General features: G+C 36.4%; 8 protein-coding genes across 9 annotated transcripts in view; 3 read left to right on the top strand and 5 right to left on the bottom strand.

Moving 5' to 3' along the window:
* Positions 1-329: 329 nt before the first annotated feature.
* LOC141697494 (uncharacterized) lies at positions 330-1,088 on the bottom strand. Its single transcript, XM_074501899.1, has one exon. The coding sequence runs from the start codon at positions 1,086-1,088 to the stop codon at positions 330-332; it is 759 nt and encodes a 252-aa protein (XP_074358000.1).
* A 736-nt stretch (positions 1,089-1,824) lies between these two features.
* LOC141698163 (uncharacterized) lies at positions 1,825-7,000 on the top strand. Its single transcript, XM_074502792.1, has 9 exons — positions 1,825-1,979; positions 2,367-2,618; positions 3,766-3,874; positions 3,966-4,047; positions 4,205-4,290; positions 5,743-5,846; positions 5,927-6,057; positions 6,147-6,240; positions 6,553-7,000. The coding sequence occupies exons 2-9, from the start codon at positions 2,574-2,576 to the stop codon at positions 6,658-6,660; spliced, it is 759 nt and encodes a 252-aa protein (XP_074358893.1). The 5' UTR covers positions 1,825-1,979; positions 2,367-2,573; the 3' UTR covers positions 6,661-7,000.
* A 464-nt stretch (positions 7,001-7,464) lies between these two features.
* LOC141697585 (cytochrome b561 and DOMON domain-containing protein At3g07570) lies at positions 7,465-9,405 on the top strand. The gene is made up of 4 exons (XM_074502045.1): positions 7,465-7,761; positions 7,900-8,302; positions 8,761-9,047; positions 9,141-9,405. Exons 1-4 carry the CDS (start codon positions 7,564-7,566, stop codon positions 9,369-9,371), a joined length of 1,119 nt encoding a protein of 372 aa, XP_074358146.1. The 5' UTR covers positions 7,465-7,563; the 3' UTR covers positions 9,372-9,405.
* A 546-nt stretch (positions 9,406-9,951) lies between these two features.
* LOC141697584 (uncharacterized) lies at positions 9,952-12,570 on the bottom strand. 2 transcript variants are annotated; one of them, XM_074502043.1, is made up of 6 exons: positions 12,379-12,566; positions 12,148-12,264; positions 11,782-12,036; positions 11,071-11,178; positions 10,393-10,542; positions 9,989-10,254 (listed from the first exon to the last, which is right to left on the bottom strand). In XM_074502043.1, exons 1-6 carry the CDS (start codon positions 12,484-12,486, stop codon positions 10,144-10,146), a joined length of 849 nt encoding a protein of 282 aa, XP_074358144.1. In that variant the 5' UTR covers positions 12,487-12,566; the 3' UTR covers positions 9,989-10,143. The 2 variants fall into 2 exon arrangements, with proteins under 2 accessions (XP_074358145.1, XP_074358144.1); XM_074502044.1 differs by lacking the exon at positions 11,071-11,178 and having other exon boundaries at positions 9,952-10,254; positions 12,379-12,570.
* A 656-nt stretch (positions 12,571-13,226) lies between these two features.
* On the bottom strand, positions 13,227-16,582 carry LOC141697957 (adenine DNA glycosylase). The gene is made up of 6 exons (XM_074502536.1): positions 15,984-16,582; positions 15,727-15,909; positions 15,553-15,650; positions 14,496-15,034; positions 14,275-14,372; positions 13,227-13,643 (listed from the first exon to the last, which is right to left on the bottom strand). The coding sequence occupies exons 1-6, from the start codon at positions 16,557-16,559 to the stop codon at positions 13,542-13,544; spliced, it is 1,596 nt and encodes a 531-aa protein (XP_074358637.1). The 5' UTR covers positions 16,560-16,582; the 3' UTR covers positions 13,227-13,541.
* A 972-nt stretch (positions 16,583-17,554) lies between these two features.
* On the bottom strand, positions 17,555-23,322 carry LOC141696783 (MLO-like protein 1). The gene is made up of 14 exons (XM_074500908.1): positions 23,094-23,322; positions 22,893-22,950; positions 22,592-22,812; positions 22,320-22,436; positions 22,160-22,220; positions 21,813-21,907; positions 20,552-20,626; positions 20,027-20,115; positions 19,885-19,934; positions 19,691-19,731; positions 19,061-19,270; positions 18,912-18,979; positions 18,662-18,722; positions 17,555-18,556 (listed from the first exon to the last, which is right to left on the bottom strand). Exons 1-14 carry the CDS (start codon positions 23,214-23,216, stop codon positions 18,251-18,253), a joined length of 1,575 nt encoding a protein of 524 aa, XP_074357009.1. The 5' UTR covers positions 23,217-23,322; the 3' UTR covers positions 17,555-18,250.
* A 987-nt stretch (positions 23,323-24,309) lies between these two features.
* LOC141697493 (uncharacterized) lies at positions 24,310-25,155 on the top strand. Its single transcript, XM_074501898.1, has 2 exons — positions 24,310-24,830; positions 24,906-25,155. Exons 1-2 carry the CDS (start codon positions 24,310-24,312, stop codon positions 25,153-25,155), a joined length of 771 nt encoding a protein of 256 aa, XP_074357999.1.
* A 35,418-nt stretch (positions 25,156-60,573) lies between these two features.
* Positions 60,574-60,948, bottom strand: part of LOC141698489 (uncharacterized) — a 3,460-nt gene continuing 3,085 nt past the window's right edge. The window contains exon 9 of the mRNA XM_074503196.1: positions 60,574-60,948. This exon is cut by the window's right edge and continues 41 nt beyond it. Coding sequence (XP_074359297.1) covers positions 60,852-60,948 — 97 coding nt within the window. The 3' untranslated portion in view covers positions 60,574-60,851.

Genomic DNA, 60,948 nt, shown 5'->3' with positions numbered 1-60,948 from the left:
ATGAGTACATAAGTAAAACACAAAGAAAATAAGTAAAGCATGACAATACATATGAAGTCTAGTCGTCTAAACCATAATAAAAATTAGCACCAGTGTCTATTTCATTTGAGGCCTTATTGACTGGTTCATTAACTAGATTATAATTAGCGAAGTTGGTTTCTACTCTCTTTCCATTATTCCTTTTTGGATGACTCGTAGAGATCAACAAGATGTTTGGGTGTGCGACAAGTACGTTGCTAGTGCCCCTCAGTTCCGCACCTATGACAGATGTCTCGGTTCTCTCCTTCTTAGGGCGCCTTTCTTTTATTTGGCACTTCACGTTGTCATTTCTAGTGGCCAGAGTTGTAACCATCACGTTGCCACTTCAGGTGGCCAGAATGATATTGATTGTGAAACCGATCACGAAAATTTCCACGTCCACGGTTTCGTCCATAACCCCGTCCTCCTCTATGCCCTTTCCCACGTTCATTCTTCAGGAATGACGTGTTATGTACTTCAGGTAACTGGGCAGAGCCTGTGGGACGTATCTGATGCTTTTTCAGTAGTAACTCATTATTCTTTTCAGCCACAAGAAGGAGAGATATCAGCTCGCCATATTTCTGAAAATTACGCTCCCTATATTGTTGAGCCAAGATCATAGTGTTGGGGTGAAAGGTTGAGAGGGTCTTTTCATTCATTTCAGTATCAGTAATATTTTCACCACATAAAATTAATTTTGAGCTTATCTTGAAAAGAGCAGAATTATATTCAGCTACAGATTTGAAATCTTGTAACCTCAAATTAATCCAGTCATATCGGGCAGATGACAAGTGAACAAGTTTTTGGTGATCAAATCTATCCTTGAGATTATTCCAAAGGGTGAGTGGATTTTTGATAGTGAGATATTCAGATTTTAGATCTTCGTGGATGTGATGCCTAAGAAAGATAATCGCTTTTGTATTTTGTTCAACAGTTGGGATCTTTTCCGGGTCAATAGTATCTTTTAGGCCATTAGCACTAAGGTGTAATTCCGCATCAAGGAGCCATGACAAATAATTATTTTCGGAAACATCCAAGGCAACAAACTCTAATTTTGCAAGATTCGCCATTCTGAATAGATTTTAAATAAGATATAATATGTCACATAATATTTAAACAGGCAAGTTAAAATAATAACTTTATACAAAAGTTACGACGGCATAGCCGCCCAGAAAACTTTTGATTATTACTTGACGGCAGCGCCATCTTTATAGTAGTATTACTTGACGGCATGACCATCTTTATAGATTTCAATCAGTAACATAAATATGTAATAATATTTAGAAGAAAATGAGGAAAAGAAAACGTACCTCTTTTATGAAATAGTTTTAGTTAATAGGGACTCGTGAGTCAGAATAAGTCGTAGCTCTTTCGAGAATAAAATTTCAGTTGGCAGAGACTCGTGCTGATAACGTGTTATAAACCTTGACTGAAAATATTAGTTATGTTTAATGTAGAGGAAGTATAGGAGAATAGAAGATGAAGAGAAAGTTGTGTTGTATTTCATTAGCTAAATGAGCTATTTATAGTAGTTGGTTTATAAGGCTTACTAAGTAAGCTATTCAAATCTTCTTCATTAAGTATTACAAAACTTCCTCGATAAGTTTTACAAGTCTTCCTCGATAAACTTTACAAGTCTTCCTTGGTAAGATTTGAGAGACTTCCTCGATACGCTTTGACAATCACTTTATTTTTTATTCAAATATTTTAACAATTACTCCATATTTCTTAATTTTATAGAGGGTGGGCTGTTCCATTTTTGGGCCACGGGGCTTTTGGGGGGGGGGCATGGATGGGTGCTTGAATGAGTGTTTTGTTAGTTAGAGTTGGGTCAGTTTACAGTTGTCGTCCCAAGTAACAGGTCCACATATAAAACACTTGCACATACTCTGCAAAGTCATATAGGAGGAACATAACATAACAAAGCGTCTTCAAAGTCTTCCATTACTTTGTTCTCATCTGTAAGTACCTTCTTCTATGCTTCGTTTGTACAGTCTTCAGTAATATGTAGTGTTTGTAGCTCAGCTCTTGCTTGTTCCCTTTAAGGATTAGTGCTCAACACTTTAGTCTGTTGTTTTGATTTGCTGTAATAATGGGTCTTTTCTAAGTTTAATGATAACATTATATTTTTGTAACAAAATTATGTCTTGCTAACACAAAACATTTATTTCATTTAAGTTGAGATCATAAAGTGGTTAATATAATTGTCTCATCCCTTTCCCTATAAATTTAGTCAATATGTTAATTTTGAAAATTTGGTGAAATTAAAGCAGGGATATTTTCTTATTGTTAAGGAAGATATATGTCTGTATGTGTAATTAACTTCAGATTTTCTCTGTTTTGCTAAGATGGGAATTTGAGGTGGTACTGTTAAGCTGTTGGTTTCTTGCTGCTGCTTTTTATGGCTTATTCTGTACTGAGTTTGCTGTTTACTGCGGCTGTCTGGTGCGCTACTTATGCTTTCGTTGCTGTTGTTGGAGTCTTCCAAATTTTTAGTTGCTTTTGTAGTCCTGTTGTGTATTGAGCAAGTGCAAGTGTAAAGGGAATTAGCTACAATGGGTTATGCACAGTTAGTTATTGGTCCTGCTGGCAGCGGAAAGGTAATGCGGTTATTACTATGTTTTGTTTTGAAAATGTCATCTCTCTGAATCCTACACCTTCATTCTTATCATATCAGCTTCTTTCATACACAAATTTTATTTCTTTGTTCATTTATATTATCATAAAGAAATGGATCTCCCTCTACACCTGCCCTTCGTGACAAGCTGTTGAAGGTTAGCCACGGTAGAGGCATGTGCGTGACAAAACATGTCTGTTTTTTATGTTTAAAATACCCTTCACCTAAGATTGTCACCATAATTTGGCATGCAAGCCCAAGTCCATTGCTAAATCGATGCAAGTACTTGAAGGTTTATGCTCTATATAGTCTTTTTACTCACTTTCCAAGTAGCTGAACACTACATTGGTAGCTCATTCCAAATCAGAGAATCTCATTCAAGTAATATTATAAGTTCTTCTATGTTCATCATTACTGTCAAGCTCAAAGTGTTTGCTTTCAATAGAAGTACTCAAGTGTAGCACTTTAATAGTGTTATATAACAGGAGCTTTCTTACGAGTGAAAAGGAACCCCAAAGTCTAATGTTTAGTTTAACATTTGAGGGAGGGGGTTGATTGGATAACAGTTATACATTGCAATTGCCTATTCCAGAGATGTAGTGGTCTTAGCCTCTTCAACACAAACTTTTTGTTGTTATCACGAAGACGACTAGTCGACGACTAGTCAGCGACTAGTCGACACGAAGGTACTCAGGCGCCAAGAGTCTCCAAGCCCGAATTGTCATCGACTAGTTGACGTAAAGGTCACCCAAGAGTCTCGTAGCCCGACTTGGGGGCTTCATAACCATAATTGTGATGTACCATGCTTATTTTGAACTAATTATTCTATTAATTTTGATCTAAATTATAAAATTAACGTGTTCAAATATATTATATATTAAATCTAGTAATTATACGTATAATGAACACTTTGTCGACTTTTTACGACTAGTCGGACGACTTGTCGACTAGTCTTCACGAAGGTACTCAGGTTTCGAGGGTCGACTTGGCGCCGTGATAACCTTTTCAACTAATAATTGTTGTAATGGCAGTAAAGAGTATATTGTCCAGTGACAAAATCTAAGTCTATAAGGAACTTGTGTATCGAGTGTTTGATATTATGTACTCACTTTTCTCAATTTAACATGCAGTCTACTTATTGTGCAAGTTCATATCAACATTGCGAAACTATTGGGCGAGCAGTTCATATAGTATATTTAGATCCCGCGGCCGAAAATTTCGACTATCCAGTGGCTATGGGTAACTCAAGCTCATCTATTGCGTATTCTTTTTACTGCAAAAAATCTACAACTTCCATTCACGCAAGAGTTCTGGATTCATGTCAATGCAGATATTAAGGAACTTATATCTTTGGATGATGTTATGGAAGAACTTAAACCGGGTCCTAATGGAGCTCTTATCTACTGCATGGTGTATCCTTCTTACCCAAAATATTTCCTTCCATCTCCTTAGTTGCGTAGTTGATCGTTTTATGTCTTGTATTGTATATTACCAGTACAAAGAAGAACAAAAAATTATTGGTTTCTTACATAATTGGACAAAAGTTTGTCCTTGACTGTTTATGATCAGACACCTTGAAGAAAGTTTGGATGACTGGTTAGAAGAAGAGTTGGATAACTTTACAGATGTTGAGTACATTGTTTCTGATTGTCCGGGTATTGTATTTCTACTTAAAACTTGGATCCTCTTAATAAATTGCACAATTGTTATTCGGTATTGGTACCACTACTTGCTATAAAATAGTATGTCACTAGTTACAAATCTTTGACTCAAAATATTTTCCTTTTATATAATAGTTCAAGTGTTCAATTGAATTAGCCTAGCAAACAAGCATGCCCACACTTTGGAATTTGGACACTAATGCCTACATACTTATACAACTCCCAATAGTAGTTACAAAGGATTTGACACTTCTGAATCAGATTGCCTGGGTTTTTTTCCATCTATAAGATGATGTAAAAATTGGGACCTTCTTAATCATGTCCTAGAAAAGTATTAAACACCTACTTCTCAACCTATTTAATTAATTTTCAAATTTTAATATTTTTTCTTAAAACTTGGGTTGCATGGTTGCATGAGCAAGCCTTTAGATGTCAGTACTCTTCATTACAATTATTACGAGCGGAAATAATCCAGCTCAATCATTTTGATCTTAAAGTTAAATTGTACTTCTGATTCCAAAACAATCCTTCCCATTAACCTACATTCTTAACCACTTTTATGGGCCTTGTGGCCAATTATTTCCGGGGATTACATGCAAGTTGATGGAAGGGCCTTCGCTCTCTTTTAAAAAAAATGAAGATTTTGCCTTTTTATCCCTGATAAAGCATGAGATTTTGATAAAGTTCAGGCTTGTCCTGTAAGAGCATATCCAATAAGGGTCGTTTCCGGTGTTGTTGTCACATGGCACACCTCTTGGAGTTGAGAGCGATACTGGAGAAAAAATGCATGTTATTTTCCATAAGTATATAACTATACCCATTTTTATATTATCCTATCTTGTTATAGCATTCCTCGTCTTTACGTGGGGAACTGTATTGACAATTGTTGAGGTTGCCAACTATTGGAGTAAAATAAAAGATGGTAAGAGTGACATGAATGAAAGAGAAAAAAAATAAAAAAAAATGTTTGTGATGATATGTCAGTGACTGTCAACTCACTTGACAACTTCTATTGAAGATGCTCAAAGTGGTTTTTGCTTCTCCCGGTCGTCGAGCCCGATCGACTCGACTCTTTTCCCTGTCTCCCGGCCTCTCACTTCGTTTCATTCTTTTTCTGTATCGTCGCTGGAATGAAGACACCCATTAGCCTCCCCCTCCCCATTTTCCTTTGGGTAGGAATTTAGCAAATGCATAAGGAAAGCTTGTATGAACTTAAAAGGAGATAAAGTTGCATCACTCAATCGTAGCTTTGTTATCTATTGGATCCGTTAAGTGGTAATGACATATTATATCTTCTTTGTAGTTTGCTGCTGGTCCTGTCATTATTTGAATGATATACTTCATTTTTTGTAAAATCCAAATAACATGCTAGCTGATAAGTCATACTGATGGAATTTCTTTAATGGAGTCAATCAGCTGTGTGTTTATGAAAATTGAATATCGCAGGTCAAATTGAATTCTACTCTCATGTCCCCGTGTTCAAGAACTTTGTGGAGCATTTGAAGCGCAAGAATATTAATATCTGTGTAGTTTACTTGCTTGATTCTCAGGTTGGTTGAATTTTCTTTGTCTGGTCAATTATTCATCTTTCTTTTCCACTCAAGCTGAAACAACTACTTTTGAATATTAGTTCATGACAGATGTTGCTAAGTTTATAAGTGGCTGCATGGCTTCACTGTCTGCAATGGTTCAGCTTGAACTGCCTCATGTTAACAAACTCTCCAAGATGGGCCTTGTGAGAAATAAAAAGGACATTGAAGAGTATGTCTTTGCACAGCTTCTGTAGCTTGTTGTTGCAATATGCTCTTTTACCTTGCAATATATTAATGTTCTGTGTTTATGGGTCTCAGCTACTTGAATCCAGAGCCTCATACTTTGCTGGCAGAGTTGAATCAACGGCTGGCTCCTCAGTTTGGAAAGCTGAATAAATCTTTGATTGTATTGGTAAATCACTGAGAACTAAAAAGCTTAATTAGTTTCTTAGTAGCCATATCAACTAAGCCTTAAGTTTGAAATGTTCACGAGTTTAACTATCAATTAGATTTCTCAGAACCAGGGTAGGCACCAGAGACTATTGAAAACTCTTAAAGTTAATCTTATTCTGGCTCTGAATGTGATAGTGAAGAGAGAATTCAGCCACAATTTGTTTGTAAACCGTATGAAAATTGAACATCTTCGTGTTTTGAGTTTTTGATCCACATTTATGAACACGCGTTATTATCAATATCAATTTTTATGCGTTTTTTGTTTATGTAGCTGCTGAAGAAAATCGGTGGTATGACTTTAATGATACCCGCATATCACCCATCAGAGAAGATGAAGTATGTTCAGGTGCTGCATATGTCCTACTTTACAGGAGGGTGAAAACTAATAATGCCTCTGCGAGGAACTGAGCACAATCTTCTGCAGGTCACAACAATGTACCTTCCGACAGTAAATATGGACTGAAGTATAGTGTTATAGTCTGTGTTTGTTTGTAAGATGATATAGATGCACCCATAAGCTATGTAGATAATAGACCACATTTAATAGGCGATTATAGTGTGGGGAAGTCATTGTATAGTATCAGCAACTGCAAGTCTGTAACAAATGGGAGGGTTGTCTCCCACGATAGGCCTTTCCCTTACTGCATATTCTACAAACTGGTGCAGGTATTCCAGCATGCTGGAGTCGAATATATTTCTTAAATTTTACATATATTCTACCCTTTCAGATCTGTATTTTTTTTGTTGGTTGTGGTTTAGTTTCCTGTTTTCATCTTTGTGATGGACACTTGTATGAACTGTTTTGGTTAAAGGTATATAATTATAATATATATTATGTAAACTTTTTTTTGTTAATTGATAACACACGCACACGTCAGGGTCGAACTCGTGACCTCCTGCAGGGGGTACAAGAGTTCAATCGCTGCACCAACACTTCGTTGACTCTTATGTAAGCTGTTATTGAGCGGCAGTGAAAAGTGTGTGCAGGGGTAGTAGTTGAGGAAATTCATTAGTTTGGGTAAATAGTTTGTGTCATTGCCAGTAATAATCAAAATTTAAGTCTGTTGTTAAATGTATACGAGGGAATAATAAATAGCAGGTGGCCGTCCATGCTGTTAGTGTAAGAAGCCTTGAGAACCAATGTACCCTACCAAGTATCATTATACTATACATACTAAAGTGGTTAGTTGTATTTAGAAAAATAGGCTGTATAAAATATGAGGGTCAAGCAGGCCAGGCAGGCCACCAGTTTAGTGCTTTTCGCACCAAGAAACCGAGAGAAATGAAAACATCTTCCTTTTTGCTCATTAACACCCTCTTTTTCATTGTTTTGGATTTATCACCAAGAATTCTGGTGAATTCTCAAGCTGCAGCTACAGATTCATGCGCCTCTACTTTTGACCTCAAGGGACGCCTCCTCTTCGATACCACTTCTCTCGTTTGCCGCTCTGTTTGGGATGCTCAAGGTTTCATCCTTAGAGTAAGTGATCCACGCACACACACAAATGTACAGCTCTATTAGCGCGCACACGCACACGTATATGTATTTTGTTTTTAAATTGTGAATAGGACTTTAAATTATGTTATATGGTTTATGTAATTTCTATGTATGAAGCAGTATGAAGAAACATCACCAAATTTATGGAGCTTCATACTGTCAGCACCCAACACTAATTCATATGTAGGAATGGGGTTTTCGTCCAATGGTAAGATGATTGGCTCCAGCGCAATCGTAGGGTGGGTAGGTGCTGGTGGTGGGAGTATGATCAAGAGATATCATCTAACTGGACAAACACCAAGACAAGTTGTGCCTGATGAAGGAAACTTACAAGTAGTTGGAACTTCATCTTCTCTTATATCTCTATCTGGACGTTTGTATATTGCCTTTCAGCTCAACACCAGCCTGCCTGATAATCGGATCTTATACTCTGTTGGGCCGGCTGGAAGATTGCCCGTTCGACCCGGCTTTCAGTTGGCGGAACATGATCGCAAGGTGTCTACTATTTTGAATTATGCCTCCGGTGAGTACTCAATTACTACTTGTAATTCTATTGATTTAACTAAAATAGGAAAAATATAATAGTAAGCTATTTTTGAATGAAGGAACAAGTTTAGGTACTTGTTAAAATGCCATGCCATCAACATCCAGACTTCTTTTGTAACTTTTATCTGCATAAAATATACTAACATATCTTTTGTCAACTAAAGGGCGAAAATAAAATTTAAAAGAAAAGGGTGGTTAGTTGAAAGCTACATTGTGCATGTTTGACTTTGAAGCTATCAACATTACCTTCTGAAATATGTTGATGAGGCTCTGCCTTTTACAAGTCAATAGTCTTATAACCAAGAAAAGCTACTTATGTAAATCTTGATTATTTACTGTAACAAAAATGCAGTATTGTCAGATTTTGTATCTAGTAGTTATATCAATCATGCAAGTAATCTGTAAAGAGTGAAAATTTGAAGATTTGGGATGCAGGTGAAAGTAAAACGAAAGGAAGTTCCTCTTCGAAACTGAAGAAGAGCCATGGAATATTGAACATGTTGGGATGGGGAATAATATTACCAATAGGTGCTATGGTTGCTAGATATATGAAGCCATGGGAGCCAGTTTGGTTTTATTCACATTCAATCGTTCAATCGCTCGGTTTTCTATGTGGAGTTTCAGGCATTGTATGTGGTTTTGTGTTAGAGAATCGACTTGGTGTTGATGTTGATAAACACAAGAGCCTAGGTGTCATCATACTTACTCTTGGCTGCCTCCAGGTTTTCTCTAGTTCTCATCCCTCAATTCTACTCGCTCCTTGTTTTGTTTTCTATATAGCTACTTAATTAATTACTTTTGTTGGTGTTCAACAGGTTATAGCATTCTTGGTAAGGCCGGAGAAAGAATCAAAAGTGAGGAAATATTGGAACTGGTATCACTATGGCATTGGAAGGGGTTTAATAATTTTGGCAGTGGCTAATGTTTTCTACGGCATTCATCTAGGCGATGCCGGTTCTGGATGGAAGGCAGGTTACGCGGCTGTTGTTTCTGTTTTGTTTGTTGTTGCTTTTATTCTAGAGCTGCGCTTATGGATAACAGACTAGTATTTTACTTGTGATTCATTATTTGTTGTTAATATCTAGCTAGCTGCCTAGTAATGCCTTTCATGCTTCACAAGTTTCATCATAGTCTTGCCTCTGGCGGGCTGGTTTAGTAAGTACATTCTTCGGGATCAGATGAAAACGGAGAAACTTCTGCAGTCAGGAGACTTGAAATATCTTAAAGCAGCTCGGGAACAAATTGTTGAATGTAGGCGAGTGTTAAAATGGGCTTATGCATATGGTTACTACATGGAGGAAGGATCTTACAAGAAAAAGATACTTGAGTGCTTAGAGGGTGAGGCTGAGGTGGCCTTAGAAAGGCTTAATGTATGCACAAAGACTATGCATAATTAACTCCTCACCCTTGATCGCGTTATGCCTGAATTACAAATCTTAAAACCGAGCTCATCATCCATTAGACTCGTATAAATCGAATCGATTTTGAAAGCTTGGTGAAACGAGTTTCGAATGGTCGGTCTATTGGAAACTGACTGCAACCCAATGGCAATGCAGGCGATAAAACGGTACAAGTCAAGACAATGCCAGCATTGCACCGACCTACCTGAATATATACCAAAATGTGCTCTGTGATGATACTTTAATGTTATTAGAAGTCATCAATTTTGGAGATTTGACAAAGAGTTGCTATATGATTTATTTCCAAGTGAAGAGTTTTTTATCAGTGTCAAAAAGAAGATTTGTAACGTTGGAATAAGGAGATAATAAATGTATTAAAAACAATTAGATGATTTGAAAATTAACCATTAACGGGCAACTAAAGAGATCTCTTCCAGAGGGTGTTGGGTGCCTGTATCTGCAGGTTATGGCTTTGCAGGTGTATATTAGTTTTTCCAGAATTGAGTTTTGAATACAAGTTCTGCAATACCTGAATCAAATACACAAATATCATTATTAGTTAAAGTTAAAAATAAGCCTCGAGAGTTTATACAAAAAATCTCATTTAAATTGAAGGTATCTGTCATCTGTGATTCATATTATCAGGTAAACTTATCTAAATTACAACCTCAAATGTATCACAACTAGAACATTCTATATATAAGACAGATAGATTGAATCTTGATTCCATGCGAATCTTAGGTGTCAGTTTGCATCCCCTGTCAAGATGTTCTGCATGAGCTTCAGCCAGCCGATTCCGGATTAACTCCAAAGTAACCTACAAATGAATGGCCAACCAATGTACATGTCAGAATCCAACCTCAAATAACTTTACTACGTTTGATGTTGCTACAATTGTCAGCAACATTGTTAACTTCATAATAGCCAGATCACATGGGTGGGGGTGGATATGCTAATTGATATATGCATAATTGAGAGTTTTGATGCTTCGATTACCCCTATAGTCTTTGTCGCCCTTTCCCCTAATATAATAAACAGATAACAATCTGAAGATAATTGAAAAAACTAAAATGAAAACAACCAAAAACATCTATCTTGTTGTGTAATGTAACGACAAGAAGTAAGCCCCCCCCCCCCATCCAAATCGGTGTATATAATTACAGGAAGAAGAGGCGTACCGGAATCTCTCATAAGGAAAAATACAGGATATGACTAATCTAAAATAACAAAAGTGTCGGACAACAGAGGACAGAAGTTACTTCAACTAATCTTAACAAATTTAGGGATCAAAAGAATAAAGAGCAGGGATAAAAGTATATTAGAAGAAAAAGAACAGCAGCAGGACCTCTTCCCCTCGGAGTAGTCTAAGTTCACAAGCAGTGCAATAGACATGAGAGTAGTTCTCTTGCAACTCTCCCTGTTTGCAGATTGGACACCAAACTGTCTTTTGCACCTAGTAGAATGACCATAAAATTAAGTGGAAACATCTTATCTTTACATGTACTTGCTAAATGACACAAGTGGAATACAACAGGATATGATCGAATGAGTACCTCAACAAAAAAGTAATCATAAAACATAAAACACCAAGAAACATCTACTTTAGTGCTTTGTATTCTTTAGAAGCGAAATTACGGCTACAAGGGTTTCCATCAGTCAGAAATGTGAGTATGTCGCTAATTTATAATGTAAAAAGAATTAGATCGACTATGCACACGAATATTACTAGGGCTCTTACTAGCACATTTCTCCTGAGTCCTGAATTTGACCTTTGTATTGGAAACTAAAAGGGTGAGAGAAAATAGGACGACTCAGGAAGCAATTTCAAAGCATGAGCATGAGACAACACAACAGGATGACACTATAAAATATACATCTAGGTAGATTATTTACTTAAAAAAGGAGCTAAAAGTTCATTAAATTGTTTATAACAGTAGAGTAGTTTGGTAGGATGGCAAGCATAGTTGAAGAACATTATGTGGGTGGGGGGGGGGGTGTAGTTGACGGAAGCATAATAACCAAAATATTAATAAGGTATTGGGGTTGTAAGATATACCGTGGCCTCAGTGAGCTGCATATGCTGATAAACAGCACGAGCCAAGTAGTCATCCTCGTCATCTTCCCAAGAGGTTTGTTGAGTAGTTTGGTGGAGCACAAGATCTTGATAGAAGATATTTTGCATTTCTAAAAGAATATCTTCACATTCGGGTTGGGAATGAAGACCATCATATTCCCATAATAAATCGTGATTAAGTTTAGTAAGTTCATCAGAAACAATGCCCTGTAAAGCTGATTGAATGAAAGTGGACTCCTAGTAATTGAGCTTAGGTTAATACAGTGGAGGGGGGTAAATAAAAAAATTAAGAAGAATTAAGTGAAAGAATAAAATAATAATAATCTCGAGAAAGTAAAGAGGGGATGCCTGATGAGTAAAAGAAGAAGAAGAATGATTGTTGTTGTTGTTGGGAAGACTAGTTCTCATCTTCCAAAGCAGGCGATTGCGATCATCACGGATCCTTCTGCAGCAATTTTCCCTCAGCTACAACCCCGCAATAGAATGAATACAATTATTAACAATTAACAAGTACCTTGTGTTTACAATTGAATACAATGAAAGATGGATAAGATATATAGACACACTATTAACAAGTACCTTGTGTTTCCAATTCGAATAATTATTTCTTGTTTTCAGAGACGCTCGTGGTGCCGCTACCGATGATGACGACGATGATGATTCATCTTCGTCGGCGCCTCCTCTCATTTAATTTCTTTTGGTTGAAAGTTTTCAGACGCAGACACTACTGGCAGCCAAATCAATGAATATTATGGGTCGGGTTGTTATTGTAAACCCAGCTTCACGGCTACTCCAATATTAATTTTTATATTCTCCTTTTTCTTCTTTTTTTTAGGAAAAATGAAATGTCCAATTTTTTATGTAAAAACAAAAAAAAAATTACTGGAGTTTTTTTATTGTATTAGTGCTTCCTTCGAACATGATACCAATAGCTTCATCGCTAACTTACTACATTCATACATTAACCTTCTCTTCATTGCTACCATGGATGTGTTCAATAACTGTTAATATATTTAGCTGGCAAGTTTGTACCATTAAAAACTATCGATGCTTCTTAAATCTTACTCCGTCTGTTGTTTTTTATTATATGACATTGACCGTATAGTTAAAATAATTTTTTTTGAATTTTTTTTTTGTAAATAAAAGTTTTGATCTCATATTTTTATTCAAAAAAAGAATAGTTAAAATAAATTTTTTTTTTGTAAATAAAAGTTTTGATCTCATATTTTTATTCAACAAAAAAATTTTTTAAAAATCATATTTCTAACTATGTAATCAACCCTTCTAAATATATGTGACAAAAAATCAAACGTCATATATTATATTAAAAAACAGAAGGAGTACTGTGACCTGCTAACTGTTGTCTGCTCATTAATCTATTACTATTGTGCAAACTATTACTAATATTAAGCAACAACGGATAAGGAGAATACAAAGCAAATATATTCCGGTCGAATAATAAAAGTATTCCAACAGATTTTATAGACTTCGAAATCCGTTAAACTCCTCCCGGTTAGAGATGTTGGTTGGTGGAGTAAAAAGTTGTGACAACTCCATTACACAAATGTCCAAAACATCGGCTTCACAAAAATGACCAAGGGAGAATAGTATGAATAATTACAAGGTGATATCATGTTATAATTACATCCCTTCTGGTCCAGCAATTTCCGAAGATCAGATGAACAGGAATTTCTACATTTTCTCTGTCAGTTAACCACTTTTCGTTCATATAATACTAGAGATCAGGAACTCCCATGACTTCTCTTTGACAAAAGTTTGGTTGACAACTTTTTGTCACTTTTTTGTGGGATGTTGTCCCTAAATTTCTGAATCATAGTGTAGGCCTGCAGCGTGAAATAGATAAGTCAAATAAATCAAGATAAAACCATGTGAAAACTTTAAAACTATAGAGCTCAAACAAAATGTACTGTGTGAAGTAGGAATCTTGTCTGTGCATTGTCAGCTAGCCAAGAAGATCATTCAGAAAGGTAACTCATTGATTAGCCGAGAGATGGTGATGACGATTCAAAGCATGGCCTTGCAATATTGATAAGCTCTTACAAGTGAACTTAATTTATGTAAACTACATGCAACTGTTTTAATTATCCTGGAGAGGTGTCGGACCAAAAGTTACAGAAATATGAGTCCAAGTTGTAACCATGTCAAGACCATTTCCATCTCACCCTGATATTCTTATAGATACTCAGTTCATATTCATTTCTTCACTATTTTTACTATATTATTAGCATTGCCATTTTTCACTCTTCTACTACATAATTAATAACACAACCACATTCAATAAACTTAATGTTCAGTTATAGCAAAGGTATGATAGTTTCAATAAAACTGCTATGGCATTGTAGGTTCACTGATCTGTCAAAGAGTCCTAAAGAGAAATTCAAAATTCAAAGGCATGATACTCTTTGACACCATACCAGTTTTGAAATTCTGATTTCAAAGCAGATCACATTTTACCTTCCTCACTCCAGATGTAAGTCCCAGGCTTGCAATGTCCTTGCTATTAACATACTTCCATCCATTATTCTCTTTATCCAGCTTCACACTGTTCCTGCCTTCATTCCCAAAAAGAAAGAAAAAAAGAAAAAGAAAAAACAATATCTTAATAGCTAGAAAGCAAAGTCAGATGGAAATGCATGTATTTGTGTGTGTTTAGTAATTTATCTCCGAGGTAGAACCTTTTACATGTAGAACCAGCAACTCTATATACATCTGGAGACGTATGTGACTGAAGACATGTACATATTCCCCAACATCTTTTCTTAAAACTACATTGCAGGTACTTCCAGGTTCGAGATCAAATGACTTCAACAATTGATCGATTGCATCTTTCCTTGTGACAAAGTCTACGTCTCCAATTAATGGAACGGATGGAAACTCCCAAAGGCCAGCAAGTAAACCTTTATCTGGCCTCTTTACAAGGAGGAATCTACTATTACATCGTGGTCCATCCACCAGGGATTCGTCTTCTATTATTTCCACAACACTGACGGCAGAAAATTCATGTCTTTTTTTGGCCTTGACAACTTTTGTTGGATAATCTGTGACAGATACTGATTTATCATGTGTAGATAATGACAGCGCGCGACATTGATCTGAGATCGGACAAGTGGAGCAGCTTGGGTTGACTGGAGTGCATACTGTGGCCCCAAGTTCCATGAGAGCCTGATTAAAATCCCCCGGCCTGTCAGGATCAACTAATTGCCCTGCTAATTTCCTGATAAGGAAGTATGGAAAAGAGACAATAAATTTGAAATTAGCGATAAAATGTGAGGTAGTTCTTGTATTCCATCTGCTTAACAACAGAGTCCTACTTTTGTACATGTTGAGAATTGAATTTCAAGTGGTAGGAGCTCTTAGTTGCATTTGACAACAGCATGAATCAGAAGTGGACTAGTCTTGTGGAACAAAAACAGGCAATTATCAAAATTGCTTGGTAAACAGGTATATAAAATACATAATGTCCTCACACACAGGTTTCAGATGAGTTAAGTAACTAGTATATGAGAAGGTACATTGCAACTTACTGGTCGAGTATTGAATAGTTAATTGAACTTGTGCACTTACTACTAGAAACTGAATGTATTACACAGAATAGTGCGTGATATATACAACAGATGTAAGAAGAAATGTAATTGCAAGTAGGGACTAGGGAGTGATTCGGAGTTATGTTCAATTGAGATTATAGTAGAAGGAAACGAACGGGGGATGGTCCATTGAGTGAGAAAGACAAACCATATAGTCTTGACAGTTTGAGATAGTTTTGGATTTGCAGAAATAGTCTTAAGTCTGGCAATGACCCTGACAACATTTCCGTCCACCACGGGAACTGCCTGGAAAAGAGCAAGTATATAATGAGGAAGGGGTAAGGGAAAGAGAACGGGGGGTTGTTAATTATTGGGGGTTAACCTGTCGGAAAGCAATAGAAGCGATAGCACCAGCTGTATAATCCCCAATTCCGGGAATGTTGCGAAGATCAGAAAGTGTATCCGGGAAGTGACCTCCTCGTTGTTGAACAATGAATTTAGCTCCTTCAAGTAGAAACCTTGCGCGTCGATAATATCCCAAACCAGCCCACATATGATTGACCTCCTGGAACGAATATAATAACTATTAATAATTGTATAAAAGGGGGCGGGGAAATATCATAGGAGTAGAAAGAGAACCTCAAGAGACGCATTAGAAAGATGAAGAAGAGTAGGCCACTTGTTGATCCAACGATTAAAATAATGAATAACAGTATCGACCTTAGTTTGTTGAAGCATAATCTCGGAAACCCAGACAGCATAAGCTCTATTAGTAGTATCAGTATTGATGTTGTTTCGCCATGGAAGATCTCTTTGGTTGTTGTCATACCAATCAACAAGACAAGACCTAATTTTAAAGCACTGCTCTTTACCAAAATCTTCTATATCTTCTTGTTCAATCATAACATTATCATTAGGCGTGCTTGCTGTTGATGTGGTTTTTTTAGTCTGCCCTCTTTTTCTCTTTATCTTCTTCTTATCCTCATCCTCGTAGTCGTCGTCGTCGGTTGTCCAATTGGTTGTTTTCTTGTTGGTGTTTCTACTGCTTCTTCTGGTCCCACCACCACCGGCGGCGCCGTCCATGGAGTTGGAGTGTAAACCAAATGAAGCAGCTTTTCCCGCTACGAACCTCACCCTTTTCAATTTCAAATTTTGGGGGTTCGGGTTGGGGTTATTACCCGCTCCTGTCGCACCCACCCAAACCCTACTTAACATCCCCTTTTCCGATTATTTTATTCTACTACACTACATACTACTACAGTATTCTATAATTTCACTTTTCAAACAAAAAAATCTATATAATGCCCGTTCGAAAATTTTTAAAATAAATTATTTATAACTTAAAATTAATAAGTGACTTAAAAGTGATAAATAGATTAGTACTTATAAGTTATTTAAGTATTTGGTTAATTTTACTTCTAAGTTAGATTTTTTTTAACCAAATGAACTAAAATAAATAATTTTAAATATTAATATCTTAATTTATGATTTTTAAATTAACTTAACATTTAAAAATATATATTTAAAAACTAAAATAATAAAAAAGTAAAAAAATCAAAATAAGTTAGAGAAAAAATACGTCATTATTAACATTCAACTTATTAGTTTATAGTAAGTTATAAATTCAACTTATAAATTTAGTCGACGAACAGTTCGAGATAAGTACTTACGGGCTTATAAGCTACGTAACTTATAAGTTCGTACACAAGGCCCATAATTTCATTGTGTGCTTCTAATTTCTTTTTGAACTTAACCATATACTTTTACTAGATTGTTGTATTTATAAATAAAATGTAAATTCAATATATGTTATCTTACCATATCCTATAAATCAGACCTAAAAGTGGAAACCATAAAAATGAGTTAATCAAATTAGTGGAAATGTTGCATCATGTAACTCATTAGAATTGCCCTCAGGCACAAGCACTAGTTAACAAGTTGATGAGAAAACCAGGGAGATACAGTAGAAACATCCATTACTTTCATATGGCCCAACTCACTCATGGCGAAACAACCGATGATGAAGTACTTTTCAGTGACTTCCAAGTTCCAACTACTTGTCTTGGTACCCTAAAACTGAATTATTCTAAAGCCCACACTAACACTGTTATTTTGGTTACTGAAGCAAAACAATATCTACCTCCTTTTTTCTTAGTATTTTTACGCAACAAGAAAAAACGCTATGCTCGTAAATAAGGTAAAAGCTCAAACTAACAGAGTAATATCAATAGCCCAATAAGCAATGAGCCCTTAATAGGCATCCTCTAAAATAAATTACATGTGATCCCTACTAGCTAGTTTCTAAATTTCCCATTGAAAACAATTCGAGCTCTGACTTTTTATTTACCATCCTCAGCACTTGCCTTAGCCTCAAGAGGAGACAATAAATGGATGCCGTTATTGCGCTCCTTTTAAACAAAATAAACTGCAGCAGCAATCACAAGGAATTTTACATGGGTTCCAAAACTGTCTGTGCTTTCTGCAACATAAGCACCCAGTCACCTACAATACGATTAGGCACATGATCGTAGATGCTGCAAATGCTGGTGCACTTCTGCAAAAGGTGATTAGTAGTCTTGCGATGACCAGATGAGCATTGCATATCATACACAGCATTGGTTCCTTCATAAGCAGCCTGTTTTCTTATGCTAACCAAAGGATCAAGGAGAATATTGGCATTTGGATCCTTTTTTTTTGTAACAGACTTCATTTTTTTCAGAACAGCTACCAAAATTATCAATGCACCTAATTTTTTCCCACGACAAAACAACTTGATCAGTATTTCTTTACAAAATTACTGTAGTGGCATAATGATACACTGCCCTTTCATTTCTTCATATTAGCATCCAGTTCCTGCTGCTATACACTCACTCCTAGTCACATCTTGACAGAACCTCGATCATAAACTAAACATTATCTGAGGCATCAGCACTGTTGGAGGGTTCCATCTCATTGGAGGGTTCCATCTCATTGGAGGCTTCAATTTCATTGGAGGGTTCAATTTCATTCGAAGCCTGAATTTCCTCCTGATTACATTGTTTTTTGACAAGTTGAACTCCTGTAGAAGGACCTGTACTACTCGTACTCTCTTGGACAGGAGTATTAGCTGCCATTTTCATCATTTTCTTCCTCTTTTTTGCCTTCTGAGCCCAGTCAACAAGTCCTGCTTGTATATGGTCATCAAATATTGACTTCTTGAAATGAGTTCCCATCTTCATTTTCATTGTATAGCCCGACATAAAAAAAAGGAAAGGTACATATTTTAATCACCCACATCTACGGACTGGTAAAGAATATACAACAACTATAAACCTCACCTGTGTGACTACAGCATATAGGGGAAGAGTACTATAACTGCAGAGTACTTGAATGAATATCCTAAAACATCAAAGATGGATATTTTGTTTAACACGTCATATAAGAAACAATCAAAGAATGGGAAATTAGACAAATGCATTAGATTACATATATGATATATCACACAGCAAGGCCACATGACCATCATCCTGAATTCCTGACATTACCAACTCTTCTAGTGCAGTTGGTTCCCAGGATTATATGACTTACCCTATAACAAGTCTTGGAACTATATATCTGACCTTTCCCATAATGCAGGAGTTAAGCCCATATTGAACCTACATGGCAGTTAACTGCATATTATTAGCATTACAAAGAAAGAACAACCTAATAAAGTGAATTTTTACAAAGCAGCTTACCCAAATCCAGAAGATAAATGCAATCTCAAAAGCATTCTGGAAGAGTATAAAGTGTATCAAGAAGAGAACAATCTTGGGCCTGTGGAACCAAAAGTAATCATCTGATGGATGCACTGCCAACTCCCCCTCAATAGCTATATGTTTCTCAGCGACTTCATGAGCTAACTCAGATATTATGTGCTCTAGCTTAGTGCCAAGAGCTGGAAGTAGCTTTGAGTCATGAGCATCAAAACAATACCACCAAAGTCAGTTTACGAGTTTCCAGTGCACAACTTGCAGAGTGAAAGAAGTCATAAGACTGTACGAACTACTAAATAACCATAAAAATACCTTTTTCATAATATGAATTCATATTTCATCTTAGCTAAATTATAATATGAGTTCATCTAAATACAGTATTCATCTAAATATTTTTGTCCTCGTGTTTTTGTTAAGGGTGTTTTACTGAACATGGAATAACAGAACAATATCACAGTTTCAAATTTCAAAAAGAAAAAGGAAAAACAAAGCTGTTCCAACACTATTATCGGAGAAGTACGATTTCACCAAGCAAGCACTTCACATATTTTCAACTAAGCTGGTACGCAGATTATAATAAATGCACCGAAAGATCCTAATCGGACCACTTACAGCAAACGGGATGAAGGCTATCCAAAAATATGTGTGCCAACCTGTAAACAAGATAAGACGCATCTGTCTATTATGATCCTCGTGTAGAAATACAAATTTAAATAAAGATTCCAAGTGCAATACTTTACTTAAAAGGGATGTGCAAGAAACCTATAAACGACAATCTTTTTAAGAATAAAGAGGTGAATGCATACCATTTATATTGAGCAATAAGAATAATACCACAAAAATCCACAAGTACCAACTGTAATAGATAAAATGAGAAGTTTAAAGCAGATTAAGCACAAGTAATGTGTAAAAGGTTTTAACAAATAATCAATTCAGTTAAATACTTACCTTATGCCTACAACTTTCTTAAAATCATCTTCTAGTGCCCGTATCATGTATTTGTGAAAATTAAATTTCGGGTTTCCCCTGCAATGTGTCTGTAGCACGAATATGCAAACAAAGAAATGAAGTATAAGCTAAAAAAATATGAGAAAGGGAGATACTAGTAAAGGGAACCCACAGTGTGCCTACCACCTCCTGGGGAATTAAAAAATGATCCTCTGTCTGGCATACTTTATATAAAACGTCTTTAACATAAGGTAAAATAAAATTTGATCAACAATTTTGCCCAACAACATGTCAACATATTTTATTTAAAGCTTGAAATTGGAAAAAGAAGGTAGAATCAAAAGCGTCATACAAATATCATTATATTGATTCTTTTAGCGAAATCAAAAAGCAGGATACACCCACTCTCTTTTTTGGTTAAGGTCAATAATGATTACAGAAATTTGAGTATTCATCCACACATGCCTACACTGAGTCTTGAACTATCAGCCTCTTATTACCGAATAAGAGGACCAGCATACTTACAGTGATGAAACCAAGTCGAAGTGATACATAATCTGATTTGGTGACAGATCCATAAAATTGTTTAAAAAATGAATGCTGCAACATTCAACAAGGGGTGTATTCAGTGATAGCCCTGGCACTCATGAAAATTGTCGATAACAGGAGTATATGACAGTAAAGACAGAAAGGTATTATGATAATAGCTTAAATGCTTTATAATCAGCAAAAATATAGATAATTGACATTTTAAAGTGATTTTAATCGTCTGTCAGTAAGCAACAAATCGGATAAACTTCTAAAAGAATATTACAGTTGTATTAGTTCAGTCTTAGTAACCTATACGTCTAATTTAAGAAACAATAGTAATTAATTCATCTACTTATGGAGTTTGGTAAATATATCCATGAGGTTTAGTTGAGATGTCTTCCTAGCCGGTGAAAGTAAAACAATTTGTCCTTGTTTTTGTTTCCTACAGTTTGAAAGGCTTCTTTTGCACTCTTAGGAGTTAGGACATCATAACTTCTAACTTTTAAGTAAGAAAAGTAGGGAAGGAATTGAGTTGGTTTCTATGCCTTCCAGACAAATGACTGTTCTTTACTTGGCCCTGACTACGCCTGCAATCCCATATTAGTATTATCTCCGATACATACTATCTTACTTTTAATCTAAAGAAAACTCCATTATGTAATGTAGCAAGCAAATCTTAAAAAATCTTCTTATGAAATATAAACCGAACCTTAAAAAATGTACTAAAAAATCCTCCAAGTATCATTAATAATTAATATTGTGACATACAAGTTTACTAGATGCAGCCTCCTATGCTTGTAAGTTGTGAACCTTTGCATCTTAATATCAAAAAGCAAGTTACTTTCCAACTTGAAGATGCCTCACAAAATATTTCAAAACAAACAGTTGCCATTAATGAATATCTATTAAGCTCTGCCCGATATATATATATATATATATATATATATGTATAATCACAAGAACAGCAGATATATGCAACTTTTAGGGAATTTAACAAATACTATATTATGTCAACATAATTATTCATCAACAGTTAAAGATTACAACATCTTCCTATTTACCTGAAATTTACCGGTAAACATTTATATAGAAACCCCAATGCACAAACTGACAATTCTGAAATATTGTATACAAAGATACATCCACATTTTTCAAAAAACTGAGATTTGCAAAGCCGGAGCAAATCTAAGTTTGACAATTTTCTATTGTCAAAATAATACTTGATATATGTACACCGGACGAAGAGAATACTTACCAGCCAACCCTTAATGGTCGAGCGTTTACCAAAACCCAAGAAACGTCCCCTGATAAAATCATGTTCATGGACATGAGTAACCTTTGGCCGTAGAACTGTGAAAAAAATATGAACGATTAGATGTAGCAACCAAAAACAGAAACTATTATAAAGTTAGATATTTCGATAGGAATTTAGTCTGATAGGAAGTCAAATGCAGTCATAAAATGATGTGTAATCATTTTAATTAATTGTAGACCGAGGGCTGTATTAGATGAACACGTCAATCAAGGTAAATAATTGTTGATTAGGATTTAGGACAGTGTAGAAAGTTGAGGACAGAAGGACCCTTAGCATCAGTTCTGTACCTTCTTCTGTGTCAAAACTCTCTTGTGAAATGGAATCCTCCCAAGCCTTCCATTGACGTATCTTTAATAATGATTAAGAAAATACAAATAGAGTAACTAAGAATCCATAAACAAGATTTATTTCTCCAAAGAGCAAGTAAAATATACGAGTGAGAACTACCTTTACACCTCCAAATAAAATGGTCAGAACAGAAAATGTAACATGCACGATGGCCAGGACAAATATAAAGATATGCAGATGATGAAGAGCTTCAAGTGGCAACAGGGGAACTTTACCCTGCAGACATGAAAAAGGAGAGCAAAAAGCTGAGTCATTACACAAATAATTTCTGCGTTGAATAGATGTGAGATGTATACCCGTAACTTGTGGCAAATACTGAGTATTAGCATATAAAATGAGATGACTAGAAGTAAGTAAATAAAGGGAGTTACCTTTTCAGCACAGAAACCTTCATCCTCTGATTCTTGAGCATCGAGCAAGCGGCGTCCAAGATGAGGCGTAGTGTGAGGAGATGATGAGTTGTTATCACTAGGTTTACTAGATAATGGGCAGGGAAGGAGGTGTTCTGTTATATTTTGAGGCACACAAATTTTAACAATAGTGCTTTGGAATACAGTAAGAAGTAGTGAGATGAATCCTAACAGCATCAATTCTGCATATCCGTACATGCATTGCATAAGTAAAAGCGATGATCAATATGTAATTAAAGAAATAAATGGAAGGAAAGGATACCTTCTTTAACTTTCTCCAGTGCTTCATACAAAGGCTTTTGTTTTTTCCTCTTGAGATACTGCATTTATGAGAAAGAAAATGGTTGAGAGAGGGAGAGAGGGAGGGAGAGAGAGAGAGGGAGGGAGGGAGAGGGAGAGAGAGGGAGGGAGGGAGAGGGAGAGAGAGGGAGGGAGGGAGAGGGAGAGAGAGAGAGGTAACAACCTTTCCGGTGTAATGGATGATTCTCTCCATGGCAAGAGAGATGGTGACAATGACAGTACAAACGGCGGCAACGACCCATGTGGGTGTGTATTCCAACGAGCCTTCATCTTCCCCTTCGGACATAATCTTAATAAATCAATTCTTCATCCCCCCTCCTGAATAAATTAGGGATTTAATTAAATGCAATTAGCCCACTACCCCCACCCCCACCATCCAACATATAGATCTGTTTATAATTTGTATACCAGCAAACTTATTATGTAACGCATGTTTTTTTTGGGTTTTCCTATCTAAGTATTAACATGCATGCATTTATGATAATTTTTAAAAGAAGCCATATAAGTCTATCAACAGGGGTGTTAAAGTTTAGAAAAAAACAAGTCATTAAGATCAGAAATATTTTACTTGAAAAATCTCCCTAAGAACAATATATATCCCCTTTGGCTAAAAATAATAATATTGTCTTTACATCAAAAGCCTACACCTTTAGCCACTGCCTGCGATCCACATAACTACATATCGGAGATCATCGTTGAGATTACACTCAGGCCGGGAAGCCTCTAACGCAACATCGACAGATTAAGATTGCATTTCTGCATAAACATCTTGTCTCTCCCCCACTCAGTATTGAGATAAATTCATCAAGCACTTCTACATCCAGTTCATGTATATTCTATTTTTTAGTAATCCAGTTAGCACAACTTAGCTATATATATATATATAGAAAGTATGAGCTTTTATTTTAGAGGATGGGATGTATATAAGTAGAGGCTGAGAATTTGTTATAACTGCCTGTAATTTTTCATTTCTTACTTAGCTTTCTCTCTCTGAACTTTCTCTTTTCTTTCTCTGAGATTGTAAATACATTTTGGAGTTTATACAAAGAAGATGATATTCTTTCATAGCTGATTTTCATACAGTGTTAGTGCATAGTTTTACATACTCGGATTTCACATATTAACATGGTATCAGAGCGGTGCAAAACAGATCTCGTGGCGGTTTTATTTTTTGTTTTGTTGATCGTAATCGATTCTCAGGTGTCTTCGATTTCTTATTGTATTGATTTCTGAATTGCTGTGATTTCTGCCTGTGTATTTCTCGTATCGATCTGTTAATTGTTGATTTGTTAGATATCTGTGTTGAGATTAGATTCTGGTGCTTTCTTGTTGCTGAAATTCAGGATATATGTGGTTACTTGTATTTTGCTTGATCTGCAATGGCGGCATCTTCATCTACTACACAAACTACTTACGATGTGTCAAGTATCTATTATATTAATCCATCTGATGCATCTACTATGCAACTTGTTTCGGTAAAATTTAACGGAACAAATTATAACAACTGGAAAAGATCGATATTGTTGATTCTAACTGCCAAGAACAAATTAGGTCTTGTGAATGGAACTTTGACTATATCTGATATAACTGCTACTGATTATACTGCTTGGGAGCGCAGCAATTCACTTGTTATATCGTGGATCTTGTATAATATTGATGAAACAATTGCTAAAAGTGTTTTTTACTTGAAAACTGCAAGAGCTATTTGGAAAGATTTAGAAGAACGGTTTGGGCGTTCTTCTATCACAGAGTTGTTTTCTTTAGAACAACAATTGATGGAAATATCTCAGTGTAATCAATCAGTTTCTGATTTTTACACTCAAATTAAGACTATTTGGGATGCAATTGATGATGTGAATCTGTTTCCTACTTGTGCTTGTACAACATGTGTTTGTGATCTGTGAGAGAAGTTCTTGAAGAAGCAACAAGAACATCGTTTACTGCAATTTTTACAGAAGCTTAATGATAAATTCAGTGTTGTTCGAGGTCACATTTTACTCATGGTTCATCTCCCTACTGTTTCTCAAGCTTATGGACTCATAGCACAAAAGGAAAGTCATAGAGATTTGTCTCAGTCATCTTCGAACAATGAAAATATGGCGTTTGTTGCTGACAGAAGGAATTATTCTCAGAATCAAAACCAGAAACCATATGGTTATCAACATTCTTCACAGCCTTACCAGTATGGTTATCAACATTCTTCGCAGCATTACCAGTCTTCTTAGAGGCCATTCGTGCCAAGATCACAGATGACTCAATCTGCTGCACCTCGACGGCTAAATAAGCCTGGAGCAAATTACTTTTGTACTCACTGTAAAGTTCAGGGCCATAGTATTGACATATGCTTTCAAATTAATGGTTATCCACCTGGATTTAAAGGTTTTAAAGATAAAAGAATATCTGATGCCGTTACTTCTCAAAACATTGATGAAGAATCTCAATTTCAAACACAAGATGGTACTGCTGCAAGTGTCAATCCTGGTTTTTCACCAACAATCACAGAGGCACAATATGCTCATCTTATCAATCTTCTGAATAATACTCAGATATCATCTGAATCTCAGTCTGACTCCGCTAGTCATGCTCTATTAGCAGATAATATTTGTTTGCTTAGTTCATCCAGGTGCAAGCTGCTATTGGACATGTTAGAAAATTAGGATTTTAGAGCTTAATTTAATTATGTTCTTAATGTTAATCCTAAAATCTAATGATTGAAAATTGTTCAATGTTATTTGAACTTAAATTTTCATGTATGGTTTTAAGAATTTTCTTAATGAAATCCATATGAATTGAGAGTTGAAAGTAGCTTGGAAAAACTTAGAATTTTTGAGAATGTTTATCCCACATTGAAATAAATAAAGGAAGTTGTGTGCTTTATATGGTATCACACACATGAGTAGTATATAACTACTAAGGTGAGTGATGGTCCATTGTGTTGTTGTGTGCTTCACGCGCGCACACACAAACACACACCTCGTCGTCGCCACGCACCGGACCGGGTCGGGTCGAAGGGCGATTTGGGCGAATGTCTCGCCGTCTCGCGTACGCGAGGCGACCTGGGCGAGGATTTTATTTATTTGAGAATTAATATTTTAATTCGAATTTATTTATTTATCAGTGACTGAATTATTATTATTATTATAATAATAAATTGTTGGGCTGAGTTCGATTCTGAATTGGGCTAAATCACTTTGTTAGTGGGCTTAGTCTAAATTCTGAATTGGGCTAAGTCACTTTATTAAATCTAATAATAATGTGGGTGTTAAGTGAAAAAACTGTTACAAATAATTTAAATTCAAAATCTGATCAGTTTTGCTTTTTTATATTAATGGTGCAGTTTAATTCAGACATTAAAGTGTGTTGAACAGTTTCATTTTTCCTCTCCTATAAATAGAGGCTAAAGTGAATGTATTTTTTATAACACACAACATTCTCTTCTCTTCTCCCTCTCTGCATTTCTCTCCCAAAAATACAAGTTCGAAGTGTTGTTATTTTCCGGAGACTGAGGTGCTAGTCGAGGTGGAGGTTTTCTTGCTGTTGTTAACATAAACTCCGAGCTGTTTTATCCTGGTGGAGATATTGCACGCATCCCAAACGTAGCAGGTAGGGGGCAATATTCTCTTCAAGAACAGCCAGGGCTTCGAGCAAGGCCTGGTAACTCAGCTGTGATCGTATTTTCTTGGCATTTTGTATCTGTGCACCATTATTTTTCAGACACGTTTGAAAGCTATGGTTTCGGGTACATCTTCATTTTTCTCTTCGTTATTTCAGTTACTAATTTTGTTTACATGCATGCTTTATTTTGTTAACTGTGGTCTTGGCCTGGACTTGCTAAATTTTATATATACTTGCCTCTATCTTGCAATATTTGTTAGTGAAATTTTCAACATTCTTGAAGAGAATATTAGTTATTTAGAATTTAGCATAATGGTTAACGAAAGTGAGGTTATCATTGGTGGTGGTAGTGGTCCAGGTGCAACTACTGGGGCCATTGATTGGACCACCTTTAGTTTCCCACAAGCTGTTGAACTAACCGGTTTACCGGAGAAATTCAACGGTGGCATTGGCTTTTCTCGCTGGCAGAAAAGGATGAAGTTGTGGCTGACTATAAAGGGTCTGTGGCCGGTTGTGGAATATGAGAAACCAGTAGTGGATCATGAGAAGGCTGACACAGTTAAGGCTTTTACGAAGTGGGCTGAGAAGGATGGAGTGGCTAGGGCGGCCATTCTGGCGGCACTAACAAACACTTTGTTTGATGTCTATTCTTCTGATGCCTACTCCGCAAAACTCTTATGGGAGAAGCTGGACCAGACACATAATATTGACTCACAAGGTCTAGAAAAGTACTCGGTGGCAAGGTTCCTCGAGTTCAAGCTGGTGGACAATAAGTCCATGACTGAGCAGGTGCATGAGTTCGAGATGATAGTGCATGCTTTGAAGGAGTCTGGAATGGACCTCCCGGAGAAGTTCAAGGTGATGAGTGTGATTGAAAAGCTCCCGAAGTCTTGGGAAGAGTTCTCTCTCTCCCTGAAAAGACAGAAAGGAGAGATCACCTGGACCAACCTTATGCTGGACATCTCGGTGCAAGAACAACACAAGTCCGAACAGGGACATGTGATGCCAAACGGTACCTCGAAGGTAAACATAGCAACTGTATGACATAAGAGGAAGGCTTTTGCTAAGAAAGCTAATAGTAATAAACCTAAGAGTGACAAGGACAAGGCCAAGAAACCAAGGAAAACAAACCATGCTGGTCTTGTGGGCAGGTTGGGCACTGGAGTAAGGACTGCCCTACGAAGAAAGCGAAGAAAACCGAGGTAGCGCAAGCGAATGTTGTGCTTGGAACCGCAACTGGGCCTGTAATGAACATGGTTGTTGGTGAGGCTACGGCTTCTGAATCCGACGTTGACCGATATGTATCCTACAACCCTGTAATATTTTCTACCTATCTGTCAAATGAATGGTTGATAGATACTGGAGCTAATGTACATATTTATGCGGATATTAGTTTATTTGTATCTTATCAACAGAGTCATAGCCTGACTGTGAAGATGGGGAATGCTAGTGTTGCTCAAGTACATGGAGTTGGAAACGTGGATCTGAAGTTCCCTTCAGGACGTATTCTATCTCTGACGAGAGTGCATCATGTTCCCGATATGCGTAGAAATATAATAAGTGGAAGCTGTTTAGTTTCTAGTGATTTTGAAATTTCGTTCAAATGTAATAAAGTAGTTCTTATTCACACTGGTACATTCTTTGACAGGGGTTACTTGTCAAATGGTTTATTTGTTATTAATGCGGATCCCGTTTTGGGAAATTTGAATAATAATGTTATTTCTTCTGTTAACTGTATTGAATCCTCGTATATATGGCATGCTAGACTAGGTCATTTAAACTTTGGTGCTCTCAAGAACATGATGAACTTAGAGTTGATTCCAAATCATACCATAGAAAAGAATTCTAAATGTCAAGTATGTGTGTCTGCTAAATAAATAAGGAAACTTTTTCATAACGTTGTTAGGGATTCAGACTTGTTAGATTTAGTACACACTGATATTTGCGAATTTGGTTGTGTGCTGACCAAGGACCAGTTTAGATACTTCATTACTTTTATAGATGATAGTAGTAGATATTGTTATGTTTATTTACTTAGACATAAGGATGAAGCACTTAGTAAATTCATTATATATAAAACTGAAATAGAAAAACAAACTAGTAAGTTACTTAAATGGTTGAGATCTGATAGAGGTGGTAAGTATACGAGTAATGCTTTTAATGAATTTTGTGCAAATAATGGTATAGTTCATGAAGTTACTCCACCATACACACTTGAGTCTAATGGGGTTGCTGAGCAAAAGAACTAGACATTTAAAGATGTGATTAATAGTATGCTTATTAACTCTGGGTTGCTTAAATACATGTGGGGAGAGACTCTAAATACGGCTTGCCATATTTTGAATAGAGTCCCTCTGAAACACATGGATAAGACACCCTTGGAGTTATGGAAAGGCAGGATGACTAGTCTTAGGTATCTTCGTGTGTGGGGGTGCCTTGCTAAGGTACTTGTTCCTGAACACAAGAGAAAGAAACTAGGTCCAAAGACTGTTGACTGTATCATTCTGGGCTATCTTGAAACCACTACAGCTATGAGACTTTTAGTGTTAAAATATGACATAGATGGTATAGTGACAAACACGATAGTTGAATTTCGAGATGCGACATTCTTTGAGGATGTCTACCCTATGAAGACTGGAATACCTGAAACGACTTCTGAGGAAGATCCTACTCGCACATCAAATTCTATTCCTGATCATGTGGAAAAGATGACAAATGTGGGGCGGAACCTAGTAGTAGCTCTATTCCTAAGGAAGTAGAGGAACCAAGGAGAAGTAAGCGTGCAAAGGTAATCAAGGATTTTGGGGGTGATTTCATCACTTACAATATCGAGGACGAACCTTTAACTTTCCGACAAGCTATGGATTCTTCTGAGTCAAGGCACTGGAAGAGCGCTGTGAAGAGTGAAATTGACTCTATTGTTTCTAATGGAACATGGGAGTTGGTTGATCTTCCTCCTGGGTGTTCTACTATTGGGTGCAAATGGGTCTTTAAAAGGAAGTTGAACCCTGACAGCTCAATAGACAAGTACAAAGCTAGACTGGTAGCTAAGGGTTCTAAGCAAAAGGAAGGAATTGATTACTTTGATACATACTCTCCGGTTGCAAGAATGGTAACAATCTGAATGCTTATAGCATTGGCTTCAGTCCATGGTCTTATCATCCATCAAATGGATGTAAAGACGGCTTTTCTTCATGGTGAACTTGAAGAAGAGATTTATATGGATCAGCCTGAGGGATTTGTTGCATCTGGCAATGAAAGGAAAGTATATAAGTTGATCAAATCCATCTATGGCTTGAAACAAGCTCCCAGAGATTGGCATAAGAAGTTTGATAAAACTGTATTGCCTTTCAGTTATAAGATTAATGAAAGTGATAAGTGTATCTACACTAAAGTTAAAGGTAATGAGTGTGTTATTTTGTGCCTATATGTGGATGATATTTTACTGTTTGGAACCAATATTGAGATTATTAACGAGACTAAAGAATTCTTGAAAAGGCATTTTGAAATGAAGGATATGGGTGAGGCAAGTGTGATTCTTGGAATCAAACTGATTCAGTCCACTGAAGGAATAACCTTGACCCAATCTCATTATATAGAGAAATCTATACTTGAGAAATATGGTTATTCACAGTGTAGAATCGCTAGTACACCCTATGATTCGAAAGTTTCCCTTGTCAAGAATACTTCAGGAGTGACTGTGTCTCAGTTAAGGTATTCTCAGATTATTAGAAGCTTGCAGTATCTTGCTAACTGTACTAGACCAGATATTTCATATTCTGTGTCTAAATTGGCTAGATATATAAGCTGTCCAAACAGAACTCATTGGGATGCTCTTGATAGAGTACTTAGATATCTAAAAGGCACAATGTACCTTAGTTTACACTACAGGAGATTTCCTGGTGTGCTTGAAGGGTACATTGATGCAAGTTGGATAGTTAAGAAGTCTGGTTCCAATGGAGTGACTGGATACGTGTTCACCTTGGCTGGTGGAGCAATATCCTGGAAGTCAAGAAGACAGACTATGGTTACTCGGTCTGCTTTTGAGGCTGAGTTGTGTGCACTTGATGCCACATGGACAGAGGCTGAATGGTTACACGGACTTATGTCTGCAATACCTGTAGTAAGCAGACCGCTTCCTGCTATTGTTATTCACTTTGATAGTCGAACAACTATCGACAAGATTAGCAGTAAAAAGCATAATGTTAAAACTAAGAGACACATCCAAGTTAGACTCAAGTCTATAAGGGGTTTAGTGAATGATAGGATCATAGCTATAGAGTTCATAGGAACTCAGAATAATATAGCTGATCCTCTTACTAAAGGACTAGAACCTGCAGTGGTCCTGAAGTCAAGGTTGGGGATGGGACTGTCAACCCATCATAATTCATCAACAGTGGGAACCCAATACACATGAGAGGAGATCCCTCGAAGTGTACTCAATGGGTAATAACAAGTTGTAAGGATGAATTGGTAGTACCTTTGCTATATAGATGATATTATAGTATCCGAGTCTATCCCATGTAAACCTAGAAGGTACTGACACTGCTAGAAAAGCAAGAGTGTTAAAACTCTGAATGGGGTCAAGTCATTTGACGAGATAGAGACAGTATATCTCTGGAGATGCCCAACTAAGCGAATGTAATTGTGTGCTCGCAATTAGAGGACAGGGTTAATCCTTGAAGCATTTGATGAACAGGATCGAGACATGACCATTAATGTCTCAAAGCCGTAGATTGGCACCATAGCCTTTGACTTGTCGTCGTCTATGGAATATGGTTATACTAAACGGATTAAGATTCAAGGTGAAATGTTCCATCTGAATCCGATAGCCATTGAAGTAGAGGAATTAGGAGGGTTCAAACCCGGAAGGGTACCGACTCTGAAAAAACAAGTCATGATGGAAGATTAATCGCATTTCTGTATGGATTTGTGGGGGATTGTTAGAAAATTAGGATTTTAAAGCTTAATTTAATTATGTTCTTAATGTTATTCCTAAAATCTAATGATTGGAAATTGTTCAATGATATTTGAACTTAAATTTTCATGTATGGTTTTAAGAATTTTCTTAATGAAATCCATATGAATTGAGAGTTGAAAGTAGCTTGGAAAAGCTTGGAATTTTTGAGAATGTTTGTCCCACATTGAAATAAATAAAGGGGGTTGTGTGCTTTATATGGTATCACACACATGAGTAGTATACAACTACTAAGGTGTGTGATGGTCCATTATGTTGTTGTGTGCTTCACGCACACACAGACACACACACGTGCACCGACCGGACCGGACCGGACCGGGGCGATTTGGGCGAATGTCTCGGCGTCTCGCGTACGTGAGGCGACCTGAGCGAGGATTTTATTTATTTGAGAATTAATATTTTAATTCGAATTTATTTATTTATCAGTGACTGGATTATTATTATTATTATAATAATAAATTGTTGGGCTGGGTTCGATTCTGAATTGGGCTAAGTCACTTTGTTAGTGGGCTTAGTCTAAATTCATTGAACCTGGACATGAATAAATAATCTGATCTCTAACTGATATACTAAATTAAAATTAAATCTGATAATAATATGGGTGTTAAGTGAAAAAACTGTTACAAATAATTTAAATTCAAAATCTGATCAGTTTTGATTTTTTAAATTAATGGTGCAGTTTAATTCAGACATTAAAGTATGTAGAACAGTTTCATTTTTCCTCTCCTATAAATAGAGGCTAAAGTGAATGTATTTTTTATAACACACAACATTCTCTTCTCTTCTCCCTCTCTGCATTTCTCTCCCAAAAACACAAGTTCGAAGTGCTGTTATTTTCCGGCGACTGAGGTGCTAGTCGAGGTGGAGGTTTTGTTGCTACTGTTAACATAAACTCCGAGCTATTTTATCCTGGTGGAGATATTGCACGCATCCCAAACGCAACAGGTAGGGGGCAATATTCTCTTCAAGAACAGACAGGGCTTCGAGCAAGCCCTGGTGACTCAGTTGTGATCGTATTTTCTTGACATTTTGTATCTGTGCACCATTATTTTTCAGACACGTTTGAAAGCTATGGTTTCGGGTACATCTTCGTTTTTCTCTTCGTTATTTCAGTTACTAATTTTGTTTACATGCATGCTTTGTTTTGTTAACTGTGGTCTTGGTCTGGACTTGCTAAATTTTATATATACTTGCCTCTATGTTGCAATATTTGTTAGTGAAATTTTCAACAGGACAGTGGTGCCACTGACCACATTTATCCTAGCCTTGATCAATTTACTCAATATGAGCCTGTCAAAACTGATACATATATTACTATTCCTGATTGTAGTAAAATTCATGTTCTATATAAGGGAATTATTAAGCTGAATGATCACATAATACTTCAGGATGTTCTTCATGTGCCTGATTTTCAGTTTTATCTGATTTCAGTCACACGACTCTGCCGAGATTTGCACTGTAACTTTGTTTTTTCTGATTCTAAATGCTTTCTACAGGACCATTCTCAGAACGGATAACTGATGCATCTTGGTAGTTTGACTGATGGACTGTATTCTGTCCAGACTAATGTTTCACCTAAAGCTGTTGTTTCTTCCATTGGTACATTTTCTCAGTCCCAACAAGAAGTTCAGCTTTGGCATTTGCGTTTTGGCCACATGCCTTTCGCTCAACTCAAGCTATTTCAACCCCAACTCAATGTTTCTGATTGTATTCATTAATACTATATGTCAAATATGTCCTGCTGCTAGACTTTGTCGACAGTCATTTCCACATAGTTCTATTAAGACTTCTGCTCCTCTAGAAATGCTTCATGTAGATGTTTGGGGTCCATATAGGACCAAAACTTATACCAATTGTACTTCGTTTTTAACAATAGTTGATGATTTTACACGATATACTTGGGTGCATTTGTTCAATCAGAAAAGTGAAGTTCCTGCAATTCTTGAGAAATTTGTATTTCATGAACTTCACTTCCCCTACCATATGTTGCAGCATGATTCTACATCATCCTCCATTTTCTTACCCCGTACCACCTCACTTCATTCTGATTATTCAGATGAACCTATTCCAGTTCTTCATACTGATAATACTGGTTCTACTTCAAATACTACAGGTTCTATTTCTCCAAATTCTATTCCTGTTAGAGTTTCAACACATAATCGCACTACACCTTCTTATATTACCGATTATGTGTATAATATTGCTACTACATCTACACCTACTCATCAGTACAACTTTGTTTCTGCGCGTAATTTTACATCTGCTCATCAAAATCACATTGCTGCTCTTTCCACCATTACTGAGCCCACGTCTTATAAAGAAGCTGTTGTTCATGTTCTTTGGCGTGAAGCCATGGATAAAGAGCTACAGGCTTTAGCTTTGAACAATACTTGGGAACTTGTTCATTTACCTCCGGGTAAACATCCAATTGGTTGTAAATGGGTATTTAAAGTTAAACTTCACTCAGATGGGTCTTTAGAATGATGCAAAGCGCATCTTGTTGCTAAAGGCTTCAATCAAAAACTTGGTATTGACTACGAAGAGACCTTCTCTCCTGTTGTGAAAATGAATACAGTTCGCTGCCTTATTGCTTTGGATGCTAGTCGGCGTTGGAAACTCTTTCAGTTAGACGTGAACAATGCGTTTCTTCACGGGGATCTTAAACAAGAGGTATACATGAAACCACCTCCTGGTCTTGATGTGGCTTCTAACATTGTTTGTCGTTTAATCAAATCCATCTACGGCCTCAAACAAGCTTCACGAGAATGGTTTTCCAAGCTTGTTCTTGAACTCATTTCTCAAGGATTTGTTTAATCTCAAAATGATTCATGTCTCTTCATCAAACATTCAGTCACTGCAGTTACTATTATGGATGTTTATGTTGATGATATTATCCTCACAGGTGATGATATGGAGTCAATTCTTGCTATAAACATCATCTGCACACCACCTTTGGAATCAAGGATTTAGGATTTCTCCATTACTTTCTGGGTATTGAAGTTGGCTATTATACAAATGGAGTCACTTTGAGTCAAACAAAGTTTACCAAGGATCTGATTGCTGCATGTCCATTCGATCTTCCTTCTAAAGCTGTGACTCCTCTAGCATTACACCTCAAACTCACACCTGATGAGGGCTCTCTTATGCCTAATCCAGAACTGTATTGCACTCTCGTTGGTAAGCTGAATTATTTAACTAATACTCGACCCGACTTAAGTTATACAGTTCAGGTATTAAGCCAGTTTATGCAACGTCCACGTTCATCCCATCTTGATGCTCTGTTACATGTGTTGAAGTATGTAGCAACTTCTCCTAATAATGGTATATTACTCAAAGCATCTGATGCATTAACGTTGCAAGCCTATTCTGATTCCGACTAGGCTGCTTGTCCCACATCTCGCCGGTCGGTTACTGGCTATGTCAATCTATTTGGTAATTCTCCAGTTGCCTGGAAATCAAAGAAACAACCTACAATCTCACGTTCTTCTTCTGAATCTGAGTATCGAGCTATGGCGTCTGCAGCTGCTGAGGTTACCTGGACAGTCCGTCTACTTGAAGAGCTTGGCATCACGTCGCTCAAACCTGTCACCCTTCATTGTGACAATCAATCAGTTCTTCATATTGCTAAAAACCCGGTCTTTCATGAACGTACGAAACATATTGATATCGACTGCCATTTTACACGGGATAAAGTTCTGGAAGGCCTTCTACAGCTCACTTATTTGCCCACTCAAAATCAGCTAGCTGATGTATTTACAAAGATCTTTCCCTCTGCTCAGTCACAGTTATTGTTATCCAAGTTAGGCATGTTTTCAACACTCCCTAACTTGAGGGGGGTATTGAGATAAATTCACCAAGCACTTCTACATCCAGTGCAGCTGTTGTATATTCTATTTTTTAGTAATCCAGTTAGCACAACTTAGCTATATATAGAAAGTATGAGTTGTTAGTTTAGAGGATGGAATGTATATAAGTAGAGGCTGAGAGTTTGTTATAACTACTTGTAATTTTTCATTTCTTACTTAGCTTTTTCTCTCTCTCTGAACTTTCTCATTTCTTTCTCTGAGATTGTAAATACATTTTGGAGTTTATACAAAGAAGATGATATTCTTCCATAGCTGATTTTCATACAGTGTTAGTGCATAGTTTTACATACTCAGATTTCACATATTAACAGAAATAATCATAAATTAATTGGCACCACTGGGATCGTTTTGACTTTAAACAATATAAATTTCCAACTTGTTTTAATAGTGAGAAATGGAATTTGATTTACTAGGAAGCTACAACATTGACAGACAAACATGAACACGGATTAAGTTTACGTACAGTTCTACGCAAAAGCAACTTTGTAATAAACAAACAGTGATAGAGCTGATTTAGCAGCGGGCACTAAAACAAGGTTCCAAATTATAGCGGTCTTACATCACTCATACGGTGCTCCAAATTATTCACTCTGTTCTTACCTCCAACGGCTAAACTAGATAGTTAAAAGCATAAGCTTGTAGGTCTACAAGACATCAATGCTTATGTTGCAAGAATGAAAAGTCACAAAGAGAACTGGAATTCTGTTTTGAAGTAAACAAGTTACTTAAATTGGTATTTAGCAAAAAAGAAAAGTTTAATTATTGAAACGGTGAACTGATGTCAAAATTAACCACATACTAAGCATTAAACAATTTTTTTTGATTCTGTTCACTGAAAACACTGCACTGCGACCTCAAATATATATAATGAACTTTGATTTCTCAAAGGCAGGGATAGCTCCTTTGTTCTAAAGATAAAAACAAAAAAATGTCATTGTAACTGAGCTACAACAATTTCAAGTGATTTTTTCATGATACTTTCCGATTATACGTCATCCAAAATTGCGTATTCAATTATAACTCTATCATTTAACATTACCAGTGACAAGATAATTAAGTTTCCAACAAAAACATCCCAAAAATCCATCCGGAACATTCTATGGATTACGAACAAGTATGAATCTCACCCTCAGGTATGATTGTCATTGTCTTCTAATGAAAGACTGTTGGAGCTAATGATATAATATTTTTAATGGGCGATACTGGGGATCAATGATTCCCTTAAGACTTAGTTTTGATCTAATTTAACTAATAAAGATTGAAGTTAAGAACAAAGAAAGAAAAGAGAAAGAGATGAGATGAGATAATAGAACAGAGAGAGATGAGATAACAGAAATCTATTTCATATAAAATCTGAGTACTTGATCTTCTGAAATGATCACTATTAATACATGTTAACACCTGTTCCCTCCAAATCACATTTGAACTATTTAACCAACTCTCCCGCCTAATTCTTTTTGGAACTAAAAAATAGCTTGAGGACACAAAGTAGTAACCACATGCATCAGGTAATTGCATCCAACCTGGAACAGAAATAGTAACTGGTGGCCTACCATGAAAAGCCTAAAGTAAAGAAACATGAAACATATTGTGAACTTTTGCCTCTGCAGGAAGCTTCAGTTTATAAGCAACTTTTCCAATTACTGCTTTAATTTGAAAAGGGCCAAAATACCTTTGTGAAAGCTTTTGATTACCCCTCCTAGATAAATACAACTGCCTATAAGGTTAAAGTTTCAGCCAAACCCAGTCTCCATACTGAAAAACTCTGTCAGAACTATGTTTTTCAGCCTGATTTTTCATTCTACACTGAGCCCTGGCTAAATGAAATTTCAGAGTAGCAATCATATCTTCTCTCTTTTGTAAACTCCTGTCATTGGAAGACTCTCCAGTAACATAAGGCAAGTGAAGAGGAGGTTGTTGATTATAGACCACCTCATAAGGAGTTAAACGAGTAGCAGTATGAGAATTGGTGTTATACCACCATTCTGCTAATGGTAACCATAAACTCCAATCTTTGACATTATCCCCACACATACATCTCAGATAGGTTTCTAAACACCTATTTACAACCTCAGTTTGGCCATCAGTAGCAGGATGATAAGAAGAAGAGATCAAAAAGTCAGTACCATGGATTAAAAAATAAGTGTTTCCAAAAGTCACTTAAAAAGACAGCATCTCTGTCACTCACAATGCTCTTAGGCCAGCCATGCAACTTAAAAATGTTATCCAGATAGGCTTGTGCTACATGAACATCTGTGAAAGGATGTGATAAGGCAACAAAATGCCCATATTTACTCAACCTATCAATGACAATAAAAATCAAATCTTTACCATGAGATTTAGGTAAACCTGTGATAAGTCCATAGAAATATCTACCCACACCTCTTCAGGAACTGGAAGTGGTTGTAATAAACCAGGGTATGCAGACGTGTCATATTTAGCAGCCTGACAAACCTAACAATTCTTGACAAAAATCTTAATATCTGTAGCCAATCCTTTCCAAGAAAATAGAGTTGTAATCTTTTTAAGGGTAGCATCTCTTCTAGAATGACCTCCCCCGGGAGTAGTATGGTGCCAATGTAAAATCTTTTGTTTCAACAGAGGATCAGCCCCCACTAAAATCTTATTAGTCTTTTTAATCAAGCCTCCAACCAAACTATATTCCCCCACTGGACCTCGAGTTGTAGTTAACTTTTGCCACATATCAGATAACACCACATCAGTCTGATAGCTCTTAGTAATTAAGGATTCTATATCAGAAGAGACAACAGATAAAGCTAGACACAATACTTCAGCATTTGTGACCCTAGAGAGAGCATCTGCAACCAAATTTTATTTGCCTTGCTTATATTGTATCTCATAATCAATGCCTAACAATTTGGACAACCAAAACTGCTGAAATGGGGTCGAAATCTTTTGCTGCAGTAACCACTTAAGAGATTTTTGATCATTCTTAATAATAAAATGGTTTCCAGTCAAATATTGTTCCCACTTCTGAACAGCAAACACAATAGCAAGAAGTTCCTTCTCATACACAGATAACCTTTGCCATTTTGGACCTAAAGACCTACTAATATAGGCTAAAGGATGGCCATCTTGCATTAAAACAACACCTATACCACTCTTAGAAGTAGGGATGACAATTTGTACCGAACCGATGGATACCCGATCCGATCGGGTTTTACCGAACCCGAATATTTCGGGTTTGGATTCGAGTTCGGGTTTGATTTTTAAACCCGAATCATTTTCGGGTCGGGTTTGGGTTTAAGGCATACCGTTTCGAACCTGACCCGAAAATCCGAAAACCGTTCCATTCCGATCTGAACCCGATCCGAAACCCGTGTTAATATATAAATAATATTTTACATTATATAAGTAGTAATATAATATATAACATATTATATTACTAATATTAATACTAAAAAATTATACTTTTTACAAACTATTGCATTTAAGTCGTTTAAATATGTTTTTAGCAGCATGTTCAATACAAGTATACTAAAGGTCAAGATTGTTGTATTATTTCACCAACAATTTTATTCATAGAGACATGATCCATTATTTTCTCTGAACCCTCTAATTCAACCCCAAAAATTTCAATATCGTCATATTTATGAGCATTTTGCTCAAATCAGATCATAATAATTTTTCACTAGAGTTTGTGCAAATTAAGGTGCAATTTGATGGTAATCTACAAACCCGAACCCGAACCGAACCGGAACCGAACCCGATGGGTTCGGGTTCGGGTTTAGTGGTTTGGGTTTTTCCGGGTTCGGGTTCGGGTTTGACAAAAATAATCGGGTTCGGGTTTGGTTTTTGCTAAACCCGTTTCGACCGAACCGATTGCCATCCCTACTTAGAAGCATCAGTCTCCACAATAAATTGCTTAGAAAAATCAGGTATAGCTAAAACAAGTGCACTAACCAAGGCTTTCTTTAAAGTCTCAAAAGCAGTTTGAGCTTGTTCAGACCATTGGAAACTCCCCTTTTTAAGCAAATCAGTTAAAGATTTACTAATGACAGCATAACCTTTCACAAATTTCCTGTAATATCCAGTTAAACCTAAAAAACTCCTTAATTCTTTAACTTATTTAGGCACAAGCCAGCTATCTACAACATGCATCAACTTTTCCAGGATCAGTCTTGCAGAAATAAAATGGCCAAGATATTCAACTTTATTAACAGCAAAAATACACTTGCTTTGCTTAGCATACACCTGATTATCCTTCATCAATTCAAAAACTACTTCTAAATGAACCCAATGATCAGATATATTTTGACTATAGACCAAAATGTCATCATAGAAAACAAGTACACACTTTCTTAACAAAGGCCTAAAACAGTATTCATCCAACTCTGGAATGACGCAGGTGCATTGGTCAACCCAAATGGCATATCCAAAAATTCATAATGCCCAGTATGAGTTTTAAAAGCAGTTTTAAATACCTCATCTGGATGCAGCCTAAGTTGGTGATATCCAGCTCTGAAATCCAGTTTGGTAAAACATTGAGCTCTAGCCAATTCATCAATAAGTTCTTCAATAACAGGTATTGGAAACTTATCTTTAATTGTTTTTCTGTTCAAATCTCTATAATCTATACAAAGCCTCCAAGTTCCATCTTTTTGCCTACCAACACAACTGGAGATGCAAAAGGACTGCAACTATCTTGGATAATTCCTCTGTCTAGCATTTCCTGTACTACCTGTTCAATTATATCCCTTTGTTTGAGTGGATATCTGTAAGGCCTGATATTAACAGGTCTAGCATTAGGTTCCTGTTAGGAATATATGTGCATTAGTTTGATGATATGTTTAACAAAACACTTAAGTAGAAATTTAGTGTCTGTAGCCTCAACGGATAAGACCACTTTGGCTATCCGTTGATGGTGTAGCTTTACTTAGAAATAAGTCTAGTATTGTAGCATATTTCAGTCTCTGTATTTAAAATTGTAATTCTTAGAAGTTGAGAGAAACTATGAGTCATGTTGACTACTAGATGATATGCAGATAGGAAGGCCAATTGTAAATATTTCATGCCTTGTAATTTTGTATAAATGAAGTGGTATCAACGGATGACTTAAAAGACCTTCAACGGATGAGAAGCTAAGCTTCAACGGATGTCTCTAAAGCTTCAACGGATAACATCCTTCAACGGATGAGAGCATCAACGGATGAAAGCTTCAACGGATAACATCCTTCAACGGATGAGAGCATCAACGGATGAAAGCTTCAACGGATAACATCCTTCAACGGATGAGAGCATCAACGGATGAAAGCTTCAACGGATAACATCCTTCAACGGATGAAGTCATCAACGGATGAAAGCTTCAACGGATGTTCTGCTAATCAGCCGTTGATAAGTGGTAGTTGTACCTACAAACAGAGGCACGTGGGTTGACAGAGAAAACTGAGATGTGGTAGCCGAATTTCAGGATCAACAGAAAAAGCAGCCGTTCTTCTTTTGTACAAAGTTGCAATAGTCAACAAAGTACTTGAGTGAACAGGAAAAGAAGCAAGTGAAGAACTTATTTTACTATTGTAATTTTATATTGTTTTTCACTTGTACACTTGGTAATATATATGAACCAAGAAGAAGCTAGTAATTAGATAGAATTTTTCCAGAGCTGTCAAGAAATATCTTGAGAGAAAATTCATCTAGTTTGTACTAGGATGCAGCTGTGATCAACATTGTTGAACACAGATTTTCTAATATACCATCTCTGGTGGAACAACAAATCCACCAGAAAAGTTTTTAAGGTCTGTTGTGTTCTTTACATTTGTGCTTGAATATATATCTGTCTGTATTAGCTTAAAGCAATTCACACACTTGTTCTTCTTGAACACACAACTTTATAAACTGCTCAAAACTTGAAAAAGTTTTGAGATTTACATTCAACCCCCCTTCTGTAAATCTCATTGTTAGTCTTCTAGGAATAACAATTGGTATCAGAGCAGGCTCTTGACACACAAAGAGTTTAAAGATCTTGGAATCTAACAAAGATGAGTAAGAAGGATATTGGAGTAAAGATCCCAGTTCTTGACAAAGACAGTTATCACCACTGGAAGGTGAAAATGCACCTTCATCTACTCTCCCAAGATGAAGGTTATGTAAACTGCATTGAGAATGGTCCTCACATTCCCCACAAAGTAGCCACAGTTGCTACGGCCACAATTGCTGTTGGTCAATCCATTCCAAAACCCAGAGCAGAATGGACAATGGAAGACACAGAAGAAGTCCACAAGGATAAGAAGGCTATGAACATTTTGTTTAATGGTCTTGACAAGGATATGTTTGATAATGTGATAAATTGTTCAACTGCCAAAGAGGTTTGGGACACAGTTCAGCTGCTGTGTGAAGGTACAGAACAAGTAAGAGAGAACAAAATGCAGCTTCTCATTCAACAGTATGAGCACTTTCATTTTGAAGAAAATGAATCTTTAAATGACACATTCAATAGATTCCAAAAACTGTTGAATGGACTGAAGCTGTATGGTAGAGTGTACCAGGTGAAGGATTCAAATCTTAAATTTTTGAGATCCTTACCAAAGGAATGGAAACCCATGACTGTTTCCTTAAGAAACTCTCAAGATTATAAGGACTTTACTCTTGAAAGATTATATGGAATCTTGAAGACTTATGAACTAGAGTTGGAACAGGATGAGGTATTGGAGAGGGGGAGAAAGAAAGGAGGTTCAGTTGCATTGGTAGCTGAAAATGAGAAAGAATGCAGAAAAGAAACTGTGAGATCTACATCAAGCTCCAAAGATGGTGTAAGAAATCCAGAATCAGACAAGGGTAAAGGGCAAGTTGCTGAAAATGAAGACAACTCCAGTCAAGATGACTCTGATGGTATTGATGAGCATCTTGCATTTCTGTCCAGGAGATTTGCAAAGATGAAGTTCAGGAAAAACACTAGAGCCACTAAACCCCATAAGAACATGGTGGACAAATCCAAGTTCAAGTGTTTTAATTGTGGTATGAGTGGACACTTTGCAAGTGAGTGCAGAAAGCCAACCTCTGAAAAGAAGAAATTTGAACAAGTAGATTACAAAAAGAAATATTTTGATCTGCTCAAACAGAAGGAAAGGGCTTTCATTACTCAAGAAAAAGACTGGGCAGCTGATGGAGAAGAAGAGGATGAAGACATGGAATATGTTAACTTGGCTCTCATGGCTGATTCTGAGGAGAATGAAGTTAGTTCATCAAGCAACCAGGTAATTACTACTGATATAACACAGCTTACTAAAGAAGAGTGCAATGATGCTTTTAATGACATGTCTACTGAACTGTATCATTTGCGTGTATCTCTTAAATCTCTTGCTAAAGAAAATAGTAGGATTAAAGAGAACAATCTGTTTTTAAGTAATAGAAATGCTGTGTTAGAAGATAAGTTAATTGACCTAGAAAAGACTAAGCTGCATTGTGTATCTGTTGAAAATGAACTAGCTGAATCTATTAAGAAAGTAGAAATACTTTCCAATCAATTAGAGAAAGAGCAAGAGGTGATTAAAGCCTGGAAAACATCTAGGGATGTAAGTGCTCAAATTGCCAAAGTCCAAGGAATTGAATCATTCTGTGAAACTGCCTGGGATAAAAATAAAAAGAAACTGGAATTAATTGATGGACTGTCAACGGATGTGGAATCAACGGATGATGAAAGTTATCCGTTGAAGGAAGAAAAGGAACATCCGTTGAAGGTTCCTCAATTAAAACAGGCAGATGTTTCTAAAAGAGAAAATCTAAAGAAACTCAACAAAAAGTTTGGTTCAACTTCAAAGAACTTTGTCAAAGAAGGAGCAAGCACATCCAAAGATGTCAGAAAGGTGAATATAGGGCACATGACCTTAGAACAGTTAAACAATAGGCTCAAGATGGTTGAGGATAAAAAGGAATCCAAAAGGAAATCCAACAGAAATGGGAAGGTAGGAGTTAACAAACATAACAATTACACACCTGACAAGTATGCTCCTAGAAAAAGCTGTGTGCATTGTAGTAGTGTTAATCATCTATCTGCTAACTGTAAATCTATTAAGAAATCTCCCATAACTGTACCCTCTTCCATGCCTAACATGTCTGTATCACCTCTACATGCTCTGCCTGTTATGTCTCAACAAAATCCTTATGCACATTTTGCAAACATGCCATATTTTAACAATTCTTATCTTGCTGCATTCAGTATGCCTCAATTGCCATACAATATGCCAATGTGGAATAACATGTATGCACAATCCATGCCTAATAATACTATAAATGTGCTGGATAATGTTGTGACTAACCCTACACCTCAACCAACCACATCTAAGACCAAGGTTGACTCAAACTCACCTAAGTCTAAAGATGCAGGAGGAATGAAGTCTAGGAGAAAGGCTAACAAGAATGGACCCAAGGAAACTTGGGTACCAAAATCAAATTGATTGATTTTGTGGTGTGCAGGAAAATAGAAGAAATCTATGGTACTTGGACAGTGGCTGTTCAAGACACATGACTGGAGATTTCTCCCTGCTCACAGAGTTTAAAGAGAGAGCTGGCCCCAGCATAACCTTTGGAGATGACAGCAAAGGGTTTACTATGGGATATGGCTTGATTTCAACAAGGAATGTCATCATTGAAGAAGTTGCATTAGTTGATGGTCTCAAGCACAACTTACTGAGTATCAGTCAACTATGTGATAGAGGGAATACAGTTTCCTTCAATTCTGAAGCCTGTGTTGTCACTAGTAAGAAAGACAACAAAGTGGTTCTAACTGGAGTTAGAAAAGGAAATGTGTACTTAGCTGACTTCAACTCTACAGATGCAGAATCTATTACTTGTCTTTTCAGCAAAGCAAGTTCAGTTGAGAGTTGGCTATGGCACAAGAAGCTATCCCATTTGAATTTCAAGACAATGAATGATCTAGTCAAAAAGGACTTAGTAAGAGGAATTCCTCTTGTTGAATTCTCAAGGGATGGTCTGTGTGATGCTTGTCAGAAAGGCAAACAAAGGAAAGCATCATTTCAGAAGAAGCTTGAAACAACAATTGATGAACCATTACAGCTGTTACATATGGATTTGTTTGGACCAGTCAATGTATTGTCAATAGCAAGAAAAAGATATTGTTTAGTGATTGTAGATGATTTCTCAAAGTTCACATGGGTCTGTTTTCTTGGATCAAAGGATGAAGCAAGTGAAATCATTATCAATCACATCAGGCAAGTCAATAATCATCCTGACTTAAAAGTAAGAAACATCAGGAGTGACAATGGAACTGAATTCAAGAATTTGACATTAAGGCTGTTCTGTGAAGAAAATGGAATCATGCATGAGTTCTCAGCTCCAAGAACACCTCAGCAAAATGGGGTAGTTGAAAGAAAGAACAGATCTTTAATTGAGGCTGCCAGAACAATGCTTGAAGAATCAAAGTTACCAACATATTTTTGGGCTGAAGCTGTTAATTGTGCCTGTTTCACTCAAAATATTTCTCTGATCAATCAAGCTAAAGGCATGACTCCTTATCAGTTGTTCAAGAAAAGAAAACCAACTCTAAACTTTCTTCATGTCTTTGGATGTAAATGTTTTATACTAAGGAATCAATCTGACCATAAAGGGAAGTTTGATGCAAAGGCTGATGAAGGAATATTTGTTGGTTATTCAGCTGGAAAATCTTATAGGGTCTACAATCTAAGAACCAACATTGTTATGGAATCTGTGCATGTTGTGTTTGATGATAAAAAGATTGATGGACTAACAGATGAGGAACATTATGAGAGACTCAAATTTGACAATATTGAAATATATTGTGATGATAGTGAAGAAGAGATTGATGGAGACGACACTTCAAAAGGAATACAAAATTTGCTCCTGGATAATGCACAAAATTCAGCATCCGTTGAAAGACATTGTGCATCATCCGTTGAAGTACTTAATGAAACATCCGTTGATCATAGCTCATCAACTGATAATCAATTTACATCATTAATTGATGGAACTCCAAGTTCCCTGCAAAGGACCAACAACTCAGGGGGAGTTTCAACTAATCAAAACTCTATCTCACATCATGACAATACTGAGATCACCTCATCTAGAGCTCATCTTCCACCTCAAAGGAAATGGACCAAGAATCATCCCTTTGAACTGATCATTGGTGATGCATCATCTAAAGTGCAAACAAGAAGAGCTACTCAAGATGAATGTCTGTATAGTAGTTTTCTATCTAAGGAGGAACCTAAGAAAGTGGAAGAAGCCTTATTGGATCCAGATTGGATATTAGCTATGCAGGAAGAGCTAAACCAATTTGAGAGAAACCAAGTTTGGAAGCTGGTACCCAAACCAAAGAACAAGAGTCCTATTGATACAAAATGGGTATTCAGAAATAAGATGGATGAAAATGGCATTATCATAAGGAATAAAGCCAGATTGGTTGCTAAAGGCTATTCTCAGCAAGAGGGAATAGATTTTGATGAGACATATGCTCCTGTTGCAAGACTTGAAGCTATCAGAATCTTTCTAGCCTATGCAGCCCATGCCAATTTCAAAGTCTATCAAATGGATGTCAAGAGTGCATTTCTAAATGGGAAATTAGAGGAAGAAGTCTATGTAAGTCAACCTCCAGGATTTGAAGATCCAAATTTTCCAGACTATGTGTATTATCTGTTGAAAGCACTCTATGGACTGAAGCAAGCACCTAGAGCCTGGTATGAAACATTATCAAAATTTCTTTTGGAGAATCACTTCACTAGAGGTACTGTTGATAAAACTCTCTTCTTTAGAAATGTTAATGGCTCTAGTATACTTGTTCAAATTTATGTAGATGACATAATATTTGGTTCTAAAGATAATAATCTTTGTAAGAAGTTTGCTAAGCTAATGCAAAGTAATTATGAAATGAGCCTAATGGGAGAACTAACCTATTTTCTTGGTTTACAAATTAAACAAGTTAGTAATGGAATTTTCATTAGTCAAACTAAATATATTCATGATCTTTTAAAGAAGTTTGACTTAATGGAATGTTCATCTGCAAAAACTCCCATGGCCACTGCCACCAAACTTGAATTAAATAAGACTGAAAGGTCTGTGGACATTACAAGTTATAGAGGCATGGTTGGTTCACTTTTATATTTAACTGCTAGCAGACCAGATATAATGTTTGCTACATGTCTGTGTGCGAGATTTCAAGCTGATCCTAGGGAGTCTCACTTAATTGCTATCAAGAGAATTTTCAGATATCTCAAGGGTACACCAAATTTAGGAATTTGGTATCCTAGAGAATCTGGCTTTGATCTAATTGGTTATTCAGATGCAGACTATGCAGGTTGCAAAATAGACAGGAAAAGTACAACAGGCTCCTGTCAATTCCTGGGAAACAAGCTTGTATCATGGTTTAGCAAAAAGCAAAATTCAGTCTCTACTTCTACAGCTGAGGCTGAATACATTGCTGCTGGAAGTTGCTGTTCTCAAATGTTATGGATGAGGAATCAACTCCTTGATTATGGACTTCATGTTGATAGAATACCTATCTTTTGTGACAACACAAGTGCCATAGCCATAACAGAGAATCCTGTGCAGCACTCAAGGACCAAGCACATTGATATTAAGTACCACTTCATCAGGGAGCATGTCATGAATGGTACAGTAGAACTACATTTTGTTCCAAGTGAACAACAAATTGCTGACATATTTACCAAGCCACTTGATGAATCAACATTCACAAGATTGGTAAGTGAGCTAGGTATGCTTAATTACTCTTAAAATTCATGTCTTCTTTGCAATTTGATGTGGAGCCTGAAATATATTAGTTGCTAGAACAAATTTGACTTTTAACAAAGTTTATTCCATCAACGGATGTTCCCTATCCGTTGAAAGTCAAAATTGCTCTATCAACGGATATTCATTATCCGTTGAAAGACAAGTATATCTCTGGAACTTTTATCCGTCAACGGATAAAGCTGAAGTACCTTTCAACGGATGACAATTTACATTATCCGTTGAAATGTCACATCAGACGTTTGAGGTGTTTCACAGCCGTTGATTCTATTTTCTTAACCGTTGATACCATACATACATCTGTATGTATTGGTTTTAAAGGTAGTTATTAGAATACTTACAGTTTATTCTTAAACGGCTGAAATTCACTAACACCTATTTATTGATTAATCCTTTATTTATTTCTTTTTCTTTGAAAGCATATAAGCCCTTCTGATTGTTCATTATTACTTTACGCTTTCTTAGAATTTCAAGCATTTACCATTTTCTCTCTGCAAAACCCTCAAGTTATTCTCTGCAATTTCTACTCACAACAATGGCACCAGTCGTGAAGATTATGTCTCAATCTGGGTTCATCTACGAGAAGAATAATTTCATAGCTCTGGTAGAGAAGAATGAAGCCCACTCAGATTATCACAAAATGATGGACTTCATCAAAAACTGTAAACTTAGCTATGCAATGCTGGAAGCCCCAACGATTTTCTGTGAAGTAGTTGAGGAGATTTGGACAACTGCTGAGTTCAACTCCATGGATATGACTATCTCCTTCACTCTCAAAGGTAAAAATCACTGTATAAACTGTGATGACTTACAAGCATGTTTTAAATTACCTGAGAACAATGCCATGACACCACACACTGATAGTGATGTATCCAGCATGTTAGATTCCATAGGTTACTCTCTTAACTCTGCTAATTTAGGGGGTATTAGACGAAAAGGCCTTAGGAAAGAATGGAGTTTTCTTGGGGATGCCTTCATAAAGGTTTTCTCTGGGAAAATTAGTAATTTTGATGCCATAACTTCATCTCTTGTTAACATGTTCTATATGCTTGTTTCTGATAGGTACTTTAACTTTAGCAACTATGTGATGCTAGAATTAGGTACTAGATTAGGTAACAAAGCTAATAGACCTAATAACATCTATTATGCTAGATTCTTTATGTTATTGGCTAACCATGTTGCTGAAGGTTTAGTCATAATCAATGAGAATAATAAACTCAAGTGCTGGGCACAAGAGAAAAGAGTTCTTGCAGACTTGAAGAGAATGGATCTTAACAGCAGTGTGCAATTGGTATATTTACCAATCATGAATGCACCCCAGGTAGGTGAGGTAATTGCTTCTACAACTCCTACTTCTTCCAACCCCTCTATTTCTTTATCTTCTAGTGTGGCCATGAAATCTGTGTCAATGCCCCAACAGATTTCTACCAAGGTCACCAAATCCAAACTTTCAAAATCCAAGACAAAGAAAACCACCTCTGTTGTTTCTCAAAAGACAACAGTTGTAACAACAACCATTAACCCTGAGGGAAGTGATCAGGGTGTGAGTGGTGAGGGGAGGGGTGAACATCAAAGAAACCCCCAGGATAAGGAAGGAGAGTTGAGTGCTTCCCAAGCTAGCCAAGCCCCAGTTTCTCAAAAAGCTGTGGTGGTTGAAAAGGTCTCTAGCACATCCCTAGTAGCATCCTCCCAAAAGGATGTTACTATTGAAAAGAGTTCCCATCCAGGAACACAGAACAAAAGAGGGAGGGACACTAAAGCCAAACACTCACCTACAAAAGCCTTTATTAGAAGAAAGAAGGCTAGAACCCAATCTTCTACACAGGGTGCACACACTGCACAGATACATCCATCTGTCTCTGTGCCTTCTCAAACTCAGTTTGATGTGACTCCAATAAATGTGGAGTCACAGCCCCATTCTCTCACAATAACTACACATCAATCACCAAATACTTCTTCACCATCTCTGGATGTGGATATGCTATTCCCATCAATTCCTGATTCTCCCTCTTTACAACTCAGGGAGAAGCCCCACTCAAATACAGGTGATCATCATCTTTTAGATGATTTGTTGGATCACCCGCAAATTCTTTCAGATATAATTGAAGGATCTGTATCAACACATATCAAATCAATCTATACAGATTCAACAGTTATATCACTTTCAATTTCATCTTCTTTTCCTTCTTCAATGGATATCACTCATCCGTTGACAAGTGGTTGCTCTTCAACGGATAAGCTTAACAGCAGTTATCCGTTGATAACAACAGTTTCAACTTCAACGGATATTCCACATCCGTTGATAGTCTCTACACAAATAACTGAAATGATTCCAAGTGTAGAAGACATGAATACTGTGCAATCACTTTTAGGATTGAGGGCAGGGAGTGAAAATTTGAGTGAGAGGCTGGGTTGCTCCCAGGCAAAAGGAGAGATTGAGAGCACAAAAATGCATGCTATTTCTTCCAGCATGGCAAAAGTCAGTGAGTGGAGTACCACCTTAGAAGGTGAAGGTGAGGGAGTGAGATGTGTGAGCCAGGGGGAGCCCCTGATGCAAGAACATAGAGAAAAAGAGAGAAAAGCAGGTACAGTTGATACAAGGGTGGAACCAGCCATTGCTCATGAGTCAATGATTGTGGATGATGCTGAAAAGGAAAGACAATTTCAGCAACATTACAAAGCTGTAATTGATAACATTTCCTTGGATGCTGACACTTTTACTCATCCTGTGACAGCCTATCAACTGTTGGCTGCTCAGGGCAATGAGGAGGCAGAGAGGACACTACATCTAGTGCACTCAACAGAATCTCTTCAAAGGGATAAAGCTGCTATTAAAAGGATGCCTTCTACAGCTGGTGAGCCATCTGAGGAATTTGGAGTAAATTCTGATGATGATGACTCTATTTCTTCTGATGGAAGCATGAACATAGGGGGAGATGAAGACCCTAGTTCCATTTCTAATCTACCTGAATGGGCCCTGACTAAGGAGCATAGAACAGGTGAATTCAATGTCCACCTGGTCAAACAAATCATCACTATTCAACAGGCCATTCAGAACACTTCAAATGCAAATATCAAGGCTATCCTCCAAGCTCACCTGGACTCACTGCATCTCATGAAGTTGCAGAAAGTAAAGCAAGATATGAGTCTAAATGATCTCAGGAAAGATATTGCTGACTTGAAATCCTTCACTTCAGAAAAATTGGATTCAGTCATGCCCTATGGTACTTTGCAGGACTTGGTTTCGAGATTGAAAAAGGAATCAGTTACTGAACAAAGGCTGGCCAAGTTGGAAGACAGAGTTCAAGGAATTGAAGATTCTGTGGCCACCCTTCTTCTCAACCAACAATCTCAAACCAATCTCCTAATGCAGCTGGCAAAAGCACAAGGCTTGACCCCTCTCCTTGATGATAACAAAAAGGGGGAGAATAAAAGGGAAGGGGAAGGAGAGCCCTCTACAAAGATTCAGATATCTAAAGTGCTAGTTCCTGCCATCACTACCTCTCCAATCATTCAAATCAAGGGAAAATCTGATGGAATTGATTTGATTCAGCTAGCAGCAGCTGAAATACAAATGAAAGAACAATGGAGGAGAATTGATGAAAGGTTGCAATTGGTGTTTGGTTCTACACAAAATAAATCAACATCTGTGAAATTTAGCACAAAGATTGAACCAATCAACATGGAGCTCATGCCAGTAGGGAGTCTTAAGGATGGAGAAGCTTCTTCCAAAGAGCTACAAGCTATAATCCTCAAGCCCAATGAAAGATCCAATAAGGACTCAACAAAGAATCCTTTAAAAGAAGTGGACTTTCCTCCTTCAAAAGATGATGAGAACAAGATCTTAGGCAGGAGTATTGCCTATCTCAAAAAGTCCATGGATGAGGCTGTAAGGAGAAATAGAGCTATTATCATTAGAGAGGGAAAGAGCATATGTGTGATGCAAGGACATCCCAAATTCTCAATAGCTAAGAAAGAAGAAGCCAAGCAATTAAAGGCTGACAAAAGAGCACAAGCAAAGCTTGAAAAACAGCTAAAGTCAAGCCAAGTTGAAGAAATGAAAGGAATTGAAGTCAGGGGTGAAGAAAAGATTGCTAACTTAGATGAGGTTCTTGGGAGCATATTTGGTGAAAATATGGAGGAAAGAGAGGAATGGCAGAAGGGAAACAGAAGAAAGGCCAAGGCACACAGAAGGAGTGAAGATAACCCTGAAGATACCAAATCTACATCTAAACCACTACCTTCCATACCTGAACCTTTTGTTACTGATCCCTCTATAAATATCCATGGTGAACCAATCATTCCAAAAGAGGAACCTATTGATTGGGACAACATCACATTGCCTACCTTTCTAACCACTCTTCCACCACCAAAGAAACAGAAAAGAAAACCAAAATCTACACCTCCCACAACCTCTAAGAAATTCACTCAAAAACAAAAACCTAAGCCTAAGTCACCCATTTCTAAAGATGATTATGTTCACATCTGTGACATAAAAGAAATTTCAGACATTGAACTCTATCTGGATGAGCTGGAGGATGTAAGGGGAATAGCTGCCTACAGACAGTTACCAGAAAGATTAGTGTTCAGATATAAAGGAGCTGGGGAAAGAACATGGCCTCTCCACAGGATTCTAAATGAAGGCTACTCTACCTTGATCAGAGTCTTTTCAGCCATCAAAAAGGATTCTGGCTTTACCAGAACAGCCAAGACTGAAATTCTCAACAAGATTGCCAACATAAGGAAGACTTGGAGGGAACCAAATGCTTTGCCCAGAACCTTACTCATACAAGAAAGGGGAACTAAAATTCACAAATCACCTCATTGGTTGATGGAATTTAGAGATGACAAAGGAGTCAGAAGATTTTTCAGACTTGAAGACCAACTCAAGATTGCCAGCAATGAAACTCTCAAGGAAATGCAATCTAAGTTGGATATCAGTGATGAAGATGAAGCTGAATTCTTCAGAAAACTCCAACTCCAAATTGAGGGAAATGACAAAGGGCTAGGAAAGAAAACCAGGGAACAAAGAAGAAAATGATGTTTTGCTCAGGCTAGAGGAGCACCCTTGGAAATACTGTAAATCTTCAATTACCTCCTAGTACATACACTTTTGCAGCACTTTTTATATTTCTACTTAGTTTCAATTCAAATATTTGTTAAGTGTTTTGTTATCATCAAGTTAACCCTGAATTTATGCCTACAGTTCTTATAGACATAAATAGGGGGAGATTGTTAGGAATATATGTGCATTAGTTTGATGATATGTTTAACAAAACACTTAAGTAGAAATTTAGTGTCTGTAGCCTCAACGGATAAGACCACTTTGGCTATCCGTTGATGGTGTAGCTTTACTTAGAAATAAGTCTAGTATTGTAGCATATTTCAGTCTCTGTATTTAAAATTGTAATTCTTAGAAGTTGAGAGAAACTATGAGTCATGTTGACTACTAGATGATATGCAGATAGGAAGGCCAATTGTAAATATTTCATGCCTTGTAATTTTGTATAAATGAAGTGGTATCAACGGATGACTTAAAAGACCTTCAACGGATGAGAAGCTAAGCTTCAACGGATGTCTCTAAAGCTTCAACGGATAACATCCTTCAACGGATGAGAGCATCAACGGATGAAAGCTTCAACGGATAACATCCTTCAACGGATGAGAGCATCAACGGATGAAAGCTTCAACGGATAACATCCTTCAACGGATGAGAGCATCAACGGATGAAAGCTTCAACGGATAACATCCTTCAACGGATGAAGTCATCAACGGATGAAAGCTTCAACGGATGTTCTGCTAATCAGCCGTTGATAAGTGGTAGTTGTACCTACAAACAGAGGCACGTGGGTTGACAGAGAAAACTGAGATGTGGTAGCCGAATTTCAGGATCAACAGAAAAAGCAGCCGTTCTTCTTTTGTACAAAGTTGCAATAGTCAACAAAGTACTTGAGTGAACAGGAAAAGAAGCAAGTGAAGAACTTATTTTACTATTGTAATTTTATATTGTTTTTCACTTGTACACTTGGTAATATATATGAACCAAGAAGAAGCTAGTAATTAGATAGAATTTTTCCAGAGCTGTCAAGAAATATCTTGAGAGAAAATTCATCTAGTTTGTACTAGGATGCAGCTGTGATCAACATTGTTGAACACAGATTTTCTAATATACCATCTCTGGTGGAACAACAAATCCACCAGAAAAGTTTTTAAGGTCTGTTGTGTTCTTTACATTTGTGCTTGAATATATATCTGTCTGTATTAGCTTAAAGCAATTCACACACTTGTTCTTCTTGAACACACAACTTTATAAACTGCTCAAAACTTGAAAAAGTTTTGAGATTTACATTCAACCCCCCTTCTGTAAATCTCATTGTTAGTCTTCTAGGAATAACAGTTCCAAAGGAATCCTATGATCATATACTCCTCTTTGAGGAGGGAGATCAACAGGTTCTTCAAATATGACAACATACTTCTTCTTCAAATCTTCCAGAGCAGGCCAAACTCGTGAGACCCCTGATGCAGATTGTGAAGATGCAGACAACAAAGACTTTTTATCTGAACACTCCCTGACTTGAATGAAGCATAGTTGATCTGCCTCAGTCAACATTCTCAAAGATGGTTGTTTTTCAATTACCTTCAATTTATGCATTGAAGTCCCTTTAATACAACTTTAACTCCTTGAGTGAGAATTCCATTCTTAAATTCTTAAAATCCCAGTTGACAGACCCTAAAGTGCTTAACCACTGAATACCTAAAACCATATCACGCCCCCCAAGAGGAATTAACAAAGCATCTGCATCAAATATTGTTGTAGCCATTGTCCATTTCAAACTCTTACAAACTTTATCACGTGGAATGTGATTCCCATCTGCCATAGTGATAGCTTGAGGGCTAATCATTTCTATATCACATCCCAAAGACTCAGCTAATTTCAGATCAAGAAAATTATGGGTACTCCCAAAATCTATTAGAATTGAAACTGATTTACCCTGCAGTATTCCTTTAACCCTCATTGTTTGGTAATTCTGGCTTCCTGATAATGCATTCACAGAAATGCAAGGGTCAATAAAATACTCTTCTGAAAACAATTCTCCTTCCTCAGTTGTTTGATCACCTTCTCCTGGAACTTTCACAGTGAACAATTGAGGCTCCTTGAACTTACATTTATGCCCTATCTCATATTTATCATCACAAAAATAACAGAGCCCCTTTGCAATCTTTTCAGCCCTGACATCTGCTGGCACAAACCTATTATTTCTTAACTATTTTTTATCAATCCTTGGTATATAAGAAGTCTCACTTGCAATTTTAGGAGTAGGTAACAGTGGTGGTTTATTGTTAGCCAACATTGGAACAGATTGTAATATCCCATATTTTCATATATTATTATTATAATTATTTGGAATTGTTTATGTGATTTTTATGTGAATTTTGGTGAATTATCTGGTGATTGGAGTTGATGCTTTGGATGTTTATATATGATATTCTTTGAGTATTTTAATTTTTTTATATGTTCAGAATAAAATATAGATAATTGTGATATTTTTCTCATAATTTTTGGACTGTTAGATGATTTTATAATGATTTATGTATTTATTAATTATTTTCTGTTTAATTACAAAATTGTTTTATATAACCGGAAATCGTCCAACTTCAACTGTTTTTACGTTTTTACAACCCGAAACTCTTCCGAAAATTCCTTCCTAACCTAATCTGGTAATTCCGGACATTTTCCGTGTTTTAACTTTTCCGATCCGGATTACGGTTTGACCCGTACGAGCCCGGCGTACAATTTTCGATACGATAATCGTTTGGATAAATCAATAAAACCCGTATTCTCGAGAGACGGGATATTTTACATTCTTTTCTCATATGGTGTTTTATAAGAAACCCGGTTTTGATAATTATCCAAATATGGTATTAAATTGTATCGTTTTATAGTTACTTAGCGGCTAAGTAAAGTATTTTCGGATCCGATATGATCCAACGAGATACTGGTTATGTGTTTTAAAATGCATTTATATGAATCGATCAGTAATTTAGACGCGTGCTTATTTGCGTCTTTATCGAGGTACTCGTTTTATCTCGTTTTATGTGTGTTGAATGTATTTTATATGTTTTCGGGGGTTTCTGTTAGTTTAAGTCTCGTTGCTGTTTTTCAAAAATAAACGGACCGGGACCCCACCGGGACGTTAAAGCTCATAAAATTCGTGTTGTTATTTTTATAAAATTATACGTATTTCAAATACCCAGTATTTATGCATTTTTGAATTATTCACAATTTTTGGGGAATTTATATACGAAATTTATATTTTACTGTTTTTAAAACTATTCCCCGTAATTATAGTTTTGGGGTTTAATTATTTTAATTATGGGAATAAAAACAACCTAAATTGATTTTGGGGTACTTAATTTCTTAAAAATATAATTAGCCAAAGTTATTTATTTTATTTCATTTTAATTCATTAAAAATAAATTGAAGAACACAAAATTGGGGGTGAAATTCTTGAGCAAACCTTTGATTCATGATTTTGATTGATTCCGGGAACCAAATCAAACGTTCTACCTATCAAATCAATCCTTGTTTCAAGCTCTACAAATTGATGCGGATCATCCAAGTTGATTAGGACCAGATGGAATGGAAGAAGATTAGAGTTGAATAGTATGGAATATTGGGTTGCCGCACTGCATGAGCAGCAGGCCAAAGGATTAGTAGAATAAAGGCGGTGATGTTTTGAGACAGAATGTCAGAATAGATGCGTCATTGCGAGTGTGACTAACTGCTAAAACCCAAAGGCAAGTATCCCTATCATCACTTATTGTTCAAGTGATACTTATTTTAAATCTTTTGATACAAGTATTGCTTTCCCTATTCTCAGTTTAGAATCGATAAATGTTTTACATATCGTTGAATTAAATAATTCTGTTTATGCAAATACTCATCTGCTATTCTATGTTCAGAATAGTCAAGTGATTTTACTTATCCAATTATCGGATTTATAAATGTTTTGGATTTTGAGAAAAGTGATTTGGTTGCGAATATTCCTACCCAAGAATTGGGGGAATAAAATTATTTCGGGTGTCAATTATTATGACACCATTTCAATAAAAGGCTTTAAGATTGGATCATAATTGCGTAAGTGACCGGGACGGACGGTTCAGCGGAGGGTTATTTTTAAGTGTCATATGGAATATTATGACACAATTTTTGCCACATGCAGGTATATTGCCTTTTGTTTGAGTACTCGTGTTTTTGGGGTCACGTTTCTACGAATCATGACCTTGTGCTATCACACGAGCTGATCAGCATGTGATAGTACGTCCGTCGGAGAATGATCCCAATCTAAATTATCATATCATTTTTGATATTCATAGAATAAATGATTTATCAACTGTTTCCGTTTTGGAATAATGGTAGAATATAGTTTTGATTCTGATTCTGATTGATGTTGATATTTAAGTTGTTGTTAAATATCAAAGGTGGTATTAATGCAGATGATTGATGTTGACTTCCCTATTTTAGTGCAGGTAGGTTGTAAGCATCAAAGTTCGTATTAATATCTAATTTGATATGACAGCAAAATAAGTATTAATTCAAGAGTTTAATTTTGAATAAAGTTTGTGATTCAATCCATAATCATTGTTTCATGTTATTGTTGTTTACGATATTTCCGTAAACACTGTTTTATGAGTCTTATTCTCGGAAAGATTCAAAGTATTGCTAAAGCATTTCGCTCGAAAATATCAAAAAGGCTTTTGACTACAAATGAGGAACCAATTTCTGGGATTCCTTAACTAAAATTTTATGATTCAGCAATTATGATTTTAAATGTTCTTCTCTAATGCAGATGTCGGTTTTATATCAAAAGACCCTATATATGTCATAATGATCTTGCTGAGCATTTCTTTTGCTCATACTTGCATGTTTTCAAATTTAACCTCCAATGAGGATTAGCTTGCGCTGTTTAGCTGCGTAATTCGAGGAAGCAAAGAAGAAGCTTTTGGAAGGTGGTTGGTCCAGGGTTTGCGGACTAGTGTAAGTTTTATTGTATAAAGTTGTTTATATTATATTATATATAGTTGTATATTTATTTGGGCCTAGTATACTTCATTTCGAAGTTATACTAGTGGGTTTAGTTTGAGTTGGAATTTGTTAAAAAGAGGTTTCAAAAGAAAGTGAAAAAAATTATGGAATTTGGATATCTTGTTTCTAGAACTGTAACCTTAAAAGATCTTGTATTAGTTTTGGGGTCATAAATGATAAATATCTTCCGCTGGCATTTATTTATTGATTAAACGGGTTAATTTGGATTGAAGTTTTATAGTGACGACCAAATCCCTTGACCCCGGATTTGGGGGCGTTACACAGATGCTGAAGGTGATGGCTTAAAAGCATTAAAGGGTAATTTGGAAAACTTTTGAGTCACCAAACTGAGAGACTCATCCTGCAACCTAGCATACTCTATAGCCTGAGAGATAGTAGTTGGTTTGAAAGCTCTTACAAATGGTTTCACAGATAGTTTAAGTCCTACTATAAAACTATCAAGAATATAGTTATCAGGAAGCACATGGTTGATCTGTATCATTACAGCCCTTAAATCCTCAAAAGCATTAATGTATTTTTCTAAACTATCTTGCTGAATCAATTTGTTAAATTGCTCTACAATGTTTGCCCCATTATCATCTCGAAATCTTGCTGATAAAATCAGTTGTAAACACTCCCCATTCTACACTTTTCCTCACAGCTAAATAACTTGTAATCCAATTTTCAGCCTTATCAACCATATGTAAAGAAGTTAAGTCTACCCTCTGATCATCTTGAATTTTACACAACTCAAAGTATTTACTAGCTTTCTTGATCCATACCCTAGGATTAGATCCATCAAACTTCGGAAACTCAAGTTTAGGCATGAAACTAAGCGAACGAGGATGAACAGTATGATTACCTTGTTCCAACAATGGTTGTGTTTCTTCTTGACTTCTTGACGAACTTTCATTGTTCTTGATCTGATCTTTCATATCTGTGATCGCTTGCATCATCTTGAGCATGTTTTCCTCTAAGCACTTGATCTGGGCTTCTTGTTTCCTTGAGTGGTTATCAATCAAGATCTTGAATTGATCCTCCATAGCTGTAATTTTTCTTGTAATTGCCAGAATGACAACTGTTTGATGAAATGTCGCAACGAAATTCCCAAATGAAAGGCTTTGATACCAATGTTAAGGGGATCAATGATTCCTTAAGACTTAGTTTTAATCTAATATAACTAATAAAGATTGAAGTGAAGAACAAAGAAAGAAAAGAGATGAGATGAGATAATAGAACAGAGAGAGATGAGATAACATAAATCTATTTCATATAAAATCTGAGTACTTGATCTTCTGAAATGATCACTATTAATACATGTTAACAGCTGTTCCCTCCAAATCACATTTGAACTATTTAACCAACTCTCCTGCCTAATTCTTTTTAGAACAGAAAAATAGAAATTAAAAGTAACTAATATTTTCAGATTAATATTGAGAAATATTAATCCTCCTGTAACAGATAATTGATAGATTCACAAAGGTAATGTAACACCACAGTCCCACGTCGACAGTTCCGCGTCGAGTAGATTTGTGACTTCTGTTTAGTTTATAAGGTAAAGTACTACTATGTGCACCAACAAATCATGATTGTTGCCGGAGGTGGGGACTTCTGTTTAGTATATATGGCATCAGAGCCGACTCTCGAAAACTTGATGCGTCAAGTTGTCGGAGGTGGGGACACGAATGCTGGTGGTATTATCCCCCAATGGCAAGAGGTCCGGAGGTGGGGACACGAAGCCAGCCGGTATTATCCCACAATGGCTAGAGTGGCAAAGATCTGGACCTATGGGTTGTCTGTTTTGGCCTGATGAGGATGTCGGGAGTTTAAGTGGAGGAGTTTGTAACACCACAATCCCACATCGAGGAGATTTGAGACTTCTGTTCAGTTTATAGGGCAAAATACTACTACTATGTGCACCAACAAATCATGGTTGGGGGAGTTTGTAACACCCCAGTCCCACGTCGAAGAGATTTGGGACTTCTGTTCAGTTTATAAGGCAAAGTACTACTACTATGTGCACCAACAAATAATGATTTTTTGGGGCCTGTGTTGGGCTTGTCGTAACCCAAGTTGATTGCATTCGGGACAGTATGCTTCGACTTATTTCGGATTTTCGAAAAATACTCGGAATTTGACCCGGGTGGTCACAGGTAACACATTTCATCCCTCTAGCTTATTTATGCCATTTTTAGCTATCCAAGCGGCTCATAGTTTTCACAATATCTATAAATTACCTGGCATGCCTAATTCAATGCCCAAGTTGCCTATGAGCAATAACCTCAGTCTGATGCATAAATTGACAGGCTACTCAGATGCATCTACACACAGAAAGATTGAGGACTAATAATGTGTACCAACTGTGAAATTGGTTGTTTCTTAAACTGCAGCCTGATTGATAATTTTAAGCTGCTGTGAGAAGAAGCTCGAACTATGTCACAAGTACTGAGAGGCTTTGGAGAAAATTGGGTGACGATGCTTAAGCTGGGCCTCCTTCCTAATAGTAATACACAGGTACATTAAGTTTTATCAAGCCAGTGAGCTTTAAAAGGAAATGCAGCATTACAAGTAGCAGCTGGGGGCAAAATCTAGCGAGGAATAGAGATGCTGAATTATAAGATTTTGTTTCAGTTACCTCTATAGTTATATTTTACAAGTTTTAACTTTTAAGGATTCATTTGAATTTACAGTGAATAAATAAAAACTAAACTAAGAATAAAACATATATGTACATCCATCATCATTTAAATATATCATTGTTTTAATTTTTATTATTAAATATCAAGTATGTAATTTGCTCAAGTAATAAAAACTTTATTTAGATAGTTTAAAATTACTGCAATTCATATAAAATTAATAGAAAAAATTGTTAGTCTAGTATACAGGTTTACTTTTAGTTTCGCAGAACTTATATAAAAAAATATGTATTGTATCCTTTAAATTACGCAGTACTCATTGTATATTATTTGTTTTCTTTTATATTCTTTGTTTTTCAAACATGAGAATCATATAAGACACTTAATTGCATATCATTTGTTTTCTTTTATACTCTTTGTTTTTCAAACATGGGAATTATATAAGACACTTAATTGCATATCATTTGTTTTCTTTTATACTCTTTGTTTTTCAAACATGGGAATCATATAAGACACTTAATGTGGTTTGATAGTAAAGAAGTAAAGAATATGCGCCTATATAAATAAATGTACAAGTGAAATATCTAACTCCCAAAATTTATACCAAGTTCTAACAAAAATATTAAGAGGATATTCTCTGGATTTATATTGTACAATTAACCTATGCATTTTGAGGGTCCTCCAAAGAGTTGCCCCTATTTTTAACTCACAAGTGTGCACTATCTATTTAACTTTAGAAATTTAATAAATAAGAAAAGATCCAGGAATTTTTCTATACCGAGAAGATTGATTTTTCATGAAGATAGTTTCATATATATTCTTCAAACCACAAACAATTACATATAATGCGGATGCCTGGACCCTCTTGAGAATTTTCAATTGAATTAACCCCCAGCCTTTTGATATCTAAAAAAGCCAATCGCAAAATTTACAGGTGCAGAATGTACATTGTTAAGTGAAACTACGAGAAACAATCTTCTTTTATAAAAATAGTAAACGCCTACACACTGTGTCTGGCTTTCGTAAGCGTCTTTATCATTCCTTTGGTGATTTTCCAGAACCAGAACAAGTTCATTATTGCCAACGCAGGAGGTACG

This window comes from Apium graveolens, chromosome 11 (genome assembly GCF_009905375.1).
Source record: "Apium graveolens cultivar Ventura chromosome 11, ASM990537v1, whole genome shotgun sequence".
In the NCBI taxonomy this organism is placed as follows: Eukaryota; Viridiplantae; Streptophyta; class Magnoliopsida; order Apiales; family Apiaceae; genus Apium; species Apium graveolens.
Note: the sequence above shows the minus strand (reverse complement) of the source record. Positions and strands in the feature narration are given on the sequence as shown.

Bases quoted from the DNA above. Each gene is read 5' to 3' on its own strand.
- LOC141697584 (XM_074502043.1), bottom strand. From the start codon at position 12,486: ATGAGAGGAGGCGCCGACGAAGATGAATCATCATCGTCGTCATCATCG. The intron at 12,265-12,378 runs GTACTTGTTAAT...GCGGGGTTGTAG, and splicing joins ATTCGAATTGGAAACACAAG to CTGAGGGAAAATTGCTGCAG. The intron at 10,255-10,392 runs GTTGTAATTTAG...TATTTGATTCAG, and splicing joins CTAGTTGTGATACATTTGAG to GTATTGCAGAACTTGTATTC.
- LOC141698163 (XM_074502792.1), top strand. From the start codon at position 2,574: ATGGGTTATGCACAGTTAGTTATTGGTCCTGCTGGCAGCGGAAAG. The intron at 3,875-3,965 runs GTAACTCAAGCT...ATGTCAATGCAG, and splicing joins CGACTATCCAGTGGCTATGG to ATATTAAGGAACTTATATCT. The intron at 5,847-5,926 runs GTTGGTTGAATT...TTTGAATATTAG, and splicing joins TTTACTTGCTTGATTCTCAG to TTCATGACAGATGTTGCTAA.
- LOC141697957 (XM_074502536.1), bottom strand. From the start codon at position 16,559: ATGTTAAGTAGGGTTTGGGTGGGTGCGACAGGAGCGGGTAATAACCCC. The intron at 15,651-15,726 runs GTTAACCCCCAA...GCTCTTTTCCAG, and splicing joins CTTCTATTGCTTTCCGACAG to GCAGTTCCCGTGGTGGACGG. The intron at 14,373-14,495 runs GTTCTACCTCGG...TTGGGAATGAAG, and splicing joins GCTGGTTCTACATGTAAAAG to GCAGGAACAGTGTGAAGCTG.
- LOC141696783 (XM_074500908.1), bottom strand. From the start codon at position 23,216: ATGTCCGAAGGGGAAGATGAAGGCTCGTTGGAATACACACCCACATGG. The intron at 22,813-22,892 runs GTATCCTTTCCT...ACGGATATGCAG, and splicing joins ACTGGAGAAAGTTAAAGAAG to AATTGATGCTGTTAGGATTC. The intron at 20,627-21,812 runs GTAAGTATTCTC...TGAATGTTGCAG, and splicing joins CGACCATTAAGGGTTGGCTG to CATTCATTTTTTAAACAATT.
- LOC141697493 (XM_074501898.1), top strand. From the start codon at position 24,310: ATGGCGGCATCTTCATCTACTACACAAACTACTTACGATGTGTCAAGT. The intron at 24,831-24,905 runs GTGAGAGAAGTT...TGATAAATTCAG, and splicing joins ACAACATGTGTTTGTGATCT to TGTTGTTCGAGGTCACATTT.
- LOC141697585 (XM_074502045.1), top strand. From the start codon at position 7,564: ATGAAAACATCTTCCTTTTTGCTCATTAACACCCTCTTTTTCATTGTT. The intron at 7,762-7,899 runs GTAAGTGATCCA...TGTATGAAGCAG, and splicing joins CTCAAGGTTTCATCCTTAGA to TATGAAGAAACATCACCAAA. The intron at 8,303-8,760 runs GTGAGTACTCAA...TTTGGGATGCAG, and splicing joins TATTTTGAATTATGCCTCCG to GTGAAAGTAAAACGAAAGGA.
- LOC141697494 (XM_074501899.1), bottom strand. From the start codon at position 1,088: ATGGCGAATCTTGCAAAATTAGAGTTTGTTGCCTTGGATGTTTCCGAA.